At 34.8% G+C, this 72089-nt stretch overlaps 1 protein-coding gene across 1 annotated transcript; it reads left to right on the top strand.

The window, feature by feature from the left end:
• The first annotated feature begins 27329 nt into the window (after positions 1-27329).
• LOC123564722 (uncharacterized) lies at positions 27330-51248 on the top strand. The gene is made up of 6 exons (XM_053537368.1): positions 27330-27473; positions 30288-30498; positions 31093-31241; positions 32042-32192; positions 32976-33147; positions 51083-51248. The coding sequence occupies exons 1-6, from the start codon at positions 27455-27457 to the stop codon at positions 51089-51091; spliced, it is 711 nt and encodes a 236-aa protein (XP_053393343.1). The 5' UTR covers positions 27330-27454; the 3' UTR covers positions 51092-51248.
• The last annotated feature ends 20841 nt before the right edge of the window (positions 51249-72089 follow it).

The raw sequence follows: 72089 nt of genomic DNA, 5'->3' as shown, positions 1-72089 counted from the left end.
CCTGACAATCTGGGGGCTCGTCCGGGATCTATATCCAAGGAGGTACAGAGACTAGTGGTTTTGACGTTCTGTTGGTGTACCAGAAGGCGCTGTGACTGAAGGTAGTCTGAGTCACATATAGTTGAATTTTAGAGTTAGTTCCAGCCTAAAGCTTAAAGATGAACTACGATAAATGGGTTGAGATGGGTGAACGTATGGGTCTCTCAGGTTCAGAGCTCATAGAGTTTGTGGATAGGAAAGAGAAGGAGTATACGGAACGTGAGGAACGTATGCTTAGACGAGATGAGGACAGAAGGAGGTTTGAGGCTCAAGAGGCTGAGAAGAAACGACTGTTCGAGCTTGAACAGGCTGAGAAGAAAAGGTTATTCGAGTTGGAACGTTTAGAAAAGGAACGAGCTTTAAAAGAGGAAGAACGAGTTTTGAAAGCGCAGGAGTTTGAAATGTTAAAACTAAAGGCTGAAGCCGGAGCTTTAGGGGCTGATAAAGGTACCGAGCACTTGAGCAGTAAAACCTTGCGGCGAAGGCTACCGAAGTTTGAGGAAAGTAAGGATGATATGGATGCATACCTCGAGCGATTTGAGCGGTTTGCAAAAAGCCAAGGATGGAAAGAAGAGACATGGGCTGTAAGCCTCAGCTCATTACTCACAGGAAAAGGCCTGGACGTATACACAAGCATGCCTCCAGACCAAGCCAATGACTATACGGCATTGAAGAAAGCAGTTCTGAAGCGTTATCAGTTAACAGAAGAAGGTTTTAGATTGAAGTTCAGGGAATGCAAGCCAGAGCGTGGTGAAACTGTTTTTCAGTTTATGGCAAGGCTGGACAGGTATTTCAGTCGATGGACGGAGATGGCAGAAGTTGATAATACGTTTGAAATGCTGAAAGACCTTATGATCAGAGAACAGTTCATCCAAACTTGTTCCAAGGACCTTGCTTTATTCTTAAAGGAAAGAGTTGCAAAGTCGAGAGCTGAGATTACACAGTTGGCAGAACAATATATTGAAGCTCATGGTGGCTCTATCACATCTAACCGGTTGAATAGAAGTAATTTGTCATGCAGCAAAGAGCCACAGCCTTCGACCGAGGTTCAGGCAGTGTCCCAGCCTACACAAAGGGAAAAGCCAGCTTTTAAGAAGCCAATATGTTTCATATGTAATAAGGAAGGTCATATAGCACGAGAATGCAGAGACCTATCCAAGAGGAAGATAAGCGGTGCAGCTTTAGCTAGTAGGGGATCCTATGAGGAAAGACAGAGAAGTAGGCATGGAACGCAAGAGTCTACGCCTAAAGACTGGAGAAAGGAAGGCCAAGCGCAGAAAAACAGACAGTCGGATGAAAGAAAAGTTGCAGCCTCAGTTGTAGCAATATCATTAGATGACGAACGGTTAAAAGACTGCATAGAAGATGGACGACTTATGTTAGCACATGGAAAATCCATTTCGGTTATAGCAAGCACCTGTACCATTGATTCAAAAAACGGTGAAAGGAACTTGATAATGAAGAAAGGATATATTGGTGATAAAGAAGTTCAAGTTTTGAGAGATACAGGGTGTGAATTGGCAGCTGTCAGGAAAGATCACGTATCAGAGAATCAAATGTTGGATAAGACGTATCTTATGGTTGCGATTGATGGACGTTCAAGGACAGTTCCTGCAGCAATGATACAGGTTGATACACCATATTTTAAAGGTGAAATTGAGGCAATGGTTGTGCCAAACATGATATGCGATTTGATAATCGGAAATATAAAAGGAGTTTCAGATAAACCAGACATAAACTGGAAAACCCGAGATGAAAGACAGTCTTCATCCGGCAAAGGTATTGCTGCAACTGGGATGACGGAAACCCAGCATGCAATAAATGTAGGTATTACAGAACCCTCTGAGGTTTGCGAAGTCAAAGAGCAAACGTTTAATGTTGAGCAAATGAATAATGCTCAGAAAGATGATGAGACATTAAAGAAACTTTGGACTTATGCTAAAGATAAGGCGAAACTGAAAACAAAAAGAGGTTTCAGGTTTCATTATGAAGTGAGCGAAAACGTATTATATAGAATCTTTGAAGAGAAAAAGGGCAGAGTTGTTAAACAGATAGTAGTCCCAATACAGTTCAGGAGAAGTGTTATGACATTAGCTCATAAGTCAAAATTCAGGGGACACTTATCAGCTAAAGAGACAGTTGATGAAATACGCTCAAGTTTTCACTGGCCTGGTAAAACAAATGAAGTAACAAGGTTTTGCCGGTCATGTGATGTATGCCAGAATGTAAAGACTGATCTGGCATCAAAGAGCAGTTACGGTAGACATGGTTTGCAAGAATATAAGTATCATGATAGAACAGAAAGAAACTGGAGACAATCTGATGACAGACCAGAGTCATACAATTTTGATGATCAAGGATTCAACCTGTATCATGAGAGGTCATCTATTAAGTACGCGAACAGAGGATCACGTTGGCATAACAGAAAGAATATATATGATAGAGATCATAACAGACGAGATGATAAGGGTTATAAAGTCTATGGCTCAAATAAATCTGAGCATAAGAAGTCATGGAGACAAAATGGCATGAGAAATGATCTCAGAAAAGGGTTTATACGTAGGTCTGACGGGAGTTATCATGAAAAAGGAGGTTTTGGTGAAAACAATTATTATGTCAACAGAAAAGATGACAAGTACTCTCACAATCAGAGAAACAAATGAACATCATTCATGAAGAATGATGATAGGAAATTAAAAGGTCAGGAGATTAACGTTGTATAATATTCTTGAGATCATATATTATTTGTTGAGTCTTTTAGAGATGTTTGATCTTTGATACTGATTTTATCAGTACATTAGTGAAGGTATGTTAATAATAGAAGTGATACCTGATTTGTAAAAATCGAGAAATAGTAAAAAGAAAAGGAGATTTTGTTTTGTACACAAATTATTCCTTAAGTGTTTGAAAAACTAAAAGTATTTTCTTGACAAGGGGGCTATTGTCAGAATAATTTGTATATTTAATATATTGATAACGTAACACATAAGCACAGATAGTGCTTGAATCCCTTTTCATGCTATCATTGCTATAATTATTGTTGAATTGCTGTTAATAATAGAATTTGGGTCATTTATGGCTGATTTGGGTTCATTATGTGGATAGCTGGGTCCCAGCTTCGCACATTATATCATATACAAAGGTTAAAGGGAACCAGATATTTGATAGAGCAAGTACTCGTTGTAGAACGTTATGTTTAAATTTGGACCAATCAGAAACAAGTTCTAAAAATAGCACGTCTGCTGGGGTATAAATAGGTAGATGGATGACAGAGAGCTCATTCGGTATCCAGCGGTTGAAGAAGACACATCGAGGATTCAACTAATAATTTATCCCAGTACCTTGAGAAGGAGACTATTGCAGTTACCCTGTCAGGGCGGATAAATTATTAAAAAGAAGACTTTGGAAATTCTTAGACTAAAGAAGAGTAGTAGAATTTCAATAAGGTTTCGAGCTATAGGGCCAGCGCATAGGAGTTTAACATTAAAGGTAATTGAATGCTATAGACGATAGCATATATAGGCTGAGCATCGGAAGCTGAGACAGAGACCCAGAGTTTGGTAATCTACTGAGATAGTAGGAGAGTTCCAGCTTATAGAAGGTTCAGCATTATTGGCGAAGTACAGCCAAGGCATCGGGGATAATACCTATATGGTAGTTGAATGCTACATATGATAGCATATAGGCGCTGAGCATCCAGGAGTCAGGGCAATTATATAGAGTTTGAGAGGACAGAGGCCGAGCATCTATGCGATAGGACTCGTATGTTGTTGATTCAAAGACATTGTCTGACGGGAACTTCAACAAAAAGACTAGTCAAGTATAGAGTCTCCAGCCTATAGGAGTTTGAGCTAATCATTTTAATTAAAAATTGTTAGTTTGAAACATTTAGTGATTTGCCTGATCCCTGAAATTGTCTAGCTCATAATAAGAAATCATTTACGAATCATTGGTACACGAATCATTTAGGCAAGGTAGCCAGAGGAAAATTCTATATATGAGATATTTGGTCTCACCAGCTCTACGTTTTAACAAAGGACATTCTACATCGTTTGTCAGCTAGTCTAAGACATAGTCACCTTAGCGATTGGACCCAAACCATTGTTCAAGATACTAAAGGCGTAGGCACTTCCCTGGGTCATATAACCAGTATCCTGACATACAGCGTCTCATGAACAGCTTGGTGGATCTTTGTCATACTTGGTCTGGAGCATCATTATAAGGTCCTCTTCCAAATTTATTTATATAGGAACTTTGGCCCTATTAGGGACCACTATAGCTAAAAGTAGATATGCCTTTCTTCGCACTAACCACTAAAATGTAATGGATTTTTATCAAACTCGATGTGTAACAATATCGTAAGGTCTCCTGCTATTTTGTTATAAATGGGGATAGGGACCAATTTAGCTGAAAATATAAACACGTTTAATGACATCTTCTCATGAATCTTCATCAAACTACTGCTGTAATTATTCGTCTAAGGATAAACGAAACAAAATTGCAACCCTACGAAACCTTTGCGAAAAATTAAAAGAGAACCATTTAAATTGTTAAAGTGCGGTGTTTAGTTTTGCAATTTGAAAAATGTTAGATGAAAGATGAATGTTAGATGAAAAATTCATAAACTTCTTTCCTTATTACAATTCGCCGACGATCATATTTAAAGATATTTCTTGTTTATCTTTATTGTGTGTGTGTGTGTGTGTGTGTGTGTGTTTTCAGATATCACAGACTGCAGGTTTTTAAAAATTGTAAGTTGTTTTTATTGTTAATAGGATCGATATCAATATTTTCTTACTTGTACGAACTTGACAAATTTATATTGACAGTCTAAACGATTCACCATATGTACATTTCTTTCGATAATTTAACAGGCTGTTGTGTGTAATAGCAAATGTAAATGTAAATTCATATTTTGTATGGCAGAACCAGGATTCGAACTCTTTCCGTACGGCAACGTCGCATGGAAATGTCAGAAAAGCAAATTCATACTATACATTATATTGTTTAAAATTAAGGGAACGATTCAAATAAAGGTTTCAGAACACAAGTAAGACGATATGTAGTTCAAAGATGTAAATGCTATTAAAGTCACTTTTCAAACGGGTCTGTCGGGCCCCGCGCGGAATATGAGGTCGGGCGAGCACCGGTCTTTTCAGTCAGGATAAAAACTGCCCATTTATTGTGTCAAGACCAACGGGGGTCGTGCGGCTTGATTTTAAAATAAACCAGAGTTCTCCACGTGTATTTTGTACAAGTAAGAAAATATTGATATCAACCTTATTAACAGTAAAACAACTTACCATTTTCAAAATCCTGCACAATCTGTGTTATATGAAAACACACACACACACACACACACACACACACACAGAGAAAAAATAAAAAAGCAGCTTTAATTTTACACCTGTAGAACATTTGAAACCGAAACTGCATGGGGAAAGAAATTTTAGAGGAAAACAACTCGGTCAGTAGCTTTTGTTTGGTGTCGGCTGTTCATAGCACTACACAAACAGAATTTTTGTGAAAGGAAGCGTGCATGTAAGGGGTTTGAACGTCCGAAATTTAAATGTGCCCTCTGACTTTTCAGACGTCTTCAGGATTCCTTGTTCAATAAAAATAAACTCTATACATCTAAATATAAAAATTGTCACTTCAAGGTAAATCTTCTGTAGAAGTATTTCAATATAGTAATATTATGGGCCCATAATAAACTTGTTTTCAGCTTGCTTTTTTGACGTTTTGAAATAAAAAGTCAGATCTACACACCAAAGAATTAAGCTATAACGCGTCCAATTAGTCATTAGATTAGCATAGAGCCTGCCTGTGCATAATGCAGAGAGCCTACCTGTGCATCAAAAATTGGTGTGCAGAGAGACTGCCAGTGCCCCGACAGAACCGAAAGTAAGGGGTTTTGAAGAATTCCATTTACATTTCGGCCTATTTGTCAGTATTTTTTGGAACATTATTGAAAAATGAGTACATTGATGCGCTTGATATGTATGATATCAAAGCAAATACTCGTTAAAGACTGTGGAAAAGGTCGGGTTAGTGTTCCATGTCAGTACACCACCAACTAATTTCATCGAGTTTGCGAGAAAAATGGCTGATAATAAAAAAGTAAACACTACAATACAGAGTAAAGACATTCTAATGTTCCGTGCTCTGCTTATTTTTGAGCGGCATACATATGATCATGGATGACAGCTCGATTTTTCGACTCATTTATTGATCTGAACTTTGTTTATAGCAAAGGAAAGCCGGTACCGACACAAAGAAACCGCCGATATAGCAAATTTCGCTAAGAGTCCGCCGATATGGATAGGCACCGTGGATATGCTAGAAAATGTCGAAAAACCGTTATGAAGTGAGTGGATTTTGTATGAAATAAAGAACAGCTGGATTTAGTGGTGTTCAGCCTATAATGAGAGCGTAACGGCAAGGGAGGTCACTGCGTAGGACTTTGCAAACCCAAATAGAAAAGATAGTGACACTCAGTGAAGTTGTCCATGCTGTTGATAACATGTGGTATGATTGTGTGACAATTACATTTTAGGGTTAAGTTTTACTGCTAAAGAACGATATAGAAAACTTATATTGTCTGTTTTATCTATTTAATAAATGTCTTCATACACAAAGTTATTCGATTCATTTCATATAACAACATTTTATCTATTTATATATTTTTTGTTTTGTAAATGTTACTGTTCTTACACTTTCTGATTTTTTTTTAACATGATTGTTAGAAATGATATTCGAAGATAAGCAGGTTTCGAGGTTTGGAAGTCAGCAGAAAGCGCAATGCAATTTAAAAGTAAATGAAAAGATAACAGGTAGTCACTGAACGAATAATTAATTAGAATTTGTTAAAATGCACAAATGTAATAGCGTAACTGATCTACTTACATTCTCTTTCTTCTAGTACATTTATTTGCTTTCGGGCGCTCGGACAACATACCAACAGATCCTAGAATGTAAAATAAGAACAATATCCCAGGAAATATTTTATTTCAGGTTTCCTTGTGGAGTTTATCGTGCACATTTTGTCTCTAAAACTGCCATTTCAGGGAGGAAATCGACCGCATCCTCTCAAAAACGGTTTGTCGTCACTAGCTTAATATCAGAATTCCGAAGTTGAAGTAAATCCATCCTTCATCAGTTCTCAAAACATTTATATCATACTTTTATTAATGTCATTCCGTTCGTTGATATTCTGTTCTGATAATAATAATGATAATTATAATAATAAGAAGAAAAATAACAAGAGTACTAATTATTGTTTATACAATATGAAAATTAATATCGTTATTGTTAATTTATGATTAACTAATTCTGACTAAAAAGGAGGAAAAAATAATCATACATATTTCAATTGATTTATGTTGTTGATTTAACATTGTAGCTGTAAAATCCATCCAGTCGACAAATGTTATATTGCAAGCTACCCGTATTCAGTTAATATATGATATAGATCAGATAAAAAAAAACAGTCAATCCCTTTCAAATTTAAATATATAATTCATGTAGTCATTTTGTTTTCACAATTTAAATACGTTAAGACAATATTGAAATAATAATAAAATACTTTTATCTAACGCGTTCGATTTGTACGATATTTCAGCGTAAAATGATTCAGTGATAATCATTACAATTCAATTATCTACATCACATAGTCAGTTTTATCAATTTACGTTAAGGAGGTAGGATACCTTGATATTTGTATGTGCGCATGCCAAACCGGAAGCTAACATGACGATTTACGACAACGTTTACGACAAACTAAATGTGTATGTATATCCATTCTTCTGAAAAAAAAATCATGAACCTGTCTCCGATCTTATGCTTAATGGTTTAATAATGCAGAAATAATAAATAAATTGCCGCAGAAACGCTTCAAAACATTGTTGCCTTAAAATGACGTCAATGACGTCATGACGTTACGTGTCAGTTACCGCGCAAAATTAATAGCTTTTATTTTGTAAGTACATAATTCTGTGCATTTTCTTTATTTGAACTATTCTTAAACACCCATTATTTGCTGAAATAATTTTACGAGTCTTTCGCTCTGAATAATGATCAATATTTTGCTTCTTTTTTGTAGTTATATTGAAATGTTATGCGAAATGTAAGAAAATGGATGATGGTAACTAATGCTACTGGGAATATAGTTGGGTGAAAGGTTACTTATTACGGCCATTTTCAAATAAAAATTGGGCAGTTTGATTTGTAATACCTGTTTTTCAGTTTCCGTTGATAATTTGTTACTTATAAACTAAAACTAAGCTCTATAATAGTTCAAATTTCAGTAGAAAATTGTGGTTTCTTGAATTAAATTGATTTTACCATGGAAAAGAAGCCCGTGACCTATATATCTAAAGGTAAAATTCAAAAGCGTTTATACTGGTCTATTAAATGAACACATCTTCGGTTTTTTATTTGCATTTCAACAATAATTATGAGAATAATAGCAGCATCCAGAACGACTTTCTATAAACAATGTGACACAAGGGGTACTGCTGTAAGTATTTTAAGCTGTGAAATTTGTTAAGATAAATGCAAATAACACGAAAATATTACTTACGTTAGAAATAAGATGTTGTAAAGCTACATTAACAAGAAATGTGATTTTATATGAAATTACGATAAAAAGCAACACATAAGCTATTTTAAACATCTCTGTTGCCATGATTACTTAAACCTTTAAGAAAAATAGTGTACCATGTAAAGTGGTTTGTATTTTGCTAATAATATTACTCAAATATGCCATGTTGGTCATTAACAGAATGGCACTGAAGCCGTCGGAAAACCCCGTTTTCATACATAGTTGTTTAAAAATGAGAGAAAATGCGTTACCATGGAAACACGAGCCCCGCGACATATACATTTTAAGCTTATATTAGAAAGCTAACGCGCATACTAGTAAAATTATCAGTTATGCAGGCTTCTACGGATAACAATGAAACCAAAATACACTGAAAAGTGTTAAATATTCGTATTTCCTTCTTCTTTCAATATAAAATACCTTTGCAGGGCCATGTACTTCAAATCTGGATAAAAATTGTACTTTGAGAAACAAAGATAAACGAAATTGAGATTGTAGCAGTTAAAACACTGAATTACAAGAAATACAAAAAATTGATGCGGTAAATTGAATTTACCCTGGTAACAATGTAACCTATCTCCTTAAGATATGGTTCATCATTATTTACCAGTTATTTTAGATGTTATTTATTTTTCCGAAAGTTGATTCAAACTGAATTTAGGTTGCTATGCCCTAAACGCGTTTAAACCCCCAGTTTCCTTTGTATAAGTTACTGACCGTTCGAAGGCGGTGCCCCTGTTTTCAACTGGTTTTCTGTCTGTCTTGTATTGTCTGTTGCGTATGTTGTCTTGTTTGTTGTAAGCGTTTTCTCCTCCTCCTAACTCCCCCTATCGCCCCCACCACTGCCCTACCAGCCCGCTTAGCTCAGTAGGTAAGAGCGCTGGTCTACGGATCGCGGGGTCATGAGTTCGATCCTCGGGCAGGGCGTACGTTCTCCGTGACTATTTGATAAACGACATTGTGTCTGAAATCATTAGTCCTCCACCTCTGATTCATGTAGGAAAGTTGGCAGTTACTTGCAGAGAACAGGTTTGTACTGGTACAGAATCCAGGAACACTGGTTAGGTTAACTGCCCGCCATTACATGACTGAAATACTGTTGAAAAACGGCGTTAAACCCAAAACAAACAAACAAACAAACAAACCACCACTGCTCTTTCCCCCTGCATTTGCGCTCCATTTTGCATCCCTCTCCCCCTTTACTTTGAGTTAGTTTCCGTGGCTCCCTTTTATTTTGGCTGCCGGAATCCTAAGGCGGAACCCTATTGTTTTTTCCTGCTTATAGGGGTGTGTTTGTGTGCTTGCGAGTCTAAAGCGGTGTTCTTGTATCTTACACATGTCTGTTTTCTATGTTAGTTAGTTGTGTGTGGTTGTGTGTTTATCTTTGGTACATGAATGTCTGCGTTGTAGTGTATCTGTGATTAACGTAGCATCCCCTTTGTATATTCATCCTTGTTCTACTGTCCTCTTTAACTTCCTTTCCCAACCACCCCCTTTTTTACCCCTAACCACTCCCCCCACCCCCCTTGTCTATATATGGCATAAAATTATATGTACTTGTTTTGAAGCAACCCGTCTGTAATATAATTCCATTTCGGCTTCTTTTTGTTGTAGGCCTACTTTGCAAATGCATGGCTCTGATGCTGTGTTTTTGGTGCTCTGTGCTTCCGAGAAATCTACCCTTAACTATTATCTCTTGTTGGTGTTGAATAGTCTTATCATCAAATATTTTGGCACTGTAAATGCACAGTGAAAGAAAGAATGAGGAGTGAACAGACGTAAATATACACAGGATCTTTTATGATCAAAGTGACATATCTTGTCGAGGGTAACTGTTTAGGCGGTAACTAGGCTGTTCACATCAATTTGTGATAGATTCTTCTTTCTTACATGCCGTATTTCTCAGTCAATAGAAGTTTCCTTTTAAAAAGGAAAGGCTTGGCTGGTTTATACATAGTCTACATGACTGGACACGTGGGGGTAGGGGTCATTACATAAGATTCTATGTAAAAAACAATTGCGACTTTTTACTGCTGTTCCTATGGGAACGCCAGTATTAACTTTAGAGGCAAGGGTATTGAACAATTCTTGGCGTTTTGGGATTTGAACTACTGGTGTCCAACCTCCATACAAAATTTTAAGACTCTAGCGCAAAGTGTTCTAGCTATTGGGAGGAAACCAGTTTCCTTTACTAGGCCCCTGAGACTTCTAACCAGTGACCGCAAAAACAATAGGGGTTCTACTCAATGAGACCAATTATCCTATGAAGTTTGAAGACTATGAGTTAAATGGTTCTATAGTAAACAACCCAGATTTGCCGTGGCATTAACCAGTAATTACAATACGAACACAGAAATGTAAACACTAATATACAAAATACGGTGGTATTGTGAAAAAAACGGTTAAATATACCTTGCAGAGCTACTTCCTTAACTTGTTTTAATAACACCCCTACAACCATAATACTGTAAATCCGGTATTATTCTCGGTGTTTTAATTTTCGCTATTTTTCGCGAAATGGGTGCATCGCGAATTCATAAATCCGCGTAGATTTCCTTACATAACATACAGACATATCCGAAAGAAAATGTCCAAAATATGGTCAATTTCAGCAATGAATACTAGCCACCTGTGCACGATGTCTATTAAAAGAACTTCAATTTATTTCAATATGTTATGAAAAAATATAATAAAAATCATCGAAATTACATTTCATGCAAAATATACTGCTTAAAGACAGAATTAACGCTAAGGTCTAGAGGTTGGATTTACATGCAGCTGGCAGGGATATATATATAACATAATATCCTGGTCAAGGCACTGGAAATTTCTGCGATGCTCTCCAAGAGGCCTGTACTGGTTCTTTCCAAGAAAGACGGCTTCGCGTGTATCGGTGCTATACACCGGGCACGTTAAAGAACCAGACTGTCTATTTGCAAAGAGCTAGGCTAAATTTGTCGGACGGCTTGTATCTAAAAGGATTTCTGTCTATCTGTTCTGGGGGGCTTTATCTCACTCTGTCCCTCTGGTCGGATCGCTCTGTGTCTGTACTAGTAGAGGATGAATTTCGCGCCCTGTGTGGCTGCGTTTGCTATATGTAAAGCGCCTTTGAACGTGTTTATCATGAAAAGGGCGCTACATAAATCTGGTATAATAATAATAATAATAACTTTGTTTTTAACAGGTTACGGAGAGCGTCTCCTTGATGCACTTTGTATGTGTCAAACAGAGCGCGTGATTTTTTTACACATACTGTTTAGATAACAATAGGGATTGTTTAGATAACAATTGGGATTAGCAACAATGTGTCACGCCATTGTATTATATACTTTGTACCGTACAATTATTTATGAAATGACTGTAACAAATTTTAAACATTTTATTAGCTATTAAATGTAATAAGAATAATCGCCCGTAAATTGAATAAAGGATTAAAAGGCTCTCTCTCAATTTCAGTCGAACAAAAGCAATTTGTCGATTACTAATCCGAAATAGCCGTTACGGACCATGCATTTAACGAGTCTTTGGCGTATAAGCTTCATAAAACTGTATATAAACGAAGCACGTATATCAATAATTTACCTACCTATTTATGTAAAAGAATGATGTCATTTTTAACAAAAAACCATCGTTTACCAATAGAAGTTGGAAGACGGAGATGAACACCTTCAAACGGAAGAAAATGTTTATTCTGTAATGATATTGGTGATGAATTCCATTATGTATTAGTATGTTCACACTTTAATGATATAAGAATATATATACAAGAAGTATTACCAACGACCAAATATCATAAAATTTGGAGCATTACTATCTAATGATAACTATAAAGATCTTAGGAACATAAGTTTATTTATGAATAAGATAATGAAAACTATAAATGTTTAAGGCAAACTGTATAATTGTTATATATTGTGAAACAGTACCCTATTGTTTGATACGTATATGCTGAAATACTATTTCATTGTCTGATACATTTACGCTGATATAGAATTATTTCATTGTTTTGTTAGTACATTGCACTGTAATGTTATGTACTAAAACTATTTGTCTAGATGTATCTTTTATATCAATGTCCTTGGTTACATGAATCATTGTAATGGTAAATTTGTTATGTACTGAAAAGTATTTGTATACATGTATCTTTTGAATGAACGTTCTTGGTTACATGAATCATAATCTTAGAAACCATTTAGAAGATAATCTGGCGTTTCCCTAATACTAGCTAGTTTTCATTAATAATCAACATGAAGGAAACCGTAAAGCCTTTGGAAAGCTGCAATAGTAAACAAATAATTTTTTATCTTATATCGCGATGGTAAATATTCTAAATTGTCTTCAGAAACAACGCATACATTTATGATCCATGTAACAAATAATTATATAGTGTATAATAAATTAGGCTGCCGTTTCCTAATATATCGCTGCACTAAACATACATATGTTACCGCCATTGATATTGTTTGAAATGTTTTTCTTTACTGTGATGCTTTGCTGTTCATTATGTATGAGCCTAAGTAATAAAATAAAAGTTGAAAGTTGAAAGTTGCGTGCATAAATTCGTTACGGTACGGAATAATGGACATTAATGTAATCTCGACTTCTGGAATTGGAATTTCACTAATATAAGATAAGAACCTTCGCGAATTTAAATTTCTGACCCTCCCCTCGCGAATTCATAAATCCGCGAAATAATTCAGGGTGCAGGAATTCGCGAAATAAAGATCACGCGAATATAAAGTGATTTACAGTAGTAGTGTCAAAAATTGGCGGCAAAATTGAGACAAATTGAGAAGTTGTCAGTTTTTCGTACAGACTTACGTTTTATACATGTAGTTATATTCATATTTCTGTACACCCCCATTTTAATAATAGACAAACAAAAAAAAACAACTGCAATTGGAAACTTCCAATATTTCCGCATTGCACGTACAGCTTACGTCACAGGTCACTTGTTCCTGCAACCAGTCACTGAATTCGTAACATATTGATCTCGGGTTGCGGCAGCTTCCCGCCTTTTCGTGTCATACTAACACACACTTGGGTACCAAAAAAAAAAGTACATAGGCTTGGAGCCATAGCTCCAAGACAACAAGTAAAACGCATGTTTTTCTATTAGGAACTATTTTTGTCGAGCCCGTTTTCGGTGAGCTCGACTTTCCACTTTTCTCTATTATAGTCTTCACTTTTGGCGGGTCGTTGTATGTGCGTGCGTCCATGCGTTCGCCCGATTTGTCCGGACCATGAATTTGACATGCATGGACCAATCTTGTTTATATTTGGCATGAATATTAACCTTAATGAGAAGGAGTATCTTGCGCAAACCCAATGTTCATATCTGAAAGGTAAAGGTCACAGCTGGAGGTCAAAGATCGAATTAAAGCTTTTCCGGAGCATTTCTTCTTAATGCATGGTGGGACTTTAATGTAACTTTGCATACATGTTAACCTTTATGAGACGGAGTGTTATGCACAAGAAGCAGGTCCCTAGGTCTACGGTCAAGGTCACACTTAGAAGCCAAATGTCAGACACAAAAATGACATTGTCTGGAGCATGTCTCCTTTATGCATGAGGGGATTTTGATGTAACTTGACACATATGTTCAAAGCTTGGCAACATTGTATTTATAATGACTTCCATTTGTTGTTACGATAAATAATTTTTATTGTTACTTTCTATTACTAGCCGTCTTGAATAATTGAGACCATTGAAAAATTAAGGTCGAATCCTGTGGGTCTGTTTTGAATTTTGCCCACTTCATTCAAAAATAACCTTGGGACAGAAGTAAAACCTACCTGCATTTATTCTACAGTATGTTATCTAAAAAACGAAGGCAAAATAGAGAACTTTTACCGCATGTAACTCAGTATTTTTAAAGATGTCTAACTCTACCCTTCCTGATTCAGAGGTAAATTCACTTTGAACAGCAAGAAATCGCTTATAAAATGAAAATTTTCCACTTTTGTACAATACATCCATAATAAGTCTTGAAAGAAGTAAAAACTTATTAGAATAAAAGGAAAATATGGGAAACAAATTTGGTCCCAGTGGGGCTTGAACCTACGCCCCCCCCCCCCCCCCCCCCCCCCCCCCCCCCCACACACACACACTGAAAATTGCAGTCAAAGTAGCTTTATGGTAGGAATTGAATACTCTTCAAAAAGGAGGTACTCTATTACGGGTCCAATACCTTAACGACGTCACAAAGTTTTAGTCCTTCCTTTTACTAGTACTTTGCCGATTACAGTTCAATGTAAGTTATCATATCAATATAATAATCTTATAACAAGATAATATTATCACTGACAAACTTTGCAATGAACTATGAACTACTTCAGTATTAATATAAATACCCTAAATAGCTTTCAAGTCTAACCTTTACTTATGTCCTATTTTAAACTTCTACTAAACAATCACGGAGTATTCAATCAATTGTAAGCAAAAAAAATCACTTAAACAGCGTCTGTCCCTTACGTTTATACAGCATATTTAGCAGTGCTACTTCTATTCTAAAAATGTTCTTTATAATATAAAAATGTAATGCGCATCATTCGATAAAATATGTTATGTTTGCATATTAACATCTTCATCAAATGAAATTTACTCGACTCGGCATTTACTACACTAATATATTACCTGTGTGTACAAATATACCTTTTCGGTTTTAAAGGAAATGTACACAACTTGAGAGAACATATTTTGAATAGTAATAATTTTAAAAGATAATTAAGCCAGTTTATGTATTAAGTCAAAATAGAACCGTGCGATAAGCAAGATCAGTTCTCTCTTTGGTGGTTGAACTCGGCTGTGCCACGACCATGAGTATTGTATTAATAAAAGGAGCTGGAAACGAAAGTTATTGAATAGTACGGATGGAGATCTTGTATGCCTCGCAGGTCTAAGACACCCAGAGAATAAAAGCTCCACAGGCTGTATTTCTGTTTAGATTCGACGATTAGGGGACGACAATTAGAACATCAGAGGTGCTTCGGTTGGTAGGATTTACCGAGACTGCTTTCTCCTTTATTTATGTACAAGTTTTCAATATCGATAATTGATTTTGTGCGCATTTGCCAGTCATAATGATACTAAATATGTAAACAGTTTCATTTTCAAATAAGTGAGTTTAATGAATGAAAGGCATATGTGAAAGACGATTAGGCACAAAGATAAAAACTTAAATGGCCAACATAATTACTGCGCGTGAAGCAACACATACATTAATGTGATTGAAGGCTCAAGGATTTCCGTGGAATTCAAGCCAAATTATAACAATTCTGTCTTTCAAACGCTTGAGGTTATTAAGAGCGATGCGAACGCATTTTTTTTTCACGGAATATTCTATGATATCTTTTAATTTAATTCAATATTCAAAATTGCGATAAAAAAGTGATCAAACTTAGCTGTGCCATGACTATGAGACTTGATGTTGTTGTTTTGAACCTCAGCATTTCTAAATATGAATTTCGTTTTTGATTAAGCGCCGTTTTTTAAATAGTACAATGCATTTCAAAAAGTTGCGGTGAGTGTTTCTGGATTCTGTACCAGTACTTACAAGAAGTAATTGCCAACTTCTTCACAATAATCAGAGGTGGAGGGAAAATGATTTAAGATACATGTCTTCTTTCAAATCGTTACGGAGCTCGGGAACCTCTCTTGGGGATCGAACCTATGATACATAGATATGCGCTTCATATCTGGAGTTAAGCAGATCTGCTGAAAGAAAATAGATAGCATAACAGCTGTGATTGAGACTCGATGTCACTTGTCAGCCTGTATTTCTATGTTGCAACTAGTTATATGGCCGTCTCAAATTTTGAGACTTTGCACGGAGGACCCTTTGTTTCATATTCACGAGATACTAAAAGTGTATTCTGATTTCATATTTGTACGCATACGTGTATATATATAAGTGTATGATTTGTTCTGATTAGCGTCTAAAGTGTCAACATTCAGACAGAGTTAACTTGTAGAAGTTTATGATTTATTTCAATGCGCGTCTTCGCTATAAAATTTCAAAATCTTGCAATTTTAACATCGGCCTTTAAAACTTTATCAAATAGAGAAAGAATGTATGAATTATGATATACAGTTAAAATTATCTTATAACATATTTAGAGAGTAATGATCTGTCTTTTTATTCCAAGTTCTGTTTTCCTAACAATTTTTAGTTTCAGTATATGGTAATATTTATCCTCATATGACATATCAATTTTAGTGTCTTTTGTACAGTATCTAAACTCGTGACTGATGATAACTCTACATTAACTATCGTATTGTTTTCACTGCACCATTTATTGAATTCATATGCACTATTTTGTAAGTTTGTTTCGACACCCGTATGCATGTGTCACAATATAAGAGTATGTTAGTAGGACAATTTTGAGAATCTCTAATTCTTTTAAATCCATAGGGAGAGCGCAGATCTAAGAATCGCGTTGTCTTCGGCAGAGTTTACATTCATAAATCACAGTTAACTAATTTATTGTACAAAATGTAACTCACATTTATTATATCTATTAGACTAGCCACTAGATTGATAATAAATATATTTCTACATTTTTCCCATTTTTGTCAAATTCAATTTCATACAGACAAAAGCTAGTCTATTTTATGATATTAGACATAGGATATAGACTTGCTCAGTTCACTATATTCAATTATAAAAAGGTAAAAACATATGTCATAGTCTAGGAGCTAGTAAACGTTAACGTGGTCTTAGATAAGAAGGTAATCTGAATCACAGTTGAGATATGATATACTTCAACAGGGTTAAACATGAATTGAAAGGAACTCTCCAAAATAAATCAACATGAAGACCTACTTTTAAACAAACAAGAAACACTTAGATTATCGATAAAAAATATTTTTGTAGAAAACCTTAGTGTATATTTGACAGTATACAATATAACTCTGTAAATACGCACGTTAAGTGCTTAGATAAAAAGTACTCTCCGAAACACTCCAACAACAGTAGAGATAAGATATACTTCAACAGGGTTAAACATGAATTGAAGGGAGCTATCTTCTAAATAAATTTAACACGAGGACCTACTACTCTTAGATTATCGATACAAAATATTTTTGTACAAAACCTTAGTGAATATTTGACAGTTACGTTGGTCAAGGATATGTAGTCTTTCTCATTACAATATTGTGGGCACATGCTGGCGTTTGTTTTTTCATTACAAGCAGTAATATTTGTCTTAGCGTAAACAGTTGAAGATAGTCATACTGTCAGTAATCACACAACATATTAGAGAACACAACATATTTAGAAGTGAATAAAAGTGTAACGTGCACCGAGCGTTATGCACGATAACTGCTAAAACTATATTTACAGATAATAGATTTTCATCTAGGCTTTCTAGCCTATATGATTAGAGACCGATCGCATGTCTGACTGCATCATGAAGGCTGGATGGACGAGTTTGTTTAATTTTCAACCGCATACGTATCTGAATTAAATAATGAATCTAGAAATTGTTCCTTTGACACAGTTTCTTTAACATCAGCTGGGGCAGACGGATAAGCAAGATTCGTTAATCTTCTGATATCTTGGCCCATCTCTGACAGGGATTCAGAAGCTGTCTGTCGCATTTCACGGAGCTGGGCCCTTTACAAATCCGCCTGGTTTGGAGGAGCAAACCGTTCTTCCAGCGCCGTAACAAGCACTTTAAAAAAAACTATGCTTGTCCCCACCAAAGTTTCCGAATACACCCTGTGCTTGACCACGTAAGGAGACAGCGAGGTATAAGCCTTTTTTAGCATCTGTCCGTTTATTGACTTCTGAACAGGCTTCAAAATGTGGCTTATAATCAGTGCAGGAACCTGTCCCATCAAATGTAGCTGGTTTCATATAAACTGAATTATTTTCAGGCTTTGAGCTCTCTGTGACATTATCACTATTGCTATCCTGGAACCTTGTTGTTTTTGTTACGAATCTGTCCCATGCTATGCTTTTGTCAGATGCAGATGCATTTTGTCATGGCATCTTGTTTATCACCTGTCTCACTTAAGTTTGACATATCATCGTCTCTAACTGATTTATCTGGGGATTTTTGAACATCCGTAGCATCTGTCACACCAAACTGCCATTTATTTTTACAGAGATTTTTAAGTCCCATGCTAGGGGTCTCTGTCCGCTGATCACATGTACTTGGGGCTTTTTCTACCCGTGACGTACTGTGCTGTATGTCCTGTCTGTCACCATCATATTCGTGTAAAGTAGATGTATCAATAAAAGCTGAAGATAATGTCGTGAAATTAAGCTGTTTCTCAAGCCGTTCATCTCTTGTTGTAACCGAAGGCTCTCGTTCTCCATCTTGAACATTCGTATTTGCATGCGTTCGTTCATGTCTTCCGGCTTGTCTCCATACTCTGTCATCTTAGTTTATAACTTGATATATAATAGTATATATATATCATGTTTTATACGTATGACAGGGGTATAGGTCTTTCTATACCCTATTATAGTCGGGGCTAGCGGACTGGTCTCTACGTGTATGGGTTAACACTGGTGATTTGGTAGGATCTATCCTTGTTGATGGATCTATCCCACCGCTACCACCAAATTCTGTAACGTGCACCGAGCATTATGTACGATAACTGCTATAACTATATTTACAGATAATAGATTTTCCTCTAGGCTCCCTAGCCTATATGATTAGAGACCAATGATTTGTAAATGATTAGTATGCAATAACAATTAACTATATAATTACTTATGATTGGAATCAAATAAACAATCTCTGGCTCTTTTATTTAATCACAGCCCTGTCCACTATGTTGGACTATGGCCTATTACAGATTCCTGTGACTTCAATTATTGATTATTTTTGATAAGTACTAAGGGTGGCATACGTCTCAAGTACTCCAAGCCTCTGTACTTGTCCCGATGCCAATGGGTCTCGATGCCTACGAGTCTCGATGCATGCAGGTCTCTATGCCCATATATTCAACGCTTATCAATACAAATAGTCTGTAGCCCGGTTTACTATCTACCACCTATCCATGCACCTTCTCAAGGTAGCGTTACCCCAAGAGAACGAGGGTGACGGATGTAATAGTAGGTTTAACTTTAAAAGCTTTAGAAGATCTGGTGTTGACCCGCTGATGTCTTATGACAGAATTAAAGCTTACAACAGGAACGTATGTTTAAATAACCAGCGACCACAGCGCCCTTTTACGCCTTATTTTGATTGGCTAATGATTTACATTGACTTGTATGGTACTTATATCGTAATGAGCGCCTGACTGTATTACCTTATAGAGCGCCTATTGAAACAACTCTGTTATTGACCAAATATACATTGAAAACTTATTCTGATACAAATCAAGCTTATGATATGCCGGTTTAGGACCTTTCTAAATGATTGCAAGGTAATACATGAAATAATATAAGTTTACTAACTGTTAATGGAGATTTGTTATAGGTTCTTGATTGTGTCTCTTTTTACAAATGGCGTAACTAAATTAAGGGGAGGTCACTTTGCATTTTCGTTCCATGAGATGTTTTTATCCGTTCGGAGCATTGCCATCTTTTTTTTTTGTAACTTGGTGCATAAAATTTGTATTTTTGCTTTTCTCTCTAGACATCATTGTCGTAATTGGATGAAGCAGTTGCAATATGACAAATATTTCCAAAAAATAAATTAGGAACGCCCTTGTTTGATCAGTCTGTTGAAGAATGATTAGCCGAAATGTCTTTCTTTGCTTTGTGCAGTTGTTCTGAGTCTTTATTATGATTTTGTATAGGTGACTGTGCCCAGTCGGTGATTACACGTACCTCATATGTTCGCGTGGAGTACTGAATATGTGCCTGCGTTCTTTGAATGTGGCCTGTTGGGCATTTGTATCTGTTTTTCGGCACCGCCGTTTGTTTTCACTGAATATGCAAATTAAGCATGTGTCCCCGGACCAATGAAAACTCGCCTTATCGTCTACGGAAAAAGCCGGAAGGTAAGTGAAAAAATAACATGTTATGTGCCGACACGTTGGACTCCCCGGGATTTCAGGTTCATATTTTCATACGTAAGATATTGTTTGGTTTACATGCAAGCTATTTCTTCTTTTTTCAAGTTCTGAATTAACACATTTACAACTGATACAGGAGATTACAGGTGTTAGTTTAACGGGAAGGGCGCCAATCTGCGGATTTCGGGGTTGTGAGACCGTTACTTGGGCGAGCAGTATGTTCTCCGTGAAAATACTATAAAAGACACTATGCCTTAAATCATTTTTCTCCATCTCTTATTCACCTGGATTATCGGCATTTACTTGCAAAGAACAAGTTAGTACTGGTATAGATTCCGCGAACACTGGTTATATTAATTCCTGGCCGTTTAATAAGTGAAATGCTGTTGAAAAACGGCTGTTAATCCAAACCAAACGATGTTTAGTATTTAACAAAAAATGTATTTGAGTTTTTATTTTCCTCGGGAACGCTATATGATACAACTGACGCTAAATGATATAGTTGACGTTAAATAATACAAAACTGACGATAAATGATTCAACCAACACTTAATGGTGTTGTATCATTTAGCTATTTGTATAATTTAGCGTTCCCACAGGAAAAAAATGCTTTTGGCTTGCTGTGACGAAAGTCCGGGAGCTATTGCAATATCTACATCGGCATCAGAGGTGTGTGTAGACACCATACAGGGTAATATCTGGGTAGTTACTCGTCACTGTTGAATGGAACACGCGCCTCTTCCATGATCAGGTTAAAATGCATTAAATGCCTCCGCTACTATTTTCTATGTAAAAATCACAATATATGATATGTTTTTTTCATCATTTATAGCCTTTCATTTCTTGCGAGACTACTTTGTCTTGCAGACTTGTCCTTAGGCAATCAAGGTCAAGAACTCAATCGTACACTCAACTGTACGTAGTTTCCATGCAAAAATTAACTGAAACTTAGTTTACAGAATAAGCATGTGCATTATCTCAGATTAATATTTTTGGTTCATCCCTCTTAGTGATGTTAAAAGAGAGGGTCACGATGTCCATATTTCTCTCACCAGAGTTCCACTCCCTAAAAAGGTATCCGCCAAATTATTTTCAAAGTTTTCTATAAAGGCACATAAGGAAAACCAAACTTACACCGCCCGGAAGTGATGTTTCTGTTTTTAGCTTTGACAGATATTCTTTTTTGACAAAATGGACTATTTTGAACATCGTTGGTAGGATGGCAAGGCCCAGTATCGTATTGTGACCCACGTATGTAGGTAGTTGTATTTTAGAGGCATTTTTTATTCCACTTGCTATTTGTGATGTTTATAGATCTGAGAATTCCTGCGAATGAGTAATTGTTGTGTAAATTAAGTTAAAAAGGCTTCTTGGTACGGATTCCATTGAAAAAACGGCCTTTCATGCAAACTTCTAAATTCAACAAGGCAAAAAGTATCATCATTTTAAATGATAAAACTTAAAGATATATTATGAAATCTTTAAAAATGCCCATTGTACACGCCGATTTTCAACCCAACCACGGAAATATCTCTTTATGCGTCATTTTGACGTTACGTCAAACGTAATGTAGCCTTTTGAATAGATAGATGAAGTTTCCGTTTAAAATGCTTTTGATAAAATTATGTTATGCAGGCGAACATGATATTGTTTGATATTAAGGTATTTAACCTGATAAACTTAAGCTACCTGTGTTGTACGTGCATTTTTAAAGAATTGTTTGATATATATACGGTACGCGTACGTGAAGGATATTATCTCTTATTTCAAATATCATTTAAGGCATCAATTTAAATCCTTTAAAGTTGCATACATTTAAGCCGTGACACAAAATGATAAAATTGTTAAATATCTCTACTTTAAATTGATAATTTTGCTTAAACTCACGTACTCAAACGTTATCTTTTTCACATCAAAAGAAATATTGATAAACTATTTATGTTCCTACTTGTGGTGCTGGCGATGGGTACTTTTCTATAAGTGTCGCTAATGTCATACTGACTAATATGAACACGTCTTTTAGTTGAATTAAAATGTCTTATCTGGCCCCAATTTCACGAAAAAACTTAAGTAATTACTTAGTTAAGTCTGTTATTTTAAAGCCGTGCTATTGCTTAAGTTATTGTTATTTGATGTTGATTTTTTCTGTAACAATGTATTTATAGTTTGATTATACTATGAATAGAAATATTTGTCTGCAGTACTTCTTTTAATCACGCAAATATGATATTTCTATTTAAGCACGATATAACGAACTTAGGTATTTGCTTAAGTTTATGTCTTATTTCTCTAAAATTCAGAATCGTTGTGTTTGGATCTATGAAATAGTCATATACGGTTCTGATATAGATAAAAAAAGACGCATAAAGGGCAAAAACAAGCTTTTGAAATAACAGACATAGCTAAGCAACTACTTAAGTTTATTTCGTGAAATTGGGGCCAGGTACTTACCGATTTTAAGAAAAATAGATGTAAGGGCATGTATTTAGGATGATAACACACAAAAACCTACCATCACATATTTTCTACCTCTAGAGTTGTATAAGTTGCAAAAAAATATATTCCCTCATGATGGTACCGAGCAACCGAGTAACCCTACTGGCCCATCAACTATATCTTCTTAAAGTGATTTAAAGTGTCGCTGGATTAAAAGTGGAATAGACTAGCAGAGAGAAAACAGTGCTAGGTATTCCGTTACCACTAGAAAATGTTTTCGCGTCATGGGAGACAACCCATGTTTATTTAAACATGAACACTGAGTTATTGATACTGACCCTTGTATACAGATTAACTCACGGTACCAAAACATGGAATTTTAATTCTTAGATAATTAAACACTTAATATTCAAAGGATTAAAGTAACTAAAGTAACATTCTGTGGTCTCTTTTGATTCTGTTTCACTAAGCAATTTTTTATTCTATGATTCGGGACTAAGTCCCAGAATGGAATACCAAGGTAGAGACATAACGCTTTAAAGAGAATGCAGACTTCATGTTTAGAGAACCTTTAGAGGAAAGGTCCGAAGAACCAAAAGGCAATTACATTATTATTTGTTTGGCGAAAAAGGACCTGAAGTATTTTTTGTTTTAAACCGGAAATATACGAAAATGTTCGAGTCTGGCTGATAACAAAGAAAATCTTTAATTTACAAAAGGCTTAAAAAGACCGTTTTCTTCATCAGCTAGAAGATTGTTGTAAATATGAAAGTAAATGAATATAGATTACTAGGCCGTTTGCAATGGTCTTAAAGAATAAATAATAAAATATCTATTGCTTGTCAGGCAATGGTTATTCATAATTATTGATTTACCAAATTATTGGGTTTTCACTTAATCATATCTGGCTGTGTTTTTTTCCTTGAAAATGTAAAAGTATAGCACCGATGACGATAACTGAGTCACGCTAATATGCGTTCGAAAGTTGTACACTGGAGTATACGGATATGACCTCAAGAACTTTGTGAGCGTGTCGCTATAAAAACAGTATGATATATTTAACTTGAAATTATATGATTATTTACTTATCATTAATTTCGAAACAAAGACACGAAGGCGTTGGGATACGACATGAACTTCATTATTTTACATCTTGGGATACAAATTATAATTTCCTTTTTCATATCTAGACAGGGAATTTAAAATGACAAATAAAATTTCATATTGCGTACTGTGTTACGGTTGTTTTGTTTACTGATCTTGCTATAGAACCTAGTCCAGTATTTTTCCTTTTCTCTTTCATACTGTTGTTCATATCCCTTGATGCAAAACGTATCAGTGAAAAGAGAAAAGAAGTATTTTATCATTCTTGTTATTATGATATTAGTGAATCTTGAAACTGTATCGCATTTTGGGACGATAAATGTACAGGAACGATAAATGTACAGGAAAAGCTGTTGAAAATAATCGTATTTAGCTACTACCCAGCTTCAAAGAGTACAAAACAGTGTTAGGAAAGATTTATCTATTTAGAATAGGACAAACGTTTCAGTGCAATCTGCATGAGTTGGAATGGTGTCAACAGGTAAGACATATTGATAAAGTATTATTATTATTATTATTATTATTATACCAGATTTATATAGCACCCTTTTCATGATAAACACGTTCAAAGGCGCTTTACAGCAACTGCAGCCACAGAGGGCGCGAAATCATCCTCTACTAGTACAGACACAGAGCGATCTGACCAGAGGGACAGAGTGAGATAAAGCCCCTAGAACAGACAGAGAGAACTTTTCAGATACAGACGTGTCCGGCTAACTTAGCCTAGCTCTTTTCGAATAGACAGTCTGGTTCTTTAACGTGCCCGGTGTATAGCACCGAATACACGCGAAGCCGTCTTTCCTGGGAAGAACCAGTACAGACCTCTAGTTAGGTGGGAGACACTCAAGAGCATCTCAGAAATTTCCAGTGCCTGGACCGGGATTCGAACCCCGGACCTTTGGATTGACAGTCAAGCGTGTTACCACTAGACCACCGGCACACCTTATTGGCTCTTTATATTAAATCAACGCTGCTAGTCATAGGTTTACTCATGTTACTATGAAGTTGGGTAATCATAAGAGTTATTTTCTTTATTTTGTAAATTACCGGAAAGATTTCTGTCTTGTATAGAGAACCACACTATATGTGCAGACAATCAACGGATCATTACGCCATTGCTTATTGAATATTTTTTCCGTATCCAATGGTTGTTGAATAGAGGATTTTTATTTCATAGTCAAATACATGCAACATTTGAGGCAGACAATTTGTATGTTTAAGATAAAACCATAGTTACTAAACCATGACTTTATTTTGCATTTTTTAGATTTACTGAATGCATGCGGAAATTCGGGCTTGACAGTTTGATGAAGTTTACTCTCTGTTTGTGGTCCGCAACATTATTACATTTGTTTTTAGCTCACCTGAGCAATGCTCAGGTGAGTTTTTCTGATCACTCGATGTCCGGCGTCTGTCGTCTGTCAGTCTGTGTGTCTGTCAACATTTAGTTTGTGTATGCGATAGAGGCTTTTTTTTTCAACTGACCTTCATGAAATTTTGGTCAGAACGATTACCTTGATGAAATCTAGGCTGAGTTCGAAAATGGGTCATCTGGGGTCAAAAACTAGGTCACTAGGTCAAATCAAAGAAACACTTTGTGTATGCGACAGAGGCTGTATTTTTTAAATTAATCATCGTGGATTATGGTCACAATGATTACCTTGATGAAATCTAGGTCGAGTTTGAAAATGGGTCATCTGGGATCAAAAACTAGGTCACTAGGTCAAATCAAAGAGAAACCTTGTGTATGCGATAGAGGCTGTATTTTTCAATTAATCTTCATGAATTTTGGTCAGAATGATTACCTTGATCTTGATGAAATATAGGCCGAGTTCGGAAATGGGTTATCTGAGGTCAAAAACTAGGTCACTAGGTCAAATCAAAGAAAAAGGTTGTACAGGACTGTCTTCTTTTTTTGCATGATGAGGAATCTCAGACTGTTAAGAAAACGAAAGAAATACAGTTTTGACAAATATGAAATATGATAATGTAAAACTGTACAAAATATGGATTCACGAATAGAGAAATATTGTTGTAAGTAATTATTTCAGTATATTGGATACATATAAAATGTATGGTATACCATTTTCGCACATCGTTATCTAAACAGTGAAATCAGAAGCAAATAATCATAATTATATTCCACAAGTTTTTAAAATCGGATCTAAATCTCAGCTTGTGCCTAAGATAGTTTTCTTTTTGTTTTTTTAAAATCCTGAGCTTATTAACTATATGGAAAAAGAAACACTTGGTTTTACTTCTGCAGAATGTAATCTTGTGGTGCTGTGGAAATACATATAAATGGCTATGCCCCTTGCAAAAATAGGTATACTGGAAAAGGAGTTAATGCTCTCGATTGCAAAAGCTACGAAATGTTACAGTATGATTGAGGTCACAAATAGAGACAACTGCCGCCTGATTTTGTTTTGCAATACCACCGTTGTGTCAGCAATTTGTTTTTTCGTTTTATATGGTTTAGAAATGAAACATTCAGAGATCTTATGAAACAAAAAACTATGTTGTCAAATGAGGACTCCCAATATCTGTGAGTGCGAGTCCTGCTTTTGTTGTCACGTGAGAAAGCCATCATTGAAGCTGAGATACAGAAAGTCGGTGTTTCGGCTAATGCGCCAGTTTCCACCTGAAACAATGCTTGAATGGACACCACAAAAATCTGGAACATCGTCATACATATATATGACCTGAATTTTGTTGGTGTGACTTAAAATCTAAGAATCAAGATACAATCAAACAGACGTGGAATGGCGAATTTGATTAGCTTTTGCTATGCTGTTTCATATAACTTTACCATGTCGGTAAGTTATACCCCCGAAAATGTCAACACGCTGCTTTGAGCGTAATAACTTTGTTATCTGATAATATTAGGAAAAGACTGTCATTTATCTGGCCTGTTGATATTTCAAAATGAGTTTGACTTTTCGTTAAAACGATAGTAATAATGATAATACATAACACTATCAACAATAATAATTTAAATACATATCTAAAGTGCTTTCCTACGTAATAAACATTTTTAAAAACTATATCAAAAAACCTGACAGTAAACGATAAATTCGCTCTTATCTCGGGCATTTAAATATAAATAAAATCATGACTGTTATTTCCATGAAATGTAAATTTGACTGGCATATGGAAGGAAAAATAATAGATAAAATTTCAGCATAAAATTGGTTGCTAATTATGTTGACATTTTCTTAAATCGTTGGGAATATATAAAAGAGCTCTTCGAGCTGAAACCAAAATTTGATGTAGTAAAGTGGCTTCGGAGATATCATAATGTCTAAGATGTTTTCAGGTAGGTTGATCTTACGTCTATACATTTGTACATTTTTGTCTCCATATAGTAAAGAATTTGTAAAAATTAATCGAGTTGTATTTTTTTTCCGGAAGGTTTTCGAAAGAAAATTTCGTACTTGATTTTCAATACACATTAAAGACATTAGCGTGTGACGACAATATGTGTTTACCATTTCTATTTCTATTGAAACAGCAAGGCTAAGATGTCTCTCGAAGGGACTATAGTGCTATTTTACATACCTGAACGGATAGAAAGCATGCTTTGTGACGCGAAGTTAGCGTTTGCTTCTTAAAAAACCGCCGTTAGTTGATTTTGTTGCAAAAATATGAAAATTTTAATGTAGGAATGACTTAGAATATTTCAAGTCTGAAGATATATAAAAAGAAGGGTTGTAAAAGGTAATTTTTGAGATTGCTTTTAAGTTCGGAAAATCCGTTGTTATAGATTATTAGCAGTTTTGTTAAAATATTAAACAAAAAGTTATCTTTTTATCCTTCGTAATTATGTTGATGACATGTCATATTTTTATATACATTTCAACAAGTAACTTTGCACTATATGGAATTATTTTGAAAAATATCTATGAAACAGTTTCTTAAAAAAGATGTTGTGAATCGTTTCGTTCGGTTATACGTATTTTATAATGCTATTATGTATACATGCTGATATATGAGAACAATTCTTCCGTGGATTTTTTCAAAGTCATTCCTTAGATAAAGTACAGAGTTATCTTCAGAAATAAACAAAAATATTGAGAGGTCGCTCACATTAATTAGAAGAAAAACGAACGTCTAATTAATATCGTTTCTTACATGTTTTTTCCCGCGGGAGTGAAATAAAGCCGTTACATAAAATTGACGTCGACGTGGTTTATAGCATAGGAGACGTTGGTCAAATTGGCTTGTTTATAATAGTTAGGGAAAATAGAAGTATTGATGTTTCGACAGGAAAAGCTAAAATGTAATAAAAGTATATTACATTTGGGACTTTCTACAATGACTTAATTAAATTCGTTGAATAAAAAAATAAAATGCGAGGCTTGTTTAATAAACCGAACTTGGCAAAAACACTACAATGATGCCTTTTCGAACCTCACTGGTTGGAAAATTCTTCTAATGAATCCTTCTAAATGAAAATCTTAAGGTTTGATTTATTCTAAACATTTTATTGCAAAACTAATAGCATGCCCTCCCCCATCCCAACAAAATGCCGTCAAAACCGTAAAAAGTATTTATAACAAAATTCCATTTTGGTAGAATGTGTGGAGGTCAAAGGCTTATAATTATAATCCGAGTCAATGAAGTATTAGTTCAGTATTATTCAATATTTAACATTCCATAACCAGTATTAACAAACGAGTATCCTAAGACAAATTTGCATTCAAATTGACATCCATGAACCCTGGGATGAAATCCTTGTCAAAGGTTAAGTCATCATTAATGAGCCGCACCATGAGAAAACCAACATAGTGCGTTTGCGACCAGCATGGATCCAGACCAGCCTGCGCATCCGCGCAGTCTGGTCAAGATCCATGCTGTTCGCAAACGGTCTCTCTAATTGAAATAGGCTTTGAAAGCGAATAGCATGGATCCTGACCAGACTGCGCGGATGCGCAGGCTGGTCTGGATCCATGCTGGTCGCAAACGCACTATGTTGGTTTTCCCACGGCGCGGCTCATCATTTAAAATGTGCACACTTTATCGTACGTTACACCTGAAAGCAGATCGAGCTCTTAATCTTTCTAAAATGGACTGGTCCATCATTCAATTTGGGCAGTACCATTTATTGCCGAAAGGGGTGTTCACCAAAAATTTACTAACTGAATAGCGAACAGTGCAGACCATGGTCAGCCAGCACGGACGTGCAGGCTGATCTTGGTCTGCACTGGTCGCAAAGGTAAAATCACTTGTCGCCAGTAGGCTAAAGATTAATTGACGCGTAACCTGATTCTGTGCATTTCGTAAGATTCATAGCGGGAGCTTTGTTCAAAAAGGAATTTTAACTTATCTCAGTTATGTTTATTTTAGTTTCTGTTCTCAAGATACACATACATTATTTCAAAAAGATCAATTCATTTCTTCTTCTACATCTTTTTTTTTTTCAAAATAACCAAGATAAGCTTACTTCAAATAAATGAATTAAACAACAACTTGATGATCAATTTCTTAAAAAAGATTTAGCTTTACTTTCTCTGTTTAAATTCACAGTTTTACAAAATATGGAATATCAATTGATTTCAAATTTTTAAATTGTCACTTCAATTTCACTTTTTGAATTCATTTGCATTTTGCATTTGCTTCTGTCTTGCATGTTGGCTGATTTCAGCCGACTTCGTTCTGTCGTTCAGGCACCTGCAAAAGAAAAATTCTACAGACGTCTCTCATGGTAGTTATTTCCCGTTATCGACAAAACGACAAAAAGGAAAGAAAGACATTTTGTCGTGAAAGAACGAAAAGACGTAGTTTTTCCAATAACAAATTGAATGAAACCATGCATTGATCAAAAATGGAAGTTATTAACTTGTTGTTTCTATAAGAAACACCTGTGACCCTTTCGTCCCGACGTGGACAAACACACTTGTGGTGCGGACAAAAAGGCGGTAAGATGCGTCTTATGTGTGTGTGTTTTTTTTAATTTTCGCAGGTCAGTACGACAGAAACGAAGAAGGCAGAAATCACAATTATTATAGCCGTGTGTACCTCAGGCTCACCATTTTGTGATATCAAAGATAAATTTAATTTCAGCCTTTAATATTATTTGAATACGCTTAGTCTTTTAAATCATCATATATCACGCTGTGCGCCATTTCAGTTCCTGTCTTTGTTTTGGCAATACTTGTTGTAACAGATGCGAGTCTTGATGAAGACTTCAGTTGCGAAAGATACCAGGATGTACGCGGGACATTTAAGGACTGCTTGAGAGAGCATGATGTTTTGGATTTTAGACGTATGATTGGGGAACTAATGGGTGATGACGTCATTGAAGGCGATGAACTTTATGCGGAACTTACGGCGATTTGCAGGTAATAATTACACTGTAATAAAATATTTATCTCCCTCTTCTTTACGAACAATCAAGTTTATCTTTTATACCTAGCAAGAGCAGTTGATAAAATTTCAGAAAATTGAATTACATAATTTCCAGTTGTTGGAACTGATATTTAGTTTTTGCGGCTGCTAGTTTTTACTGGTTAAATCTACTTACATAATAAATTTCAAGATGCGTGTTTCTAGTAATAAGAAATCTTTATTCTTTTTAATATTAACTAAAACTTTGATAAAAAAACAAGTCCCTTGATAACTGTGCTTTTCCATGATAGTGTTGTGGTCTATTCAGAAAACAAATGTTTTACAAAAAGCATTGCTATCAACTGGAACTTAATGTTGTTTTTCGTATTTAAAACGTCATTTCTGTTATATGACTTAACTTGTCTGCGCATTGTTTAACACTTATTTATTTCGTTCATGTGCCTACAATTTAGCAAGCAACTAAATACACAATTCTCTTGCATATACATGTAAATGTCTGTGTAGTATTCAATTTTGTTCGACAAATTTCGATCCTCATATTTGTTTAAAGTAATTTGTAATGTGACAGCACGAATTACTGATTTCAGTAATCGAGATATAGAAGAAAACATCGCATACTGTGTTGAAAGGCTCGTCACAGATTGTCCAGCACTAGAAGAGATAGTAAACAGAACAATCGAAAACAAGTTTTCATTCTTTTATGAGAACAACCAACCCTCAAGTATTCTCAGTGCAGGTTCGTTAGATACGGTCTCAAAGTGCGTCCTGCTTATTAAATCAAGGCGTTCACGTGTGCTATATTTCTGATATACCACAATTTCGGATCCCTAGATATTTTAACATGTTGAACCGCAGTATGTCAGACGATAAAGCATACGAAGTTTTTTGTTTAGTTTTATTCCAACATACTTTGTAATACATTTGTGTAAGATGAAACCGTCCTAGTAGTAATGAACCATACACCATGCCGTAAAATTCGACGTCTTGATAATTTCTCACCGGTTCACTTTTCTTAGGTCTTTTATACATTACACGATTGCTGGTAAATGATATCAAATGATTCCATAAATCATATTTGGGGTGCTCTTATATTGCAGATAAGTATACCAAAAGCATATGGATATTAGATAAAATGTATGTATAAATGTATAACCATATCAAAGGAAATAGGAACTGAAAGAAGTTTAGTTACCATCTAGGGACTGTTGTCGACTGCTTAAGGTCGTAATCTTCGAATCACTTGTCCCTCTCTATTGTGGTTTCCAAACCTCTCTTAGGATGTAGAACTCCTTCACATGAGGAAGCCACCCAGTTTGCATATTGGAGGTCGACGGCTCTGCCCGGGGTTCCGCTCGTGCCTGAAATGACGCACTGCAAAGTCTTCATCCACTCTCAAATGCTGGACAGTCGCCATGAGACCTATAATTGTGTCGGTGTGATTAGAAATCTAAACAAAAATAATTGAATTCTTAATTTTGAAAAATCGCCAGTCACGAAAATATTACCAAAATTATATTGTAGTATTTGATCTTGCAGCATTACAGCATGGCTATATGTTCAACAACAATTGCTCCATTAGAATGCAAGATCAAGGGGTGGAAGCAATGAGAACTTGTGCGATGGAAGCTTTTTCCGGCGATGACCTTAGCAATTTCCCTGTGGGCGATGTTCTGTCAGCATATCTAAAGTAAGAGTCATTTAATTTGTACTGCGTTAACTGAAGATAGTACAAATAAAAGTCTGTGTGTGAACTAGGTTTTGATAGATTTAACCAGTGCGACGTTATAATTTTGCACGCTCGTTCAACTACTTCCAGAGTAAAAGGTATTATGCTGAAATTACACAATGCTTATTATAATCTTAACAATAAGTTCATGCGTTGCAAAAGTACTTCCATTAAAGAAGGACAATGCTGAATTATTAATGGTAAAGTAGTTCAACCTGACTGCAGCTGATAATGTAAGTTTCTGATTCGGGGTCGCCCTGAGATCAACTTAGTTTTGAACATAAAAGTAAACAGGTTTATTTGATACTGATAAATTATACTTGATAGTTTTACCATGAATTTACTACTTAAATGGTGCGTATTCATGATGAGGATGTGCGGCTTATCTATTGTTAGTCTGTCTTCATTACTTCTAGATCTAAAACGTTTAATTTGTTTCCTACTTTTCGTAAGATAAGAACTGTCTTCTTCAGTTTGGTTTTAAAGTGACGTGATATTTTAAAAAACGTACCATAAATGCAGAAAATCTCTGCTTCATCCCCGATCAACGATAAGCATTTAAGCAAGCTGTCATGCAAAAGTCTACAAAACCCCGCCTTCATCAGTCTTCCCAGGCTTTGACGGGGTTTGATAGTGAAGGCTTACCTTTTATCATTGTGTTCTTTTATAGACTACTTACGCACATGTAAAAGATGTGATATAACTTCAGTTGCTGTAGCTCCACTCATAATAATTGCTTTTTAGAATCGGACGCAACTGGTTTCAGTGTAGTCTGACAGAAATCAGAGATGAATTTTCAGATGTATTAGAATGCGGGTCAACATTGCGGGACATGTTTATGACTTTTGCAATATTCCTGTCGGGCAGTGGCTACCTTACACCGACGCTAACAGCGAGTGACATGGCTGTGTTCGAGGTATATAACAAAGCCAGTTTACTTGAAACAGTATAAAATAATTAAATAAAACCATCCTATAACATTTGTGTGCAAATATGCAGCAATTTATATAGATTGTAATTTCATTCCATGAATTTGAGCGCAGGTTTCTAAATCTTGAAAGGGTGAAGGTACATTTTAGTCAAGTGGTATTAGCAATAAAAGAGCGCTAGAAATCGTCGGTTGAGGACCAGTATGGTAATACTCAAAAGTAATATTCGGGAGACAATGTATATGTTAGAGCTTGAACCTTTCCCGTCTCTGGAAAAAAACCACGAAAACCGACAAATGGGAATATAGTTAGCAGGGTCCAACGGTCATTATGTAAAATTCTGATATTGTGATTTTTCTAAATAGCATTTTTTCTTTACACTTTGAAACCACGTTTAAGACCCGTTTATTTATCACAACATTTTTACATTACATTTAATATAGAACATAGTTTTGACCATTTCTAGAAAACGTAATTGTTAGAATAGGAATAACAAATTAATGATATGTCGATAGGAAAGTTTGAACGAGTAGCTTGTTTTAGTCAGCAAGTGGCTCATTGATAATAAATTGCCATTGCATCTAGGTGAAACTGTCCATAATATTTGTCTGTAAACCCAGACTGGGGACAGATCCCAGTTCAAACATAATTTTAATGGTCCCATTATTGATCCAACTTCATCGGTTAAGGGTCTTGGTCCTACTTTGGATCAAAGTTTATCATGCGATTTAATGGGTCATACGGTCATTGAAAAGGTCAGTTCAAGTTTAAGATTTCTGCATAGGAAATGTGAGTACCTCTAACCTTTTAGCATTTGTTTTCATTCAGAATCATTGTGATTATGCTGTAGCTTTGGTATTATTGTTTAAGTAAAATGTGCAGCAAAAACTGTAAACAACCCTTCTTGTACTTAGACATTTTTCAACAAAATTATGTTCGCGATTATCGACAAGTAAACATTTGAGTTATTATATGTAACAACTTAATAAAACTTCTCATACGTCTTTGCCATTGTAATGTCAACTAAATAACACTGATCTAAATACTCGTTTATTTTAATGGAAGTATGCCCCTTTTCATTCTCAGTAATGATTTTTTTTCTTTTTGTAATATTTTGTTTGCAGTTAATATGGTAAAAGTTAAATGAAATTTCCAACACACTTTTCCCATACTATTACCAGTTGTATGACATACGTCCTGTAACTTTTTTTCATTTTTATGAAATCATACCCCTTTTTGTACTTTGTCATATTTTGCAACAAAGTACTATTGCCAGCGAGTTAATTTCTCAGTAATTGTGCATCATAAATCACTGATGCATGATCACTTGTCTTGAATATATTTTGCTACTCCAAAGTGTTAAGTAGAAGTAATACAATAGGGTTGTTATAATAGTAGCTCGATCTTGGATGCTGTTTTCGGCTGGAGTGTATTTTTGCCAGATCGGACCCACATTGAAAAATCCACGAGAGTCGAATACAAAATCCCAGATCTAGCTACTGTTATAATGACCCTTTTATTTAATACATCCACCTTTTTGTAAAGTGTTTTTTTTTTATTGAACGAAATCTTCAATGTTTATCGATGTTGAAATGGAACTTTAAGTTGTTATGTGTGCTATTGTCAGATCATTGTTAATGAAAGTAGTCCGGAAAAATACAATGTAGTGGACGCAACTTGACCCCGATGGTTGACCTTTGTATTATAATACATAATGAGGCATAATTTTTGAAAAGGATTGTACGTAAAACGCTTCATCTCTTTGCATTCATAAATTGAAAAAAAAAAATGTTGAAAAAACACGAGCTGCACGTGAAAATGGAAATATAAACTTGTGTAAATATGAATAAATGTATTGGAATGTTTTACTGATCAAATGTGAGTATACATACTTTGATACTTATATAGTGCGCTGTATACAAACTAATTCCATAAGTGTACACAGCTACACTAAGCACCCCTAATTTTTACAATGAAATAATCGATATGAATAATCAATTTAAGATCAACCATCGCATGTTGCGACTACTATACAAAGGTACAATACGGATTTTTTTTCTGCCTGTTCATATTTACTTGTGAAATACAAGCCTATTTTTTTACAGAATTTATATAGGTATATGTGTTGAGTTTCTAATTGTTATTGTTTCTTAATCAAACAATCCACTCCATGAAACATTTTGCAACCAAAAATAACTTCTCCTTCAGTGTGTGCTTTTTTTGCGTGCTTCTGTTGATATTTCTTGTTAATATTTGATGTTACGTGGTCGTTTCTGCGAAAACATATCAAAAATTGTTTTTATTATTGCGAGAGAACTTATATTCCTGTTCGCATAGTTTGCATAACAGAATAAGAACTTTTTTTAAATACATTGTAGTATGTTTTTATTGTTTTATATCATTTTTCTGATACCTATTTCTGTTCTTTGAAATTTAAACGTGATCGGACGGCACTAACAATTATTATTGTTGTAGGTGATTGAAGGTAATTAATAATTACAGTTTGTATATTTTCCAGTAGGCAATTTGACCATATTTATTTATATTGAAGGCATACCATGTATTATGACCTTTGGCAAATATTTCTGACTTTTTACCTGCGAGGCATTTGTATAATAAAACTAATTGAATGAGTGAGGTTAATGAATCTTATCTTTACCCGAAATCAGTACTATTTGCTCAAATTACTTTCTGCTCAAATACAAAAAGCAGCCACCTCCAGATTCGAGTTATGATGACCAAAGGAAGTGCAATGAAATGGGTCCAGTCGCTAAGGTGACCGTGTCGTAGACTAGCTGACAAAATATGTAGAATGTCATTAAAAAGTAGAGCTGATGTGACCTTAACGTCTCATATATAGATTTTTTCTCTGGCTACCTCTCCTAAATTATTCGTGTACCAATGGTTTGTAAAATATTTGAATAATGAGCTGGACATTTTTAGGGATCTGTCAAATCACACAATGTTTTAAACTAACAACCTCCAACTTATGATGACTATGCTTTAATAGCGTTTTTGTCTCCAAGCATTAACACTCCGGTCCTCCTTTAGTCTTAGTTTCCAGGAGAGAGAACCACCTGCGTATTTTATGCAATAATTCTCTATAAGGGTAAAACAACAGCAGACTTAAGAAGGTAGGTTACCTTAATATTTGTAATGTACGCTTGCCCTACCGGAAGCTAACGTGACGATTTACGACGACGTTTACGACAAACTAAATGTGTTTGTATATTCATTTTACTAAAATAAATCATATGCCTGTCTCCGATCTGATGCTTTTAAAATGGTTTATTCATGCAGAAATAATGAATAATTGCCGCAGAATAGCTTCAAAACTTAAAATGACGTCATTGACACCATGACGTTACGTGTCAGTTACCACGCAAAATTAAAGTCGTTTGAATGTACGTTTTCTTTATTTGAACTATTTTCAAACTGCCATTATTTGCTGAAATATTTTTATGAGTTTCTTGCTCTAAAAATGATCAATCATAATTTTGCTTCTTCTTTTTTTTCAATTAAAAATTGGGCAGTTTAATTTGTATTATCACATGTTTGACTTCGCGGGAGTGTAATAAAGCCATTAAATAAAAATGATAATACACTAGTGTAATAAAGCTTTGACGTCGACGTCGTTTATAGTGTAGGAGACGTTGGTCAGACTGACTTGTTTATATAGTTAAAGAAAGTCATATTTTTTATGTTTCGACAGGAAAGGCTAACATGTGATAAAAAGAATATTACATCTGTGACTATCCACATTTTATTTATTAAACTTGTTGAATAAAATTGATAAAATGCTCGGCAGAGCCGCACATTTTATTATTTTATTCGACTCGTTTAATAAATTCAATATGAAAAGACACTCATGTAATATCCTCTATTTACCTATTTTTCAGTTTCAGTTGATAATTTGTTACTTATACACTAAATCTAAGCACTGAAATTGCTCATTTCAGTAGAAAATTGTGGTTTCTTAAGGTTCATTCTATCGGAAAAATAGTGGGTCTAAATAATTAAGATTGGCGGGTTTGTTACTGGACAAAAGTCATAAAAAGTATACACCAATACATTCGTCTTGGAACGAAGTATACGACTAGATAATCAAACTACGACTACGACTCTTTCATAAGTCGTACGACGACGAATTTGATAACAAAATTGGTCATGTTTTTTCAAAATCAAGGGTTGCTTCAAAATACATGCGGAGTCCATTTAAAATGCATTAATAGACAGACAAGACATGTATCTAGTTCCTGCCACCCTTTAAATTACCCAAACTTTTTCTAAAGGGCTGACAAATTACGATTGAAAATATACTTTAAAATGCTTCAGACGATTGTTTTCATCGTGTTTTGTTGACATGACGGACTACTTTTTTGTTACTATAAATACTAAATTATGCACGGTGAAAACGTGCTCGATTCCCGCCAAATATAATAAAGGATAGTTCTTCACGCCGTTTACCTGTAGGGAGAGTTCTTTATCCCGATTATCATTCTCGGCAGATTTTATAGATCCAATAACACTATTCTAATAGTACAGTCAAAAAGTATTCAAAGAATAATCAATTTTTTCTTCTTCAAAATATTCTACAACCTGAAATGAAATCTAGAATATCTGATTCATTGAACTATCCAACATTTTTTCAAACGGTCTACTTAATATGATAAAAGCGTTATCGTTCCAAACTTTGTAAAAAAATTCTTACATCCATAACGTTTTTTAAAACATTTGACTACCTCAGGGGCGGATACAGTATTTGGTGTAAGAAAATAGGGGGGTCCGGGGGCATGATTCCCCGGAAAACTATGAAAATAATGGATCCATTTGGTGCATTCTGGGGTACTTTATTTGTTATTGACAAAGGACAGGTTTTGTGAAAAAATCAACACAAATAACATGCTAATTATAGTCACGTCTTATGAATTGTCAGACTTATTCTTGCGCGAGTATCTCGGAATTTCTTAGCCGTTCGTTTTTTGAGGATTTTCATGGAGAGGGTTTACCTAGGACTAAAATAATTTTTTGGAGCTCATGCAAACTGTCAGATTTTAAATGTGCCAGCATAGCGAGCGAGAAAAAAAAAATGCATTTTTTCCATCAATAAAAAAAAATAATAATAACAAAAAAACAACAAGTAAGACAAATTACCTAAGATAGAGATAAAAATGCATTTTTTATGTTTAACCCAGAACAGAAGACAAATTAAGTTTTCGAGCGTAGCAAGCGAGAAAAAATATGCATATTTTTCAGCCGGAACAAAAGATCAATCATTAGTGCGAGCGTAGCGAGTGAGAAAAAATGCATATTTCATATTCTTCAGTCAGAATAAAAGACAAATTATGTATCCAAGCGTAGCGAGCGAGAAAAAATGTATATTTTGCAATTATTTTACACAGAACATAAGACAAATTACCTATGCTCCGGCGATTTTAGGGGCGGGAGCGACCCGTGACCCCCTCCACACACACACACCCACGACCCCCGCTATAAATCCACTAATGGTAATACTTCAGTCTGTACGCAGAAATGATTACGTAACAACATTCAAACCATTTGAACTATTTATTCAAACTTGATGGGGGTTTATTGTACAAAACGGCTTTCGTTTTGGAGTTTAAGTATGCCTGCATCTTAAGCCTGACAATAGAAAACTTCATAAGCTCTGCAAAGTCGTTAAATAAGCTTAAATGTTGTAAAACTTTGCTAGATCCTCTTCCGACATCGACTTTAAAGGCCTTTTAAATCATACTTAAGGGCAGGTCCGGATCTAGCCTGGGAATCCAGTCTGACAATTTCTAACCTTTTTCACCTGAAAAACTGAAAATATCAAAACTCGGATGAATGCCAAAATTAACTTTAATTAGCAAAATTTTAAAGTTGGTCTTTAATGTAGGTAAGATTTCTTCTGACAATTATTGTCAACGGTTCCCAGGCTAGTCCGGATCCAGAATGCTTTATTTGATGCAGGGAGGCAACAGTTTAGAAAGAATGTGCCCACCAGTGAGAACATAGCTCCCAGCTTTGAGTAGGAGTCAGGGGTTCCCTGCAAAAGTTTGAAATATAGTGATTTTAATGGTGGCAATCTGATGAATTTTTGGTCTAAATTTTTGAGAAAATATGTTTAGTATACAGCACTTCTGTGTATGCTGTGTATTTATGATAAAAAGGATGAAAGTGACGACAAGTTAAGTAATCAATGAGACTGTTTTATTTTGCTGATAACAAATGCATGCATGTTCACACCAAATAAAAGTGTTTGTATATGACAAGCACAATAATGCATAGACAGTTGTGCTACAAAAGGAAGCAAACTTTTCCCCCTTATCGGTATAGTTTGACAAATATTCCTTCAGGGAGGTTGCAAAGCGAACTAGAATGATGTCGACAAAAATGTCTCATTCAAAACTTATAATAACGATGGGTCAATAATGTTATTAAGGAAAAATATATAGAATTAAACAACTGAACAAGAAACAAATGCCATGAAACATACTGTTATGATGCTTAACAAGTTTATTTGAAATGAAGAGAAGGAAACACAATGTAGTTGTCATCCGTCGTTAAAAAAGGCCACAACTCCAGACAAAATTATAATCGATCATAAAAGTCAGGGCCTAGTTTCAATTCAGTTGGATGGATTTGTTCGACTTAAGTTCACGAGTTCACGATGTGATGTATTAGTTCAAGACAAATAGGGAAAACAACTCCAGAAAAAAACAACAACAAGTTTTTGGGTAACAGAGTTAGCAACGTCCCCTGCCTAAGGACATTTCATCATACATACTGTATGCCAATACAGCACTTGGCATGAACAAAATAAAACAAGAGTGCCAGGATTTTAAAATTATGCTCGTCAGAAAGATGATAAAAATAAACATTTTCTGTACAAAACTAAAAAGTTTGGTAGACAGAAGCCAAAACAATGACATATCCAATTCTAAAAACCCAGCGTAAAAAGTTTTAAGAATAATCGTTTTATATAGTAGCAACAAAGGGAAGTAAGTTTTGATTTTTTAAGTCCACAAAAAACTCCTTACCTGAAGAGGTACCTTAAAATACACCTAAAATTTGAAAGTAACACAAAACAAGAGCTGTCCGTTAGACAGCGCGCTCCACTATTCGGGGATTTGACAGTAAAATGAATATATGTCTGAATAAGAGACCTCACTTTAAAAGAAAGATACACCAAGGGGCATAATTCCATCAAATACACAAATCTGAGTTTTTTAGGATTGTTAAAAGACATGCAGATGATGATGAAAAGATATATTTTGAGTTTTCAAGTCATTATCTTATAGAGCACCAAATTATGTTCCAGAAAACAAATTTTGTAAAAATTTAAGTATAAAAAGGGCATAATTTGGTCAAAATACAAATCAGGGTTATGGGGATTGTTACCACACATGCAGATGATGATGATAAAGATACATTTTTTTCTTATATTGCATTAAAGTAGTATTCAGAGAGCGAAGATTGCAAAAAAAAAAATTAAGCACAAAAGGGGCATAATTCTATCAAAAACACAATTAGAGTTATGGGGTATGTAGCCACCATGCAGATGATCATAAGCCCAAAACTTATTGATTTCAAGTCATTATCTTTTAAAATACCAAAGATATGTCTAAAAACAAAGCTTCGGAAAATAAACATGAAAATAATTCTAAGTATAACTCTTCGGTACCTTGACCTTTGGGGATAATGGGCTCAGCCCTTACACATACTTTTGTTTGTAAGCTGGACAAGTTGAACTTACAGTATGATATAAGCAAAAGTAACAAAGATAGACAGAAAAACAAAGGTTGCCGAAAAACTTTAACCTTAAAAATAACCCAAGTGTAAGACCTTGTTGCCCCTTTACCTTGGGGATAAAAGGGCTCAGCCCTGCACATACTTTGTTTGTATACTGGACAATGTTTATGTAAAGTTACAGTAAGATATAAGCAACAGTAACAAAGATTTTGACAGAAAAACAAAGGTTGCCGAAAAACTTTAATCTTAAAAATAACCTAAGTTAAACCTTGGTGACCTTGACCTTGGGTATAATAGGCTCAGGCCCCCATACAAACTTTGTTTGTATACTGGACAATGTTTTTGTGAAGTTACAGTAAGATATAAGCAATATTAACAAAGATATGACAGAAAAACAAAGGTTGCCGAAAAACTTTAACCTTAAAAATAACCTAAGTATAACACCTTGGTGACCTTGACCTTGGGTATAATGGGCTCAGCCCCCACACATACTTTGTTTGTATACTGGACAATGTTTATGTGAAGTTACAGTACGATATAAGCAATAGTAACAAAGATATGACAGAAAAACAAAGGTTGCCGAAAAACTTTAACCTTAAAAATAACCCAAGTATAACACCTTGGTGACCTTGACCTTAAGTATAATGGGCTCAGCCCCCACACATACTTTGTTTGTATACTGGACAATGTTTATGTGAAGTTACAGTAAGATATAAGCAATAGTAACAAAGATATGAAAAGAAAAACAAAGTTGCCGAAAAACTTTAACCTTAAAATAACCCAAGTATAACACCTTGGTGACCTTGACCTTGGGTATAATAGCTCAGCCCCCACAAAATTTGACTTATACTGGACATTGTTTATGTTTAAGTTACAGTAAGATATAAGCAATATTAAACAAAGATATGACAGAAAAACAAAGGTTGCCGAAAAACTTTAACCTTAAAAATAACCTAAGTATAACACCTTGTGACCTTGACCTTGGGTATAATGGGCTCAGCCCCTACACATATATTGTTTGTATACTGGACAATATTTATGTGAAGTTACAGTAAGATATAAGCAATAGTAAAAAGATATGACAGAAAAACAAAGTTGCCGAAAAACTTTAACCTTAAAAATAACCTAAGTAAACACCTTGGTGACCTTGACCTGGGTATAATAGGCTCAGCCCTATACAAAATTTGACTGTATACTGGACAAGTTTATGTGAAGTTACAGTAAGATATAAGCAGTATTAAACAAATATGACAGAAAAACAAAGTTGCCGAAAAACTTAACCTAAAAAAAACCCAAGTATAAAAACCTGTGACCTTGACCTTAATATAATGGCCGCCCCAACATCTTTGTTTGTATACGACAATGTTTAAGTGAAGTTACAGTAAGATATAGCAAAGTAAAAAAAAGACAGAAAAACAAAGGTGCCAAAACTTAATCTAAAAATAACCTAAAACACCTGGGACCTGACCTGGTAAATAGCTAGCCCCTACAAAAACGAGTATATGGACAATGTTATGTGAAGTACAGTAAAATAAGCAATATTAACAAAGATATGACAGAAAAACAAAGGTTTGCCGAAAACTTTAACCTTAAAAATTAACCTAAGTATAACACCTGGTGACCTTGACCTTGTATAATAGGTCACCCCAAACAATTTTGATTTTATACTGGACAATTGTTTATGTTAAGTTACAGTAAGATATAAGCAATATTAACAAAGATATGACAGAAAAACAAAGGTTGCCGAAAAACTTAACCTTAAAAATAACCTAAGTATAACACCTTGTGACCTTGACCTTGGGTAAAATGGGGTCAGCCCCCAACAATATATTGTTTGTATACTGGACAATGTTTATGTGAAGTTAAGTAAGATATAAGCAATAGTAACAAAGATATGACAGAAAACAAAGGTTGCCGAAAACTTAAACCCTTAAAAATAACCTAATATAACACCTTGGTGACCTTGACCTTGGGTTTTAATAGGCTCAGCCCCTATTACAAACTTTGACTGTATACTGGACAATGTTTATGTGAAGTTACAGTTTAAAATATAGCAGTATTAACAAAGATATGACAGAAAAAAAAAGGTTGCCGAAACTTTAACCTTAAAAATAACCCAAGTAAAAACCCTTGGTGACCTTGACCTTGGGTATAATGGGCTCAGCCCCCATACAAATTTTGATTGTATACTGGACATTGTTTAAAGTGAAGATTTCAGTAAGATATAAGCAATATAACAAAGATATGACAGAAAAACAAAGGTTGCCGAAAACTTTAACCATAAAAATAACCTAAGTATAACACCTTGGTGACCTTGACCTTGGGTATAATGGCTCAGCCCTACACATAATTGTTGTATACTGGACAATGTTTATGTGAAGTTACAGTAAGATATAAGCCCAAAAGTAACAAAGAATGACAGAAAAACAAAAGGGTTGCCGAAAAACTTTAACCTTAAAAATAACCTAAGTATAACACCTTGGTGACCTTGACCTTGGGTATAATGGGCTAAGCCCCTATACATATATTGTTTGTATACTGGACAATTTTTATGTGAAGTTACAGTACGATATAAGCAATAGTAACAAAGATATGACAGAAAAACAAAGGTTGCGAAAAACTTTAACCTTAAAAAAAACCCCAAGTATAACACCTTGGTGACCTTGACCTTGGGTATAATGGGCTCAGCCCCTACACATATATTGTTTGTATACTGGCAAGGGTTTATGTAAAGTTACAGTAAGATACAAGCAATAGTAAAAAAGAAAATGACGAAAAAAACAAAGGTTGCCGAAAAATTTTAAACCCAAGAAGGGTAACGCCGACGCCGACGCCGGGGCGAGTAGTATAGCCCCCCTATTCTCCAAAATAGTGGAGCTAAAAAGGGTCTTGATTTCTCCCTACGGCAGTTATAAAAAGTTGTCTATATATTGTTTATAGTGACAACAAAAGAGAGTTATCTGAAAAAAATCTAAGTCCAACAAAAGTACTTATCAGGTAGCCTTACGTAAAAAACACATCAAAATTGGATGTAACATGCGTTTTGTATTTACAGAAAAGTAGTCCCAATTTTTCCTAGGGCTAATAGAAACCCCTTACCCTGCTGAAATTTCTATAATGAACTTGCCCATTTTTTATTTTGGACAGTACCATTAACTGTTAAACGCGATGCTTACCAAAAATATACTGAGTGAATGGCGAACAGTGTGATCATCATCAGACTGCATGGATGTGCAGGTGATAGATCTACATGGTCGCAAGACAGAAAAAAATCATGTTCAGCATGGAAAGGGTTAATAGAATAGAACTTTACAGTAATAGCTATTTATAGAAACAGCAAAGGATTAGGGGCCTGGTTCTTACTCTGACAACCATCTCATGATGATGATCATTTTTGCCATTGTCATCAAAATCCCTCCATATGAACAAGAAATGCTACGGACAAAGTCATTTGTGTATCTGCCCTTTTGGCCTCCAAGTGTGACTTCGAGCTAGGGGTCTTGGTCTTGGGCATGCACTGGTTTCATTATGGTGAACCCTTTATCCCAAGTTATCAAAAAGTCCTTCATGGATCGCAGCGTTATTGACCAGACACCAAAAGACTCTTTTAAACCTTTGACCTCTAAGTGTGACCTTGACTTGGAGAAAGGGGTTTTGGGTCTTGGCAAAAACACTTTGGGTCTCTTTATGGTGAACTTTTATGCCCAGAAATTCCAAAATCCTTTATGTATTGCAGTTATTGACCAGACAGAAACAGACCTTTTAACCTTTGACATCTAAGTGTAACCTTGACTACTTAGGAGTAGGGGTTTGGGTCTAGCAAACTTAAACATTGAAAACATCCAGAAACATTTTCTATAAAAACAAGTATGAAAGTTTTTACACTTTTTCTACAAGACTATTTTATAAGTTACAATTTTTATGTAGAATATGCTCAGAGAAGTTGAAGATTAATCAAGTCCACACTTTTAACTTCCCAATATTCATAATATCATTAACAGTTGTGAGGAAAAAAAGTATTTTGTAAATTAATAAAAAGTAAGTTCTTATTCATGAAAATTATTTCTTTTTCTCTAGTTTTGTATTTCTTCTTGATTCCCCAATGCGTTTGAAATATGATTTAAACCTTTTGTATTATCCTGTACCATGTTGCAATTTTATTCAGAATTATGCTCACAAATTGGGAAAAAGAAATGTTGCACTGGACCCCTATTTCCAGAACAGTACACCTTCCCTTTAAACTTCCTTATGCCAATTAGCAACTGTTACATTCAAGTATTTTGCAAATTATTCTTAGGCAGTTCTTCATACTGATGCATACTTTTTTTTTCTTAATACTTGTATTTCTATTTCTCTGATTCTGGAAATTATGGTAGTACATTTGCAGATGTATGATTCATCAAATAGTTCAGTTTTTGTTGGCCAGTGCTTTAAACAATTGTGGCCTTAGATGATCATTGAAATGGAAAATTAGCCATTTTCACACTAGTATAAATTAACATGTTTTATATGTTCATAAAACACAAAATTTTAGAATGTAAAATCTGACAATTATAATATTATCAGTCTGACAGACATTATCAACAAAATGTCATTAAGAAGTGGAAAAACATTTACCTTACACAGTAATAAAGACTAAGAAATACAGCTTTGAATTCAAACAGATGATATATATTTGTCTGTATGTCTTCATGCATTCCATTTTCAACTAACACTATACATAGGCACATGATCATTCATGTCCATAATATATACTAAATTTCTTTGAATTGTTTAAAAACTGTCAGTAGGCATACACAATGTACAAGTGTATTTGTGATATTTTAAAGGACATCACTCAATAAAAAGTAACCTGAAATGAAAGTCTTGCAATATGTGCATGCCTACTTCATGTTGATAATTTTATATCAACTTACTTTTGCACTGTGACACAGTATGAAAACTGTAGGAAGAGATGAAATATAATTCTTATAATAAAAAAAAGGGCATAACATTTCCAAATTTGATTTTAGGCTAAAATAGTAAAGGCCTTAATTTTACATTTAAGTAAAGTGTAATACAAGTTTCAAGGGCTTTGGGATAGAAAGTGGGGAGGAGCTGAGTACCAAAAGAACAAAAAAAAAGAAACTGTAACTCTTTCATTTAATTCAAGATTCTAAAAAGGCCCCATAACTTTAGAAAATGTCATCAGATGTAAATCCACTATAGTATGTGTATACTTCTGCTGCTTGGCCATGAAGTATACCATGATCCATTTGAATATGATGGAATCTGCAGAAAGAGGGGTTTTAATGCAAAAAGTATGAGGAAGCTATGATATGACAATTTTGAAAAAGAAAATGACATAATAACTGAAGAAACAAATAATCAATTTGTTTAGTCCTGACAATATGTCCCTGTCCATTCATGCTGATGTACCAAGTTTCATTAAAATGATAAATGTAATTACATAAAAAAATTAAAAAATGCAGCTCTAAACTACCCTGTATTTTGATGTCTACTGTTCATAGTCTACCCAAAGCCCCAGAACTGGCTGCATTGAGGCATTTTGTTCACCATATCATACTGTAACTAAAAAAAGTCCAACATGTACATTATATTACATAAACTTTTCTTTCACAATTAACGGGGGATTTCTCTATAATTTCCATTGCTGACACTTCACATTAAAAACAATTTAAAGTACAATGTACATAATTCTAAAATCAGTTATTATAGTTTTTGTAAAATAAGTGCTGAAAGCCATATCTATTTTCAAAACACTTTTAAACACCTACCTGTATAAAATGGTGTGTAAATTGGCAGTCTGCTTGCTTCTTGGCAAATTTTTGCATTCATTGTCCCCTTATTTCTTTGAATAAATTTATATCTTCATCTGAAATAAGTATAGGTATGCATAAAAAAAAAATATGAGGAAAAATATTGGTGGTTTTCAAAATAATGAAGCAAAAGTTTTGACTTTGGGGTTGGAAATTCAAACCTATTTCTTTTGGTGGTCACCTATTTTTTATGATAGCAAATAATTCAAATTCAAGGAAATATACAACTTTGGGAGGAGTGTGAGAAATACCATTTCTCAATCAGATAAATTTGAACAGGCTTCAGTTCATTTAAATTCAGAGAATTTCCAGTAAGATGGGTGATAAATAGTGCGTGTTTTATGACAAGGAAATATGTATAACAGTAAATGTTTTTCAACATATATGAAAAGGTGTTTGTGTATAGTTTGAAACTTAATTAATAAATGTTTGTGGGACTTTGGTTTTTAAAATCACCCTTTCTGCACAAATCTGACTTAAAAATAAAATTTTTCCTAGAAAAGTTGTTGCTGAATGAAAAATAATTAACATATTTATTAATACTTTTTTTCCTCAATTTTGCAGGTTTATAAACCACATTCCAAATTTCAAAATTTTTGGTGATTTTTAAGAGATGCACAGGGGAACATACTAAAAATCAGTGTAAAACATCTGGGTTTTTACTTTTTTTCCCTCTAAATGGAAAACCCTTTAGTTAAATAATACTTACAAGGGACATTTTTGGGTGTATAAACATATATGAAGATTCTGAGAAAGTTTATTTATAAAACAATAAAATACAAGGTGTCTTCAGAGCTGAAGGATAAAGATCATAGAAAAACATTATGACTTAAGAAAAGTAATGGGGGGTTTTGAAATTGTTGTGTTCAACTTTTAAATGTATCACTATTTTTTTATGAAGGGGTCCTTTAACAAGACATGAACTATTGGTAAGAATAAAATGTAGTTAATGAAAAGAAGTATTTTGTTTTTTAAAAGTGCAGAGTTTAGATTTCATAAGAAAAGCCAAAGCGTAACAATTAAGTTTGGTTTGAAAAAAGTAAAACACAGTTGAAAACTATCCTTCATGCAAAATGTCACACTTTTTGGGGCAGAGGGGACAAAATTAGCTATATAATTTAACATAACTTTTAAAAAAGCTTGAGCTATTCATTGAAATTTACACATTTCTTGATACATTGATTTGGAAAATCATTGCCCCAAAACACATTCTAAACTGAACTGAATTAAAGTAAGGTGAAAAAAAAGAAAAAGCTTCATTATTTGAAAACCACCCCTTAAGGAAATCAGCATTATATATGGAATCTTGACAAGTGTGGATTAATGTATATTAAAAAATACTCTGTAGCCTTCATTTCTTTATGCTGATTCTGTAGGTCTACGCACAGTTGATTTAGAAGTTTAACAATCATGCATGCCATGTAAAATAAATAATTATGATACTATTTATTAATCACATCTTGCTGTAATATAGGCCTATTGTATGTTATTTCATTCCTTGTATAAATTTGTTGATATTTTGGTGCATGATCATGTTTCATTCAGACCCTTGACCTTGTCCAGCTATGCAGAGGTGTCCTTTTTTGGCTTACCTATAGACATTGTTCTTTTTTTTTACAAAATTTTTTGTAGAATATATGAACATCTATAGAAAATTTACATTTACCTAGCTGTATGTTGGTCGACATCACGTATTTCCCGCTGAACAAGAATGTCAATGTGAAAGCCAGCACAGGTTAAAAAAATTTTCAAATGACATTGTTTCCATGGTGCAGGTATTCATTCATCTGAAACAAACACATGAGGATTAATGCACAGCAGACCTTGATTCTAATTAATGTTAATGTTACTTAAAATATTGATGGTTTTTGCCGGATGATTCAGCACGTCGATCAGACATATTTTATGGCATAAATGCAGAGCTATGTTCAAATTATGTCAATTCAAAATCAAAAAGTACATCAACGTTTTTTTTATGACAATGATCTATTCTTTTATTCTGATCGATTCACTATCTATGAAAAAAGCGTTAATTCTGCATCGACTCTATTTCAAAATCGAAATTTATTTGTTGTTTGATCTACCAGTGGTTTAATGATAATCTATGGCGGCAGTGATACAAGCAGCATATGCTATGTTCTCCGCCCAAAAATAGGCAAATCATTCTCAGATCTTGAAATAGAGTCGACTGATAATCAAACTTACTTTGAACTCGTTGCAAATAATTAAATTTATATAAATCTATATAACTTTGCACTTTCCATTGTTCCTGTCCAGAACAACTCGACTGTCAAAATATGTAAACACGAGGGGGGGCCTTTTGACAAGACAGTCATGTAAACTTCCGAAGGAAATAGTCCAAATTTATTCCAGTTACTTCATATGCGAATTATCGTGAATTATAAAATTTTATGCATAATGTATCGCATATAGATTTAAGCATAAATTTAATGTTTGTGAATCCTGTTCTTTAATTGTTTTCACGTTAAGCGCCGAAAATCATGAAATCCACGAGGCCATGTGCTCAGCCTGATCACATTCTACGCACTAACACATTTTTGTGTGAAAAAATATGCGAAATTTAATTTTATTCTGTCAATCACTTTGGACTGCAACCGTTTCTAAAAATAAAATTTACACATCTGACTTTATGTGTATTGCCCTTGTAATGATATTATGGATTTTTTGTCATAGATACGCATGTTTTTCTCAATTAGTTGTGAAATGATGATGTCTGCTAAAAAAAAGAGAAAATAAAAATTATCTGAAATTATCGACTATAAAAGGCACTTTCATTAAATTTATTTAAAAATTGATTGCTCGCAGGAAGTAGATATATTGTCCAGGTACGTTTTGGTTACAATTTTAGGCAGAATAATGCTTGAATGTAGCAGCTGTCGATTTTGAAAAAATTTTGACCACCTAAAAATATTTTTTTCTGTCTTCTGTCCGGGTTTTCGGGTACAAGTTGGCATTTGTTTTTCAAGAATATACTTCAAAGGAGAGCTAAATCATTTTCAATAGGCATTTCATTCTTTAAATTATGTAATTCTTCAGTAAAAATTCGCAAAAAGGGTTGTAAAGACAAGCACTAAAATGTCGATATTTTGGCTATAGAATGTACCTTAAATTAAATTGATGTTACCATGGAAACGAATCATGTGACCTATATATGTAAATGTAAAATTCAAAAGCGTTGATACTGATATATTTAAGGAACACAGTTTCGGCCTTTTTATTTGCATTTCAACAATATCCTTGAGAATCATTGCAGCATGCAGAACGATTTTTCCATAAAAAAAGTCAGATGATGGGTACTGCTGTAAGTATTTTAAGCTGTAAATAAATGCAAATAACCGTTTTCATACATAGCTGTTTAAAAATGAGAGAAAATGCGTTACCATGGAAACTCGAGCCCCGCGACGTATACATTTTAAGTTTATATTAGAAAGCTGACGCGCATACTAGTAAAATTATCAATGATGCAGACTTCAACGGATAACAATGAAACCAAAATACACTGAAAAGTGTTAGTTAACCGCATTTTCCTTCTTCTTTCAATAAAAAATATTTTTGGGGATGGGGGGTGGGGGTTGGGGTGGGGTCATGTATTTCAAACCTTAATAAAAATTTGCCTTTTAGGCACAGGGATAAAAGAAACTGAGATTGTAGCAGGTAAAACATTAAATTACACGAAATATAAAAAATGCTGCGGTTCAACTAATTTATATTTACCCTGGTAACAAGGTAACCTACTTCCTTAAGTTCAAAATTAATGATGATGTAAAACATTCAATACACAGATCGGTGTGCATCGTATCTACCTTCTTGTCGCTTCTTAGATCAGCAGATTGTGATTTAACAGTATCAATTAGTATGTTTAGTTCTGTTTTTAAATGGTTTTAATTCGATATAGAGAACTTATGTGAACCATTACCCTGCTAAATTTCTAAAGTGAATTTGTCCATCTTTGAATTTTGACAGTACCATTAAATGTTAAAAGGGTTCTTACAAAAAGATACTGACTGAACAAGTTAACAATTATGTTCGATGCCAAACCAGGACAGTCACTTCGAAGTATCACGAACGATAAGTAATCACTTTTTAAACTGGAGTTACCTCCCTTTTTAGTATTTAAAACCCAAAACAAATGGTCTCGGGATTTCTTATGCGTTTCAGAGTACAACAGGGGGAACATGTTATAGAAACAGGTAAATGTTGTACAAAAAACAAAGAAAGCATAGCTGTCACCTTATTGATTCTATTATGGCAAAACAAGATTCATTAGTTCAAAGAAAAACGTCACTGCCGTTCATGTGAATATAGAACCTTCCATTTTCTTTTTCAGAATGCTTAACAAAGGCGACTGTCACACAGGAGACAAGACTAGAAATATTTCAGTTATGGTACAGACATTCACGCAGTTAACATACTGGGCGATGTATGTACTTGAAGTGCTTTGCTTTGGAATTACACGAAAATGAACTGTTATACGTATTAAATAATTATTTTAATTCTATTTTATTTCATTTGATAGCAGCAGATCAAAAATTATTTTGCAAATGTCAACATACAGTAAAAAGTTCAGTCAGAGAAAGTACACGAACAGAGAAATTACATTCAATTTTTTTTTTTTTGCAAACAGTGAAAGCTGCATTAACATCATTTAATATTAAAAAGAATTGTCTTATCTGATTGACAGATAAATTACACGTGAGTTACTATTTAAGATATAATTTATAGCAAAACAGTGATTTAACACTATTTATGTACGGTGGGCTGTTATACGCCGGGCGTAATAATTTCACGAGGGCTGCGCTCGAGTGTGTAGTGTTAAGGAGGTAGGTTTCCTTAATATTTGTGTGTGCGCCTGTCCAACCGGAAGCTAACGTGACGATTTACGACGACGTTTACGACAAACTAAATGTATTTGTATATCCATTCTTCTGAAAACAAATCATGAATCTGTCTCCGATCTGATGCTTTATATTTAATAATGCAGAAATAATGAATAAATTGCCACAGAAACGCTTCAAAACAATGTTGCCTTAAAATGACGTCATTAACGTCATGACGTTACGTGTCAGTTACCGCGCAAAATTAATAGATTTTGTTTTGAAAGTACATAACTCTTTGCATTTTCTTTATTTGAACTATTTTCAAATAACCATTATTTGCTGAAATATTTTTATGAGTCTTTTGCTCTGAATAATAATCAATATTTTGCTTCTTTTATGTAGTTGTATTGAAATCTTATACGGAATGTAAGAAAATGGATAATGGTAACCAATGTTATTTGGAATATAGTTTGGTGAAAGGTTACTTGTTACGGCCATTTTCAAATAAAAAACTAGCAGTTTGATTTGTATTGCCTATTTTTCAGTTTCCGTTGATAATTTATTATTTATATACTAACATAAAGGTCTAAAATTGTTCAAATATCAGTAGAAAATTGTGGTTTCTTGAATTGCATTGATGTTACCATGGAAACGAAGCCCGTGACCTATATATCTAAATGTAAAATTCAAAAGCGTTGACACTGGTCTATTTAAGGAACACAGCTTCGGCTTTTTATTTTCATTTCAACAATATCCATGAGAATAATAGCAGCATGCTGAACGATTTTTCTATGAAAAATGCCAGACGAAGGGTACTTATTTTAAGCTGTGAAATTTGTTTGAATAAATGCAAATAACACAAAAATATAACCTACGTTAGAAATAATATGTTTTAAAGCTACATTAACAAGAAAGATAATTTTATTCAATATTTTTTTATAAGAAATTACGACAAAAGGCAAGATATAAGCTATTTTAAACATCTCTGTTGCCATGGTTACTTTAAACTTTAAGAAAAATAGGGTACCATATAAAGTCCTTGGTATTTTGCTAATAATATTACCCAAATATGCCATGTTGGTCATTAACAGAATGGCACTGAAACCGATGAAAACCCCTGTTTTTATACATAGTTATTTAAAAATGAAAGAAAATGCATTACAATGGATTCACGAGCCCTGCGACATATACATTTCAGGCTTATATTAGAAATCTAACGCGTATACTAGTAAAATTATCAATTATGCAGACTTCTACGGATATCAATGAAACTAAAATACACTGAAAAGTGTCAAATATCCGTATTTTCCTTCTTCTTTCAATATAAAATACATTCGGAGGGTCATGTTCTTCAAACCTGGATAAAAGTTGAACTAGAAGGGACTGAGATAAACGAAATTGAGATTATAGCAGCTAAAACATCATATTACACGAAATACAAAAAAGTTGCTGCGGTTCAATTAATTTGAATTTACCCTGGCAACAAGGTAACCTACCTCCTTAATAAAATATAGAAGCGCTCTTTCTTGGTCGCAACAAAAATATTTGACGTCATCGCACGTTATTGTGACGTCATTATAGCGTAAGAGTGTTTTAACAGAGACAAGCATCTTAGAATGTTTAATATCAAACAGGGGTTTTTGTTAAACGCTTTTATTTTGTTTCGCGTTTTTAACCTTGAGTTTTTCAAATATATCCCATTCGTTATATTCTCTTTTTTTTCGAATAAGAACATGCTAAAGTGTTCTTGCCGCGACATTCATATTCATTATTTAAACGAAAATCATTAGCACGCTTGTTTTACCTCCATATTATGTACTTAGAAGCTGGAGTATTAAAGTGCTGCCATTCTTTACAAAACATATTACGCTATAACATAATTCTAGTTGGCGATGATATACTTTCAAATATAAGTGGGTTTTTTATTCTTCTTTTACAATATATAGCATACAAAGATATTTTGACATTTAATAATGTAATGATATGTAATGTACACCAAGACCTTTCATTTAACAATCAGAGTGTTAAGAGAATATTAATGGAAAAGCTAAAATTTTTAGTTTGTGCATAAGAATTACATTAATTTAGTTGAAAAAAAAAACACAGTCAATTCACAAACAAATGAGATTCCAATGTTTCGGCAAAATGCATCCTTCAATAAATAATTATTATGATTTTTATAACACAAACAAATGCTCAACAAAAATACAAACGTGTGGTTATAAGAATTTAAAATATGACTTGTTTACAAGAATGTTCATTGTTGAACAATCACGACATGTATAAAATTTTACAACATTTAGCATACCATAATCTTGGCATTGTAACTAAAAATACAAACTTCAAGTAGGCAGCATTGGCACCAGATCAGAAAGAAAATGCCTCTGTATATGTTATAACCTACCCCTAGGTATTCTATAAGAACCATGGTCATGAACGGGAAAATATACCTACCCGTTTCAATCGTACATTTCTCAACTTAAACGCGCAGTTCGGTGAACGGGTACCCAGTATAATGAACAAGCGATAATTTATCTTCCATCGTGCACCAGTCACATTAATATTCCATATTGCTGAGATTATCAACATAGCTTATGCTTTCGTCAACGGTACAGAAAAAACTTGCTTGACCTTCCCTAATGAACATCCGGTCTAGAGGTCACGGCAGTGTGCACATGTTTGGCGATATGTAAACAAAACAAAATCACAATTTAAAAAAACAACACAATTTTACACTAAAACTCGAAATTCATGAATGAAATTCATCTTGTATATGATCTTTAATTTGAAAACGTACATTGGTCTGCATCTGTTCTGTTTATTTTATTCATTTTACACATTTATGCTGCATTTTCACATTTTAGCAAACACGTGTAGTAAAATGACGATTGACATACATTTTCACAACAGCCAATCAGAGTGGTTTTGTAATCTAGAACGGAACTTCACCAGGGAAGTTCAAGCAAGTTTTTTGTGTAACGTTGAAATAACCATAAACTACGCGTTGTTTTTCTAAGATAAGATGGATTGAAGAAATGTGACCGGTACACAATGGAAGATAAATTACCACTTGTTTGATATCCGTAGTACACATTTACCGAACTGTGTGTTTTAGGTATGAAATGCGCGATTGAAACGGATTAGTATATTTTCCCGTTCATGACCATGGTTCTTATAGAGTACCTAGGGGTAGGGTATAACATGTACAGAGGCATTTTCTTTCTGATCTGGTGCCAGTGGTAGGCACTATCAATTTTAGATATATGTAGCTAACTGCATCAAAGTATGCTGTCTGAAAAAATAATTTATATATCATTTACTGAAAAAGAGTTATTTAAGCTGAAAAAAATGATTATGGGTCAAATATCTGGAAAACTGGAGAAAATAACCGCTAAAACTGTATTGTAGGCTTAGGTGGTTATTTACATAGTATCTCATGCATACCATGCACTTTTTACCTCTAGGCATGAAAAAAGCTTGCATGATTCAGTTTAGATGTTACTCAATGGAAGAGTGTGGGGGAGAGGAATCCCCTTCTCCGACTGGGTCCGGGAAGCCTCCCCTATGGAAATTTTAGAGCAAACCAAGAGAAAGGGTGGCTTCTGGTGTCTTTTCTCATCAAAACTATGCTTCCTCAGTTTTGAACACAATATCACACATTGCCTTTATTGTCGTTTCGTGAACGTAGATTCAATATATTTCAACCTAAACATCTGTCACAAGACTTTTGTCTCTGCATCATTATTTACTTGTTTCCATGATTGTAAGTTTCAAAAATCAATGTTCATGGTAATGACGGTTGTTATATATACATGCAACTTGCAACATGCAACTTGTAAACATGCAACAGATGCCTAAAATAACCTTGGTCTGGAAATCAATATGCTTACAACATTTTATTTTTAACTGCAATAGCAAAAAGAGAATTTATCTTAACCTTTAGCCTGCTAAATTTCTAAAATGAGCTGGTCCATCACTCAATTTAGGCAATACCATTTATTATTTGAAGGGGTGTTTACTGAAAATTTACTGACTGAATAGCGAACAGTGCAGACCATGATTAGCCTGCACGGATGTGCAGGCTAATCTTGGTCTGCACTGGTCGCAAAGGCAGAATAACTCGCCACCAGCAGGCTAAAGGTTAAATGCTGGTTATAAGGTGCATCCTAGATGTATTACCGTATTTCAAAGGTATTGAGGTGTAGGATGTTTAACTATTTAATGAGTTAAATAATGTTGATTGATGTATTTTTGGCAATGAATTTTGGGAAATGGGCGCCATGGCATAAGAAGAAGTTGACTGCTGTTGAAATTTGGTTTCTCTATACTCCCCCTTTCTACGACGGAGTAGAGTAGGGCTGAGTAGGTGCATCGCAGCATAATGACCCGGAAAGTATATTCATAACGTAGAAATTAATAAATTGACAGTTTATAAGACTGATGTTGAGTGTTATACTATGGCAGTGCGGATAACAAAGCCTAAATGTTAATTTATGAATTTGTTCTTTTGGCTCCAGTTGACTCTTTGATTATGTGATAGATAATTTATCTTTGTTTGAGCGTAGCGATTTAGAAAATAATCAACAAATAATCAAGTCCCTCGAGTGATTTATCGTCTATTTTACCATGGCTCAGAGTTCAGATGCGTAGGAATTGAATTAAATACTGAAGCATCTGAACCGTGGTGAATTAGACCATAAATCACAATATGTCCTTCTTTGTTTAACTGGAAAACAAATTGAGCCATGTTAGAATGCTTGGGAATTCATAGTTGTTTCAGACACAGTTGTTTTTTCTTCAAAATTTTACTAGTGATAGACAATTGCTATAAAGCAAATTGTTCTTATGATCAAAAGTAGCTAAAGTATATATGCATCTGAAATCATATGTGTATTTAGAATTTTGAATTTATTTAGATTTAAATAAGTATTTAACATAACAAGTGCAAGTGGAGCAAGGAAAATAAAATTAGAAATTTTGATAGAAACTTTGATAAAAGAGCAACAGCAGTCTGCCGTCACAAAAAAAAAATATAACGAAGTCAAGGACCAAGACAACAGCATACTCATATGCTATGATATTGTCCCTGCCTCCATACGTACTCCTGATCAATTTTTACTTATTCTATGGAGCTTTTAGTCTTTTTATTTTTGGATCTTAAATGATACTCAGCTGAGTAACCCAGTATGCTACGCTATGCGCATGTAATTATTATAATGATTAGCAGGCTGAAAAGAAAACTATGTAAAGATCAAATCTGTTAGTGCATTGTGAAACTAATACATTTTTATGGTGAAATTTTTCAACAAGCAGACAACTTTGTTTTGAAAAAGTAAAACCCACAGAATTTCACCAGGTAAAACATGTTGAAAAAGCTACTGCTGGAAAGAGAACAACCTCTGCTACCCATATATATGAGTCAGAGTTTGAGAAAAATATCTAGAAATTTGAGAAAATCAAAGAAAATAACTTCAGGACTGTCAGATACATGGCAGTGTTATCCGGCCTAGTATTTAATATAGATAACTTACTTTTCCATTGCTATAACATGGACAGGACAAAGATTTCTTATTAAGTAAGTTATAGAAGAAAACTTTAACTAAAGTTTAAACACAACTTGTTTATTCAAAGCTGACTTTGATGTTCTTTGTGGACAGACTGTCCTATGATATGCTGCAGTTTCTAGCTAGGTACAATGCTTCAAGCAGGATAGTCTGCGTTGGTGGGGTGGGGGATAGTTTCTTTATCAGCACTTTTTCAGTCAGAAATATTTTCTTGTGAGCACTATGCTCAACTTGATAGTGCTACTTCACCGGAATATCAAGCTGTAGACGATTGACATGATACTTCAACCAGTCACATTATACTGTTTCCGAGCTGACCAGTCCAAGTATTATACTCTTTATACTGAACACACAGCGAGGAATCTGCTAGTACCATTGCTCACTCTTTTGTCACAAAGTTTCCAGGAAGCGAACCCACGACCACCTGCACTACAAGCGAGCGTGCTACCACTATGCTACCAAGAAGGTTTAAGCAGAGTAAACCGTCGCTTGGAAATGACCCGTTTATGATTCCTTTGTCAGTGTTTGATAAAAAAAGACGTCGCTGCCGTCAAACAGTTTATAGACGAAGATGCTCGATACTCTACGCAGGAGATTTCAAATAGATGTTCTTAGTATCTTAAAACAAACTGGCATGTACGCTTGAGTACCTCATTTGTAAAGGGTGAATATGATAAACGTTAGATATAAGCCAACGATCTACTACGTATGTACGATGATTGTTATGATAAGTTGATAATTTGAAATAGTAGCAGGAGATGAAACATTCATTCTAAAAAAGAATATGATCAAGTCTGTATTGGTTAAAATGGCGACAGGCCCAATAGTACTCGGTGGTCAAGGTCTGTGAAATGTTTTTCACGCTTTTAATACAAGAGTCTGAGGACATCCTCACTCCACTTCAGCATTTTAGGAATGGTTGACTCTGCCACCGGTATTGCTGCAACAACAATATCACCATCACATTTTCCATGTAGTTTGGGAAGTTGAAGTTCTTATCTATTTTCGCCGCAACACAGAATTTGATATCAGGCACCATACACTTAAACGGAGCATCGTATTAGCTGGCCACTGATTTTACTTTCATAAAACAGAAATTCCATGCGTGACTTTTCTTCCATGTTGCTAGAGAAAGCACACTGAAATACTCTATCCCTCTTTGTCAACAAATTTAGCATTGCAGTGGCAAATGAAAAAAAAAATGAAGTAGCCCAAACAAGGTTTTACATGCAAACTATTACATATCAAAGATTTGACTGTGATCGTGACCAGTTTTAGAACCTTGTACCATTTTGTAGCTTGTCAGTCAATTTTGGCGCCATAACACAGTCAGATCCAGATCTTCTATAGGAAGTTAAAATATGTTTATACTATTTGTTATCCAGTTTCGTTTATACAATAGATAAAATAGATACATTATCAATATGTCTGTAAAAAAACAACGCCCTGTAAGCAAAGTAGATAAAATCTAACCGCTATGAATTGACAGTATACGAGCACGGGCTCCAGACGCGGTGCATGTAATGTGACGAATTTACAGTTAATTTGTTTGTCTTTTTTGACCGCATCACGGCATTTGCATTTGCAAACCAACAGTTGTTGTACACAAACTGAAAGGTAATTTTAAAAGTAGATTTCACGGGAACACAGAGCACAGCAACGCAATTAGAGCAATACATTGCAAAGTAGGCCAGCTTAAATAGAAACTGTAGTGGAAAGATCGAAAACAGAAAAGTTTTCCCGAAAACAGAAAAGGTTTCACGAAAAGAACTGCAAGTATTAAGTGGAAAAAAAATTGTTAGTGCCCACCCCTGCATAAGAAACCAGATAAGTTTCGCGAAAAGGGACCAACCTTTCATAAAAATCGGTAAAGTTTTCGCGAAAATAACATTTTATTTTCACGAAAACTTTACCATTTTTATGAAAGTTTGGTCCATTTTCGCGAAACTTGTCTGGTTTTTACGGAAGCTTATTAGGGCCTACAGTTGGTGAGATGTTTTGTGCTAAGTCGACTTGTCTTTACTCGCCTAGATAAGATGTTTTACACATGTCAATAAAATTTATTGACAAAGATTAAAAGTATAGAGGTAATGCAACTTAACCCTTCGCGATATGCTCGATGTTTTTCCCTTTTCGACTTCACTTTTCTCGATATGCTCGATGTTTTTCACTTTTCGACTTAACTTTTCTCAATATGCTCGATGTTTTTCTATTTTCGACAAATATTTAATTAAAAAAAAATATACATTGTGATTTTCGAGATAAACATTGTGAGACGGATGGACAGACAGACAGATGGAGAGTAAACCTATAGTAATCTCCATATTTCCATGTATTCACATACCAAATTACATTAACCTAGCCACTATAATTGTTTGTCATCAAAGGATCCATATGGGAAAACTATATTTTGACTATTTCTGTTGCCATAGCAACATGAATTTTAACAAAGTGTTGTTCATAATGTCAATATTGCCCTCTATCACTTACAAAATTACATTGATCTAGCTAGTATCAAAGCTTTGATAGTGTTTGATATATTTAGTCGAGCTAAAAAGGACAATCATATATAACTGAATGGGAGGGAGGAGGGGAGGGGGCGGGGGCGTGTGGAAGTGCTCTTTTGAAATTTCACATGTTCATACTGAAATAGAGCTGGAAAATAAAAAACATAACTGGGGGAGGGATGTCACCCTGGTGGAGGGGGTGCAGGTTGTCGGGATGCGGGGAACTGTTGTTTTGAAATTTCACATTTTCACATGTTTATATTGAAAATATAGCTGAACAATAGATTTTTTAAGAGGGCGGGGGGGGGGGGGCAGGTCACCTCAGTGTGGGGAGGGGGTTGTGATGTGGGGGTGGGGTGGAAGAGGGTGGAGTGTTGTTGTGTTATTATGAAATTTCACATGTTCATATTGAAATATAGCTGAAAAATAAAATCATAAATGAAACAATAATTTTGTGCAGACAAGACCACAATTTAGACAAGTTTTGCCCTTTTAGGGGATTTAACTCTCGAGTCAATCATGGGATATGCCTGGTTCAAGAAAGGAACCAAGACCTTTTGGTGGTAAAAGTTATGTGCAAGTTTAGTTAAAATCAACTCACAAACAAGAAGGGTTTTTGTAACAAAAACACATGTCTCCCCCAGCCTCCATGATTTGTTACAGTGACTATTTGTGCCGAGTAATTTGAAAATCCTTTAAGGGGTTTAAACAATACAGCCCGGACACGATTTGTGAAGGACAGACGGACGAACTTACAGGATTTGTGGGGTAATCCCTTATATTACCTATTATCTTCCTTTGATCCTTTTAACCCCACAATACTATTTTTTAACCCCACAATACCAATTTAACCCCAGAATGACCACAACCTCAGAATGTCAAATTCAACAGAAACGCTAACCCCAAATTTACATGTGGGCACGTCGGGACAGACAGACGGACAGACAGACAACTCGGGGAAAAACAATATGTCTCCCTAGAATATTTCTGGCGTAGACATAATGAAACCATCACTGCGCAGACAAGACCAATATAGGTAATTTTTGAATCTGACGTGTTTAAATATCACGTGACATGCATAATTATATCGCTTAAAGTAAAAGTTCTCGAGAAAAAAGATGTAACAAGTCGAGTAAATTATGTTGAAATACCAAATACATTTATCTTCTTGTTATGTTTCTTGATGACTTCGCTGAAAGATCTAGTTAGACGTGTAGAAGTTAATCGCATTGACAAATATTTCACGCAATTCGATAAAAAAGTATGCGTAATGATTAAAAACATTTACGTATAATGTATTAATTATCACGCCTTCATCAGATGTTTTTGTTCAAAACGAAAAGACACAAGTTGACTTGACGCGAAACTTTTAGATAAGTGGAGGCCCTGATAAGCTTCCGTAGGTTTTCTTATATACAGAAGTTGGTATGGTGGCATATTTCTGCATACGATAATCATAAAGTTTTCATGAAAATTGTATGAACTTTCGCGAAAAAATACAATACTTTTCGCGAAAAATTGAACAAACTTTCGTGAAAGAAGTAGAAAATTTTCGTGAAAATTTTATCTGGTTAACGAGACAATATGTCAAAGTAGTGCCCTGAACTGCATAAAGATAACCCGAAAGTCCCCTCTACGGAATGAAGTGTGTTATATCCACCTCAATCCCCATCCACCCCTAAGAGTGTCTTGAACTTATAGATATTTAATTATAACATTCAGATGGGTTTCAAAATCAACGTATTTTTAGCTCCCTTTATTATTTCTGTTCATTCCGTATTTGTTATCGTATGCAGTAGTCGGCACTTTCGGGAATTTTTTCCACTTAGAACAAGAGATTCTTTTCGTGAACAGTTTGTAAATTTTCACGAAAACTATCTGCTTAAGTGAGTGCAGAAATATGCCACCATAAGTTGGCACTAACGCATTTTTATTCCACTTAATATTTGCATTTCTTTTCGTGAAAAGCTTTTATCTTTTCGCGAAAACCTTTCTGTTTTTTATGAAAACTCGATACATTTTCGCGAAACTTATCTGGTTATCGTATGCAGAAATATGCCACCATAAAAGATAGAACAAAACAGAGTTGCTTCAAAAGTCCAACAACTGCCGTTTAGTTATATGCAAGATGCAAAACTGGGGATCAAGTGCTCAAAGAGGTTAGTGTAGGGGAAGGGGGAAAACAAGGCTGAATATTCAACACAGAAAGGCATCTTTCAAAACGCAGCTTCCCTAGACCACAAAAGTTTAAGCATGGACGCACGCACGCATACACGCACACAAAGAAAGCGACAGCAAAACAGAAAAGTAGGACAAAACGAACAAAGAAACACATAGGAACGGTCGATGTGAAAAAAATACATTTTGAAGCTACAGCCATTATAATTATGGTCGTTACATAAACACAAGTATACATACCATATGATTCGAAACGACAAGTAAGTTGAGAATAGGGCACCGCCTTGGAACGGAAAGTAACCTATAAAAAAGAAACATAACTGGGGCTTTCTAGCCTCACACCCTATTTTCAACAAGTAAGTAAAGACAGTGTACATAACATAAAGCTGAGAAAGTCTTAACAGAAGTGACAAAATGCCAGACTGTATAAAAGTAGAACATAATTATAAATGGGATCAATCTTAAATAAGTACATCAATTTACTTAACAACTTGTCTGAAGTCAGACCCTAACTTCAAACGGCACGACTAAGCAAATTCAAGACAAAATTCAACTCCCTCTGTCCGCTTTTTTAGGATGTAGAAGAAAACTTATATTTTATTAGTCACCGTACCATCAAATAGGAAAGTGTAGCGACTGATCAATTACGAAACATGCACTGCGCTTTACGATTTCCGCATTGTATCCTCTAATGATAAACTTCCTAACTTGTTATATAAATATTTTATCAAAAATACATTCTTTATTAAGTAGTTTATAAACAACATTCCCATAATATACAGGGTGTGTCAGACCATGTTTAAGAAGTAGTTTAAAGATTGTATCATATTTCTTAAAGTTAAACAATGATTTAGTTCTTAAACATATTAATTGAAATTTAGAAAGGGTATTTACAACCGATAGGGAAAAAATATCATTCATAACAACAACAAAAAAAACCCCACAATATGCGCATGTCCACTTCATAATGATGATGAATTCAGAGTTTCATTTCAATTGAATGAAAACTGTAGCAGGTTTTGAGTACAGACGGACGATTGACACTGGCGGAATAACAAATAAATATAACTATGATGGATTTTAACACCCAAAGTTGCTATTTTTAGTAGAAATGCAAGTTTCATACTAGTATTTGTTCAATGTGGAAGCCGCTTTTGTGGGAAAAACAAGTAACAGAATGAACAACATAAATAAGACTCTTCAAACAAAAAAGTAAAGACGGACAGTCGAACATACAGATGCAAGATAATATATGTATTACATATTTATCATACTTATCAAGATTCTTGTTGAATATCCAAACAATATTATGATGGTCGGCCTGATATGGGCACAAAAAAACCAAATCATGATTTGTCCAGACATTATATCCAGATCTTGATTTTTCAAAAACTCGCGATGATTTTTATTTGTTCATATATGTGAACATAATGTCAAAAATGGCTATGATAAAAGTTCTTCTCTCTTACAGTAAATCAAAAATTCAAGACTAGCCAAGAGCCTATGTCTCTTACAAAAGTTACGAGTGAAAGAAAATTATATGTGCTTTATTATGAGCTTTCAAAAAAAAAACAACATAATATTCTAATAAACCTGGAAGAAAAAGATATTAAAGATTAAATAATGTAAACAAACCTGTATAGCATTTTACCATCACCATTTTGTCAATCACGGATGCGTTCAAAGCAGTTGGCATTGTTACAATTGAATGTTTGAATATGATCCTAAATTGGCCCCAAAGATGTTTTTAAAATTATGTAAACAGTTATGAAATTTATGTAGGTTGTAAATTGCTTTAGATTTCTAACGTCACAATGTAATTGTTCACAACAATAAAGAGATTTAAATCTGTTTTAGTTGTTAATATTATATTTATGTAACCTTATTCTCACTAAAGTACACCGGAGATGCTTCAAATTAAGTTAACTATCTGAAACATTTTTAAAACAGTTAAATGAAATTATGAATTTAACTACATTCCACTTAGTTTGCAATAAATATGTTATAAATATTTTTTTTGTTTTGGTATTTCTCAGTTTTTGTCAGATATGTACTTTAAATCAAGTTCTTTTAAAATAAAGTTATCCTCGCTGACAGGAAGTACCTTTAGCTAAAAAGCTATTTGAATATTTATAGTAACGTTTCTTTTCATAGTTCATTATGAAACAACTGTTACGCATAAGCCACCAGAAAAGTGCGCATGTTCTATTTCTTACATGACAAACAGTTTTATTTTTTTGTTTTGGAAAAGGGCCTATGACATTTTCTTTATGAATACCGGATGGCTGTGTAGTCCTAGCGATATTGCATGGTGCTGTGGTTCGTTAAGAGAGTGCCAATGGCCCAGCACCTCTGTCTTCAACTCTCTATGTTTCTTTCGGGGTTACCTCACCCTTAGTTCCGAGTTAAAACCCTATCCTGGGAACACAGGAGCTATTTGTCCCATAGCTGGGGGTCTGTTCATAGGCATCAGGGCGTGTCCACACACCGGTGGGCCTGGCATGCCACATGTCTGGGGGCAGACCTCCTCCGAGTCCTCTGCAGTTCTGCCTGAGGCCGCAAGGTGCTCAGTTACCGTGTGGTGCCAACTCGGAGGCACTGCAAAAGGGCTTGTCTGCAGAGAGGCTATGTACTGGCAGGGAAGACTTACGCACTCGGCTCCTTTTTCACCAGAAGGCTAGCCAGCGGTGGAGGCTGAAAGCAGAAGGTGACAAGCACACAACACACAGCACACCACACTTGACGCATCAGAAGACCAATGCCACACATTTTCTTTTAGTTCTGATTAGTGCTTTAATGTTGGCTTCAGTTAATGAGACTATTCGGAGTTGTTCCCTTGAAAAACTCTTGGGTAGGTACAATTTCTGTATCTAATTTGGTTTAGTTATATTCTATATCGTAGAAAAATGTTTGTTTCAAACATGTAGACCTACCTTAACCATTTTTAACTCAGCAGTTTGCGGAAGGATCATTTGATCTACATAATTATAAAATTATGGATTTTACAGAAAATAGTATGAAAACGGGTTTCAAGACATTTCTAACATTGTAAAGTAATTTTCAAATCTTGACAAAACGATGGAACATACCTATTAGAGTATATTTTTAAAAGAACAAGTTCAAAACTTGTGTAAATGAGCTTTGTGTATTGTGATTCAGTCAAAATGCAGTTCATTGTGTATTTCATAGCCGGGATTAATCAAGTATAAGCTAAACATGATGTCATAACCAACACGCTATAATTGCAATATTCCAGTCTGCACAGGGAGTAGCTTGGTCAGTTTACAGCCTGAATCAGTTTTGTGGCTACCAATTTTAAGTAGTCCATTGTATGTGACCAGATACCTGGTAAATGCTGTCTAGAAAAAAAAAGATTCGAGCGATATGGATTTCCTTGACAGCGATATCCTGCCACCAACAAGCTGTATAACTGTTAGCATCAGGTGAGTGACAAAAAATAATACAAATATATCGAAACAAAATTAAATTACATTTAACCGTTTAACTGGTATTTATTCGCAAATAAGAAATGAATGAACTTTCGAATCATCACAACCAGTTGCTTATAAACCAATATAGTTATCACGAACATGCTAAAGTTAATAGGCGCAGATGTCAGCTATGTAATTGAAGATAATAGAAAATGTTTTTAAACGTTGATTTACTTTATTAATCTACATATAACTCTGTGCTGTTTCGTGATTTTCTGTGATGTTGTATGTTGTACAAATATTTGTCGTTCCAAACTATACAAATATAACAAATACTGAAGGAATCCGTCTAAGCTGTATCATGTGTATATGCTATTTCGGAGAAATATTATGAGAAATAGACACAATATCCAAAAGGGAGCGTTACTTTTCGGAAAAGTCGGCTCTGTTCATTCAGTAAATCTTATGCGGTTTTCCGTGAACAGAAGGTAACGTGTCTCTTTATGCCAAGTCTACATTCATAGCCTTTGGAGACTCTGTGTTAATTCTTAGAAAAACAAGACAAAAATATTTAGAAATATGTGTTATCGTTTGAACAAAAATTCTGCACGACCGTAACAAAAACCATTTCTCCGCGCCATCAGTATTTTCAACGCTTTTATTAATATAAATAATGATCTACCTTTACGTCACTCCTATTTGTTAAACAAACAAAAGATATATTGTAGGAAATATCTGTCACATGTGAGTTGTCAATACAAATTATATATTCAGTAGAACAGAAGCTCGAGTGAAAATGCGTCGGTTAACTGTCTTCAGTATTTGCCTATTGATACATGTTTGCTGTGAAACAAATTTGGTTGATGCTTACGGGCATAGGAGCCCTAGGTCCGACAGGCATAGGACCTATAGGTCCGATCGGCAAAGGACCTATAGGTCCGACAATATAGAAACACTTCGAAGGAAAAGGGAAGATATTCTTAACGACACAGTTATCGTCATTACTGATTCGGATAATAAAACAGTTATTGAGGATGTCATATGTGTTAAACCTAAAATTCCAAACGAAAACGTTACACTAACTATATCTGACATCGGTTTTCTCCGTGACTTTGGATCTGGTAGTCTCACATTCGCCTTAAATGGAACTAGAATAGGCACTTTTAGTATCAACGATGCAACAGCTACCGAGACTGGAAGAAATGATACATCTCTTCACTTAGACTATTCTGGACAAATTGGGCTTCCCGTTGAATTGTCTGAAGGGAATTACTTCCTTGAAATCTACGTAGCAACAAACTATTGGGGTGTAACGATATACGAAATCATAGTAAATGCTACAAATCAAGATCCGACTATGGACATACTCTGTGGAAAAAGTTTTACAATTCGCTTACAAGTAGACAAACGGTAATGTTTTGATTGTGGAAACAAATGATGTCAACTCCGTGAAGTTTATTTAGGATATCATGAACGTAAATACCAAGTCGTCCTATTAATTGTAACTATCAGTTGAAGCATCTTTGCTTTTTACTAACTATGACTTTGCTATATCTACTTACTTGCTTAATGACCAGTCGTTCGGGGTATTACATTTGTTCTTCACTTGTTGGGAGTTTTATACGTATTCATATACTTTTATTTCATATTAAAGGTTTGATTTAACTTTTATGGTTTTGTTAAAAGATATTTTCTGTGAATCTATGATAAGGAATTATGTTTGGTGATATATAAATATGGGTATGGCTTGGTTTTTGTCTAATAAATTTTCAAAAGTCTAAGTTCAGTTTGTCATTTAGAAATTGTTTTCACTATGCCTATAAATTTAGATTCATTTTTCTTGCACACCGGACTTGCGTTTCCGGTGATTTTACCCATGCCAGTGTAACGTTGTTAACTGACCCCCATAGAATAATGACTCCCCGGTCATTATTCTATATAAAATAATGACCCTCTGGTCAATATTTTATATAGAATAGTGACTCCCCGGTCATAATATTATGACCGGTGGGTCATAATATTATGACTGCCCCACACGTAGAAAAATGACCCTCACATAGAATCGTGACCCTCATAGAATAACGACCCCCTAACCCAAACCCTAGCCTTAGCCCATCTAAGGTACACTTACAACATAATTATCCCCCACTGATAGGCATCGAAAGGAAATGGCACCCGTCCGTGCATGCGTCCGTGCGTGCGTCCGTGCATGCGTCCATGCAACATTTTTGTGACCGCAACTCCTTATTCATTATTGGACGGAACTGATTCAAACTTTCAGGGATTACTACTACTGATGCTTAGTTATGCAGGAAGAAAAAAATCTGGATTTGCTCCACCTGTTACTTTATATATATATATATATATATAATATTGTGCAAAGTTTTGTGACCGCAACTCCTCATTCATTATTAATTCATTATAGGGTTGAATCGATTCAAACTTTCAGGGACTACTACTATTAATGCTTAGTTGTGGAGGAAGAAACAAATCTTGAATTTGCTAAACCCGTTCTGGAGTTATGGCCCTTTTTCAAATGGCATCGGCGGGAGATATGGCTGTCATTCGACTGCAGCCCTTGTTTTTTCTTCTAAGAAGTTGTACTGGCGTCCCTGGTTTCTTTAAAAACACATTGCAACTTAATATATAAATCGTGACGGGTATCGTAACAGAAACTTAGTTAACATATTGTGCAATGGCTTTGACTGTTGTAAAGGGGTATAATAATTGCTCAATACGTGTTACTTAAAAGCTCTTGAAAAGTGACAAAAATCATCCAAACCTCCAGGGTAATGACTATATTTCAATATTATACTGGAATTTGAACAACATCTAATTGTCATGGGCATCACAGGTCATAAAACGTGGGACTTCCCAACAACCGATTTGCATATTTTATGCCTTAGATTGATATAATTGTTGACTTTTTTTACTTAAAAAGGCCTGAAAAATAACAAAAATACCCAAAATCTAAAGAAGAATGCCTCTACAACAATATACTGAAATTTGAATAATTTCTAACGACGAGGGGCGTCATAGGTAATAAAACCATTGGGCTACCTCATACCAGTTTCGCCTATTTTTGGAGGTATATATGAGTGATATATAGGTGACATAATGAAGGCTAAGGGTATTTGACATTACTTTCAAGGGTAGCATAAAACATTGTGCTTTTCCACGTATAAATTGCCTTTTTACAATCTTGCACTCCAGAAAATGAACTATTTTACCGTCAACAACATTTTTTCGTAATGAACCCGCGAACCCATGCTATTACGAAATAAGCACAACGTGTAGGATGCAATAACAAAATGATGTTTCCTCTAAAATTTTGGACAAAATCACCATTATTATAAGTTCCAGAATGCTTACACTACATTGTACACAAGGTAAATTGATAATTATTTACATGTACGCGTAACATAATTATACGTTATACCTTGCATATAATGCGATGTCACAAAGTTACGAGGCTGTAAAAGGTGCTAAATTAAAGGTATTGTTAAAGAATCTTGAAAAAATCTTGGAAAAATAAAACTTAAGCCTATTGAAATACTTGAAGCATGAAACTTGTATAGGTAACAAAAAGATTAAGATCTAAAACATGTTCTAAACAAAAAGTCATGCACCTTTTAAAGCAGGAGTTTCGTGATCTATGTTCTAAGTATATTCTACCGTGTACCTTGAAAGTCGCAGGGTTTTCAAGTTGCAGAAGAATTCCTTTATGCATCTCCCTTCCATTAGGTCATCTGTTTCTATTGGTAAAGGTTTGATACGGCGAAAAATTATCCCTTTGGGGAGACCTATCCGCTTCAAGCAAGCGCGCTACCATTGCGCCACCGAGGCTCAAAAAAATGGTAAGTATTTAAAAGAGGATGCGTAATTCGGCCTCAACCGGGATAGCTGGTTTTAAGATGCGTTTTTATGCCACCGCAATTCGAAGAATAGAGTAAATTAAGGTGGCTTGCCAGTCTTCTTTGACGTCGGTCGACGTAATAATGGTCGAAAAGTAAAGAAACCCCATTGCCCTGATATTTTGTATTCATATACAAGGACACCTCTCCTTCATTTTGTACGATTCTGATCTTTTATATTCCTTTTTTGTTTAGCAAAGGGCTGTTTCGTACAATTAGTGAAAAATTGAAGTATCTGGAGTAAAAATGGGTTATTTTTTTTCGTTGGATTAGTTTCAAAAACAACATTCTGATGCTCTTGACTAGGAAAACAGAATGATATAAGTCAGTGTTGTCAATCGGAAATTTCATAAAATGTCACTATGATGGGCGTTAAATGTTCTAAAAAATGCGCGATTCTTTTGATCTTAGAGTAGCACCATACGAGCTTCGGTGGACGATTTGGTCGACGGGAAACAATTCAATTTACTAGCGACTTACGCAGTCCTTTTGCTATGAAAATTCCAAACTAGTTTATGAAATAAAAAAGGGGCTCTTTCCGTGAAATATTTCACAAAATGATAGAGGCTGTATTTTTCAATTGATCTTCATGATTATTGGTCAGAATAATTGCCTTGATGAAATCTAGGCCGAGTTCGAAAATGGGTCATCTCCGATCAAAAATTAGGTCACCAGGTCAAATCAAAGAAAAACCTTTTGTATGCGGTAGAGGCTGTATTTTTCAATTGATCTTCATGACATTTGGTCAGAATGATTGCATTGATAAAATATAGGTCAAGTTTGAATATGGGTTATCTGGGGTCAAAAAGTAGGTCACTAGGTCAAATCTAAGAAAACCTTTGTGTATGCGATAGAGGCTATACTTTTCAATTGATCTTCCTGAAATTAAGTCAGAATGATTGCCTTGATGAAATCTAGGTCTAGTTTGAATATGGGTCATCTGAGGTTAAAAACTAGGTCACTAGGTCAAATTAAAGAAAAACCTTATGTATGCGATAGAGGCTGTATTTTTCAATTGATATTGTAAGGAAACCCAAAACTGTATTTTTGTACATGTACATTTTTCGGCTCCCGGCTTGTTTGTTTCTGCTGATAACGCATGTGGACTCTCAGAGGTTGTTCACTTACTTACAGTGTTGGTGTGTCTGCTTGGATTGTCAAGTCACTTCACCTGATGTACAGTTTTACTTCTTGTGTTTACGATTTTCTGCAGTGCGGGAGGCTTCTTTCATGGAGGCTGCCATTTTTGTTGTTGTTGTAGCGGACCGGTGGAGGGATGTTTGCGATTGTGTGACATTTGCTTGATAAAGGTGCGGGGTGCCTATGTAGACAGCGACAGTGTGCATTCTGTTGTTCCAGCCGCGCTTGGGTTTGGTTGGATTTGGGCCATGTTTGTTGCATTTTGTGATTTTCTGATGTGACATGGTGGAGTCTCTTGCCGGTCTGTCTGGGCGTCTGCTGGCGGCCCCGCTTCAAAGTGTTTTTCATGATTGTGATTAAACTACTTCATATTTCTTAGAGTGTTATATATCAAAATACTTGTTATGAAACAAGGAATTGTTTGAGGTTTACTTTCACTTAAGACCTTGTTTATTTAATACATTATTTGCGAGAAACCCTGGCTGAAGCTCCGTAGAGAGACTGGTGACCTGGAATCCCGGCCAGTCACCGTTCTGTGATTTCATTGGAGAACGGTGCCAGGTCTGTATTTGATTGGTTTACCCGGACACACCTTCCTCACCGGGCCTTCAGCCATTGGTCAGTTACATCACGTGGTCACATCCCGGGAGGCTATATATTGGCTGGCGGACAATGGCGTCAGCACTTTTTTCGTATACGTAGTTCTTGCGTAAGAGCGCCAAATTCAAACTGCAAGTTAGGCAGTAAGTCTTTTGAAATCATCCGTCCGTCTTTCCGATATACTGTATATCCTGAGCTGTGTCCACATTATATTAATTAAGTTATACGTATTTCAATGTGAAATTGAACAGTTTATTTGTTTATTGTGCTTACTTGAAAAGAATAGACATAGAGTCTATAGTTAACTTAAGCGCGTATTTCGTGCCTCATTAAATTTTGGAACTTTACTTTAAACTTTGTTATTAACTGTGTGTTTTCCCTGACATCCGCCGGCCGTTACAATATTCATGAAATTTCCTCAGAATGATTGCCTTGATAAAATCTACGTTGAGTTTGATTATGGGTCATTGGACTCAAAAAGTAGGTCACTGGGTCAAATCAAAGAAAACCCTTCTGTATGCGATAGAGGCTGTATTTTTCAATTAATCTCTATGAAATTTGGTCAGAATGACTGCCTTGATGAAATCTAGGTCAATTTCAAATATGGGTCATTTGGGTCAAAAACTAGGTCACTAGGTTAAATCAAAGAAAATCCTTGTGTATGCGATGGAGGCTGTATTTTTCAACTGATCTTCATGAAATTTTGTCAGAATGATAGCCTTGATGAAATCTAGGTCAAGTTCGAATATGGGTCATCTGGGTTTAAAAACTAGGTCACTAAGTCAAATCAAGGAAAAACCTTGTGTATGCAATAGGGATTGCATTTTACACTGGATTTCATAAAATTTGGTCAGAATGATTGCCTTGATGAAATCTAGGTCAGGTTCGAATATGGGTAGTCTAGGATCAAAAACTAGGTCACTAGGTCAAATCAAAGAAAAACCTTGTGTATGCGATACAGGCTGTATTTTTCAACTGATCTTCATGAAATTTGGTCGGAATGATAGCCTTGATGAAATCTAGGTCAAGTTCGAATATTGGTCATCTGGGATCAAAAACTAGGTCATTAGGTCAAATCAAAGAATATACTTATTTATACTCAAGATTTTTTGCTCCAATTTTAATGATAATTGGTCAGAATATTTTTTCCATGAACTCATTAGGTCAAACATGTTTACACTGT

Source organism: Mercenaria mercenaria, chromosome 2 (assembly GCF_021730395.1).
Source record: "Mercenaria mercenaria strain notata chromosome 2, MADL_Memer_1, whole genome shotgun sequence".
Taxonomy (NCBI): domain Eukaryota; kingdom Metazoa; phylum Mollusca; class Bivalvia; order Venerida; family Veneridae; genus Mercenaria; species Mercenaria mercenaria.
This window is presented reverse-complemented; position numbering and strand designations above follow the sequence as displayed.

Coding starts and splice junctions, on each gene's coding strand:
- LOC123564722 (XM_053537368.1), top strand. Junction 30,499..31,092: donor GAACTTACGGCGATTTGCAG/GTAATAATTACA, acceptor TACTGATTTCAG/TAATCGAGATATAGAAGAAA. Junction 31,242..32,041: donor CTCAAGTATTCTCAGTGCAG/GTTCGTTAGATA, acceptor TTGATCTTGCAG/CATTACAGCATGGCTATATG.